Source organism: Nelumbo nucifera, chromosome 1 (genome assembly GCF_055504915.1).
Source record: "Nelumbo nucifera cultivar China Antique chromosome 1, China Antique-T2T, whole genome shotgun sequence".
Taxonomy (NCBI): domain Eukaryota; kingdom Viridiplantae; phylum Streptophyta; class Magnoliopsida; order Proteales; family Nelumbonaceae; genus Nelumbo; species Nelumbo nucifera.
In genome coordinates this window covers 212,983,308-213,055,396 of record NC_142649.1, presented here as the reverse complement: position 1 = coordinate 213,055,396, position 72,089 = coordinate 212,983,308, and the positions used below count along the sequence as shown (strand labels likewise).

The window sequence follows — 72,089 nt, the reverse complement described above, 5'->3', positions numbered from 1 at the left end:
TTTCCAAAGTAAAACTATAGAGGTAATGTTTTTTAAATTCTATTTATCAAATTAGTTAGTTGATCCCAACAATGGGCAAAGGGTTGTTATTGCTATTGATTTTGACAACAATGGTAAACTAAAAATTTTGAAACTGAGATTAATTACAGGATCCAAACACAAAAAACTTGACCCATCATGGCTCAAGTGTTTTTTTTTCCATGGGGAAAATCTATGCTATCGGAAAGACATGATACTGGAAGAGCTTTGACCCTGCCCGTGAATTTTGATAAATATCATCTGATTGGATACCAGCTTTTATGATATTGGTTGATTGGTGATTCGGTTTCAGGTTTTTTCCAGTATCATAGTTGAACCCTTTTTCTTGTTCTTAAATTTGGTATTCAATTGCATTTTCTTTTTATTTTTACACTAGAAGAGCCATATTCAATGCACAAGCTGTAAATAGTAAAGGGATTTATAGCTGTATCCTTGTAAATGGAGGTGCCAATGGACCTAGCCCATTTGTAATGGTTTATAGTGGTCTAGGTTGGGTTGAACCAATATGTAGTCTATTGATAGAAGATAAGAGTGGGGCTGTGAGGTTGTCAATGGACCAGGTTTGGGTTGGAGACAATCTGAATTAAAACCAAATTGAACAAGTTGCACAGTCCAATAGGACAGTGGATTGGATTGGACCGGTCCAATCCGGTCCACAGCACCCACCTAATCTTATAGTGCTTTGTTGGGTTCAAGCTTTTTTTGAAATTGCTGCATGTAAATTCTGCTTTCTGAAGCAGAATGTCCATGAATTTTAGTCTATTTATCACCTCTGTAAACCTCACTATTTATCACCTCTGTAAATCCTACTTTCTCTGACCCACTTATGGTTTGACTTAAAACCATAAAAAAGAAAACAAAATAATAACTAGGCCCACTTCCACTAGAAGGAAAAGAAGTAGAGGAATTTCCCAGCTTCTCTGACCATTTCGATCTCTATAACATTATTGGACTTCTTAGTCAGAGTGTGAGTGGATCGGAGATGGTTCAATTGATAACCACCATTTTGTGGGATGGCATTAAGTTAATTGTGAAGTTTGGCCAGCACTAAACAGCTGCAATGGTTTGGAGAGAAATGATCACTAATAAAAAAACTTTCCGTAGCACAGTATTCATCCATTTGATGAGAAGTGCTCTATTGTCTCCCTTTAGTTTGGATTCTTTATAACATTGTCAAATGAGTATTAATTGTTAAGTTTATTATATTACCCAGATAGGTATGAAATGATTCCAACTATGTTTGAATACCATACTTTAAAAGGTGCTCCACTATAATGGGTCCCTTCATTGAATTTGAACTCAAAAATATGGTACAAAATTGCATAAGTTTCAGTTTTCAAATGTAGTTAATTGGATCAAACTCTCAACTGGCTCCATTAATATTGGTTCAGTGATTATTGTGCATCCTCTTACCATTCATTTAACTCCATTGCCATTGAAAACTAAAACACTACAATTAAATTCAAGATATGGTTTCAAATAAATAAATACACTTTTGCATTGGATATCTGTTTTCTAAACTTTTTGACTCGTGGTAGTGTTCATGTTTTATTTGATTTAGGAACACAATCAGTAAGATATTCCATGGGTTTTGCTTTATCACATCACAAACTGTTCTGATCTCAGTATCTTGATACCTTCCATATTGAGCAAGTTCTTCCCATCATCCTCTGGCTTTTAGGCTATTGATGACTGCATCTGGTGTTGAGATTAAGGCACAACCAGATGGTGCATAATAGCTCCTAAGTTTAAGAGCTTTAGGTAGTGAATCTCTTTGTGCTACAATGACATCATGAACACACTTTGGTGTTATCCAGTGAAGACAATCGCCATACATCAGGTTCTTGGACATGTATCTTGCTATCTATTCTAGATGCCAAGCCCTTAGTACGCTACTGGCTTGTCTTTCATACTCTGAGGCCAGTCCTAATCGATAAATAGATCCACGAATCCTATAGTTGTGTTCCATGATGAAGGGTAGAATGCCAGCAGCACGGTTGGCATCTCTAATGTGGTTACTGATTTCTTGGAAGACATCTATATAGAGTTGCTCTACATCTTCTGGATATTCTGGCATTGGAATTTGCTTGGTGGCTGATTGGTAATCAAACCACCCTAGCTTAAAGGCCTCCATCCTGAGAAGTGCATACTTAACTGCCTCAGGATTATTTATTATCCATTTTCTTCTTTGCAAGTGCATAAACACCATGAGCCATAGTAAGAGTAGTAGTGTCTGTCGTACCCACTCCTTTGCCTACGTTCTTGGGGTCTACAACTGTATAGGCAAAGTTGGTTGGTATTAATAACCACCTATCTCTAGGAATTTCACCCATTGATTGTGTAGATTTTCAAGACTGCTATTCAGTCTTGATCACTAAGAGATTTTAGGTTCGATGAGAAGAGAAAGTGAAAAAGATGTAGAAGAAAGAGTGATGGAAGAGCAATAGAACAGATTTTGAGGAGAAGAACAGAATGTCAATATTCTGCCGCCGCCACTTTAAGTTAATACATATAGGTTATGCTAGTTACATGAAAGGACATATCTGCCCTTGGTGTTTACATCATAACTGCTAACAAATAACAACCAATATAAAACTGAAACTAGAAATAACAGAACAACAAAATAACTACAACTGTGACTAGATACATTCTACCCTACGGACAGAGTGGTACCACAGCTGTGGGGCCCACATCAATGTTCTCTACACTCCCCCTCAAGTTGGGAGTATATGTTCATCATTCCCAACTTGGATAGATCCGCCTCTAACTTCTTTCTTGATACGGCTTTAGTAAGAATATCGGCTAGTTGCATACTGGATGTGATGTAAGGGAGGCATACTTCTTGAGATGAGACCCTCTCTCGCACAAAATGGCGGTCAACTTCAATGTGTTTGGTTCTGTCATGCTGTACTGGATTATGTGCTATATTAATGGCGGCTTGATTATCACAGTACAACATCAGAGGCTTCTCATACTCAATACCCAACTCCTCAAATAGAGATCTTAGCCATAGGATTTCAGCCACTCCATTGGCCATAGACTTGTATTCTGCTTTAGCACTTGACCGGGAGACCACACTTTGTTTCTTACTTCTCCAGGAGACAAGGTTTCCTCCCACAAGGGCACAATATCCCGAGGTAGACCTTCTGTCATCAACACTCCCAGCCCAATCTGCATCAGTATAAACCTCCACTTTCATGTGATTGTTGTTCTTGAAAAGTATACCCCTACCTGGGCATCTCTTCAAGTAGGCTAAGATTCTTTCTGCCGCAAGAAGATGTGTGGTTCTAGGAGAATGCATGTACTGGCTGACAACACTAACAGCATAAGTAATATCTGGCCTAGTGAGGCAGAGATATAAGAGCTTTCCTACCAGTTGCTGGAACATAAATTTGTCTTCAAGAAGCTCCCCGCTCTCGGCACTAATCCTGTGATTCTGTTCAATTGGTGTATCTGTAGGCTTGACACCTAACTTTCTAGTTTCTGCCAACAGGTCTAGGACATATTTCCTTTGAGATATAAAGATCCCCTGTTTGGATCTAGCAACCTCAATACCCAAAAAATACCGGAGTACACCAAGGTCCTTCACCTCAAATTCTTGGTGAAGAAGTTGTATAAGAGACTCAATCTCATGGCTATCATTCCCTATGACCACAATATCATCAACATATACTACCAACAGTGTCAAAGAGGACTCCACCCTCTTGATGAATAGGGTATGATCTGACTGGGCCTGTACATATCCAAACTTCACAAGTGCTAGTCTGAATCTATCGAACCAAGCCCTAGGTGACTGTTTTAAACCATACAAAGCCTTGTTGAGCCGGCAGACCTTCTTACCTACTTCTGCATCATAGAAGCCAGGAGGCAAATGCATGTAAACTTCTTCCTGCAGATCTCCATTCAGAAAGGCATTTTTCACGTCCATTTGGTATAAAGGCCAAGTGTGAGTTGCTGTAAGGGACAAGAGAACTCGAATAGTAGTCATCTTGACTACCGGTGAAAATGTCTCCAAGTAATCTACGCCATAAGTCTGTGTAAACCCTCTTGCAACTAACCGAGCTTTATACCTCTTAATAGATCCATCTGCATTATGCTTCACCGTAAATACCCATCTGCATCCAACTGGTTTCTTTCCTTTTGGCAAATCAACTACCTCCCAGGTGTTGTTCTTCAACAGAGCATCCATCTCAACTTGCATTGCATCTTTCCATTCAGGGACGGATAGGGCTTCTTGCACTGTTCTTGGAATAGGGACATTGGAAATGGAGCTAAGGTAGGACATGTAGGTAGGAGATAGGCGATCATAGGATAAAAAATGGGAAATACAGTGGGTTGTGGATGTGGTACAATGTTGTTTCCCTTTACGGACTGCAATTGGAAGGTCAAGATCATCTGTAGGGGAAGTCTCTATGGGCTCTAGGACTGAAGTATCTGGACCTGGAGCTGCAGATGAGATTGGAGCTGGTCTGGACTGCTGATGATCAGGATCAACCTGCCTGCACCGCCTGTGATAAACCCTCAACTCCCGATCCCTCTGACCACCCTCACCATTGCAGTTCTCATCACCCAATGGAATAGGTAAAGGAACTGTCCCACTCTCACTGCTCTCCCCCTGAGGGGCAACCCGAGGATAATAGGGTGTCCCCTCAAAGAAAGTGACATCCATGGAGACAAACTTCTTCCCAGAGACAGGATCATAACAGCAATAACCCTTTTGAGTTTGTGCATAACCAAGGAAGATGCATTTGGAGGCTTTGGGTTCGAACTTAGAGGGATGGAGTCCAAGAAGCTGAACAAAGCAAGTGCAACCGAATGTCTTAAGGGGAATAGAAAACAAGTCCTCACGTGGGTGTAGAAGCGAAAAAGGTGATCGCATATCAAGGACCCTGGAAGGGACCCGATTAATAAGGTATACCACCGTGAGGATAGCGTCCCCCCAGAAGCGAATAGGGACATTGGAAGTAAACATGAGACTTCTAGCCACTTCCAAAATGTGCCTATTCTTCCTCTCAACAACTCCATTCTGCTGAGGTGTATGAGGGCAAGAGCTCTGGTGGATAACCCCATGATGAAGAAGATAAGATGTCAATGATTTAGCAAAGTATTCCTTTGCGTTATCAGATCGAAGAACTTTGATCTTGGCATCAAACTGGGTTAGCATCATTTGGTGAAAATTTTAGGTCAAGGAAGGTACCTCATCTCGTGAACGCATGAGATAAACCCAAGAAAAGTGGGTATGGTCATCAACAAATAACAAAAAATATATGTACCCACCCATGGAAGGGATATGATAAGGCCCCCAAATGTCAGTATGCACAATATCAAAAGAATTATCACTCCTTTTATTACTCAATAAATAAGGCTTTCTACAATGCTTAGCAAACTCACAACTTTCACACTGTAGCTGAGACAACTCAATAGACTCAAATAAAGTAGGAAACAGACTCTGTAAAGATCAAAAAGACAAATGACCTAATCGGTTATGCCAAAGCATAACCAGACTCACACTCTTAGAAACAAAAGACAACTTCTCTACTGACTCTCCCTGACGAAACCGCTTCCCGAGCAGATAGATCCCATTCGTCTCACGGCCAGTCCCAATCACCTTCTGCGTCTCCAAGTCCTAAAAAACACATCGGTCAGGAAAGAAGGTTACTGAGCAGTTCATATGCTTGGTAATACTACTGACTGAAAGAATGTTAGTATCAAGCTTAGGCACATGCAAAACAAATGATAGGGAGATAGTATCTGAAAGCTTGATGCCACCCTTCCCAGAAATAGGAACCAGGGAGCCATCAGCAATAGATACCTTATCCCTACCAGAAGACAAATGGTAAGTAGTAAACAGTGAAGACAAGCTAGTCATGTGATCAGATGCACCTGAGTCTATTACCCAACAAGGTTCAGTAGTACCTGGAGCTTAGGCATGATAGGCTGAAGCTCGAGTACCTGAATGGGCGAAGGCAGATGTGACAGGGGCTGATGGAGGCTGCGGTGGCTGAGCTGAATTTCCAACCTCCTTTTCTAGCTGTATTAGGGCAACCCGAACTGCAGCTAAGGTCTCAAAAGATGTTCCTTTTGTGCCAGATGAGGATGCTGAATCAGTGTTCATGGCTACATGAGCAGTGCCCTTCTTGTTTCTTAACTTTGCAGGAACCAAGTGGGGATGCAATTTCCAACATGTCTCTTTTGTATGTTTGGGTTTCTTACAATGTTCACATACTACATCCTTCTTGTCTTCCTTCCTCTTGTCCTTCTCTGAATCACCCCCTGATTTGGGTGTAGCCGCTACAAAGGCTGATATGGGTTGCATCATAACCTTGCTTCTGGTTTCTTCACTGTGTACAAATGAGTAAGCCTGAGAGAGAGTCACACTGTCTCTAGTCAAAATCTGCTGCCTCACAATATCATATTCTGAGTTCAGTCCCGCTAGGAACTCATACACTCTGTTTGTCTCGATGTGCTTTCTATGGGTCTGAGCATCTTTGGGACTCTCCCACTCAAGAGTCTCTAAGTGATCTATCTCATGCCACAGGGACTTCAAGGTAGAGAAGTAGACCGATACCGATTTCTCTCCTTGTTTAAGGGTGTTCACTTCACATTTCAATTCATATGCTCTGGCAACATTAAGGGGTTGGGAGTAAGTTTCTTTCATAACATCCCATATCTCTTTAGCTGTCTTTGCCCACAAATAATTCCGGCTAATATGAGGCTACATAGAATTACACAGCCATGTCATAACCAAGTAGTTTTCTTGCATCCACTTGGTATATGTCGGGTCTCCCTTGGAAGGTTCTTTCATATCTCCCAGGAGGTACCCTAATTTACCTCTTCCACCAATAGCCATCATGGCTGATTGGGCCCATTCCAAATAGTTTGATCCATCAAACTTTACGGTCGTAATCTGACCACCCATCTCAGAAATACCACCATAACTGATGTTCCCAAGACTGCCTTCTGCCTGAATTTTAGACTCCATTTCTGTCAAGTCTCAAAAACAGTACTTGAATCACCAATCACAATCAAAACAGTATAGGCCCGATCTGTATTCTCAGTGTATGTACACAAAACCAAAGTAATTCTGATCTGAAACCAACTAGCCAACACAGCAGTAGCTGTCCGTAGATCTCTAACCCCCTTAGAACTCTGATAACAACTTTAAAACAAAACTGATATGCTAGGGAAAGTTAGGGTTTTAATCAGTCCTGAAAGGAAGCAATTCAGTCGCACAATCCAAACTGTATAGATGAGCTTGTAGTAGGGTTAATAAGAAACCCTAGAATCTGATCGAACCTACCAATCAACTTAAGAGTAGCTCTAGGTAGATCTCAGTGTATGTGCACAAAACCGAAGTAATTCTGATCTGAAACCAACTAGCCAACACAGTAGTAGTTGTCTGTAGATCTCTAACCCCCTTAGAACTCTGAGAACAACTTTAAAACAAAACTGATATGTTAGGGAAAGTTAGGGTTTTAATCAATCCTGAAAGGAAGCAATTCAATTGCACAGTCCAAACTGTATAGATGAGCTTGTAGTAGGGTTAATAAGAAACCCTAGAATCTGATCGGACCTACCAATCAACTTAAGAGTAGCTCTAGGTAGATCACAGAGTTCAGTCAACCACTAGGGCTTGCCGCAGATCACTTTCAAACCCTAGAGTAGAGAGAAACACAGTTCGGTCCAGGGTTTGATGTAAAACCCTAGGAAATCGAAGAGGGAAAGAGCTAGAATGGTTCGGCCTTCCCCTCCATATAGGTCCAACCTATCTTCTCTGAAAGAACTTCTATTAAAAAGTAACAACTTACAAGAAAAAAATAGTTCGCTGCCTTCTAGGGTTACCTGAACCCTAGTCTTCTTTGATCCTTCCTGACCACCAACACTCTGCAACCCTAGCAAGTTTCCAATAGCTGCTAGTACCTCTGGCGATCTCCAAGAATCAGTTTGCGAACTCCTCCTTTTCAGCTTTCAATCCTAGGAGATTCTCATGTGGTCGGCTGGTATTAGACTCGCATGAAAAACCCTAACTTGGCTCTGATATCATGTAGGTTTTCAAGACTGCTATTCAGTCTTGATCACTAAGAGATTTTAGGTTCGATGAGAAGAGAAAGTGAAGAAGATGTAGAAGAAAGAGTGATGGAAGAGCAATAGAGCCGCCACTTTAAGTTAATATATATAGGTTATGCTAGTTACATGAAAGGACATATCTGCCCTTGGTGTTTACATCATAACTGCTAACAAATAACAACCAATATAAAACTGAAACTAGAAATAACAGAACAACAAAATAACCACAGCTTTGACTAGATACATTCTACCCTACGGACAGAGTGGTACCACAGCTGTGGGGCCCACATCAATGTTCTCTATAGATTGCTTCATATGAAAAATTACAATACTCTTTAAAAAAGTTATAAACTTCAATTAGATCATCATCAACACAGTCTTCTGCTATATTACCATTTCGATCTAGCCCAAGATTAGCATTAACTAGATTACTAGTATCAAGTCTGTCTGAGAGCTTCTGCCTTGTACCTGAAAACTGTCCAATTTCTGTTTGTGAAGTCCGTTGGTTATTTGTTTCAGTGGGTGGGATGACATTCTCTTAAGCTCTTGTCTCTTGATTGGTCCCCCATTACTTGTGTTGCCCAGGTCCTCGCTCCTAGGTATGTCACCACAACCACAGTTCACTTCACTAGACATGATTTTAGGCTCTTCGTGAATAAGAAAAGTGATAGCAGAAGCAATACTATTGATGTAGCACAATCCGGCTGCTCCTCGCTAGAGACGATCTAGCTACCAGCAACGACAGGAACTGAGGAACCTGCAAGGGATGAATTAGAGAACCCGGGGTGGCTTACGGTGAGGTCACTCCGATGGCTAAGTTAGCACTTAGTAGAGAGCTTGAAGATGATATCAGAGAATTAGAGAGCTAGAGAGCCAAGATTACGCATCATACCTTCGCCCCTGGGGGGTGAGTTTTTTATATACTGGAGTCCTCGTGGGTTTGGTGGAGCAATTCTTGGATCCCCGCTATGATGGGATCCGTTTCCGTGTTAGGTGGGGATAACACCACCAATGCCGAAGTGCCTTAGTACCAAGGTGATCCTGTATCGAGGTAGGTTTGTCCCGAGGTGAACTCCTTCCGAGGTGGTCTAGCTGTCCGGGCTCGATCTGTAGCGGTCTTGATACCACTATCCTGGTTGCGATCTTGATACCGAGGTGATCTTAGTTCGGGATGACCTTGGTTTGAAGTGTCTTCAGTTCGGGGTAACAGGGTACCCGAGGTTGCTTTGTAGCGAACTGGTCACGCTGAGCTGTCACTTATGTCGAGTCACGTCCACGTGCCGATCTGATTATGCTGAGTTGTCACTTATGTCGAGTCATGTCCACGGGTCTCCCTATTACGAGGTTGGGCCAAATTACCCTTCATCAATTGCCCCCCACTCCCCGAGCTAGGGGTCTTGACCTGGTGCGGGGAGTTCATGATGTGATAAGTGGATTTGGCTCAAAGTCCAGGCCACTTTGTTAGATAGGTCATCGGTCATACCAGTTCGGTTGTTCGGCTCAACCAAGGATAACCCAGGTCGCATGCGGTTTACACACGAACGTTATGCAATTTACAAATTCCGCAGATGCCAAAAAATGCGCTAAACTGATTTCGACCTCGAGGGTCGTGCAACCGGTTTTCTTAAGAGTCGTTAGATTGCTTTGATCTTGATTGTTGCTTCTTCAATATAGTGGCTATAAATAGGGGGACTTGAGATTCATTTTCTTCGCCACAAGCTTACTAGCCTTCGATCTGAGGTCGTGCTTAGCTTCTTTAGCTCGGGTTTTCTAGTTCGCCACTTTCTTCCAGTTCGGTCGTCCTTCTTTGGTGAGTCTTTCTTAGCTTCTTCTTTTTAGTTTGGTTCAGTTCCTTAGCTTTTCTTTTTAGTTTAGTTCAGTTGTCAATGTCTTCCTTTAGTTTTGATAGCCTTTTAGATGAGGCCAAGGAGGGTGCCTCGGCCCAAGTCGATAGCCGAGCTGAGGCTACTTCGGGTCCAGAGGTAGTCAGTGGCCCTCCCAAGGTGCAGTTACCCTGGGAGGCACGAGAGGCCTCGGGCCCTTCAATAATGACCTTGGATAGGCTCCGGGCTCTAATACACCGATACAACCTCCCGAGCGAGCTCTCCTATAGTCTCCTCGTAGGTAACTTCCCTTGGGAACACGACCATAATGAGATCATGATTTTTGAAGAGCAGGTCGTGGCTGGTCTTCGTTTACCTTTGCACCCCTTAATAATAGAGGTCCTGAAGTTTTTTAAAATCGCCATAGACCAATTACACCCGAACTTCATCTACAATGTAGTAGGGACCATTTCTCTTTTTTATGAGTATTGTCTGCCCCTCGACCTCAATATTTTTTCTTCCATCTTCTCCATCAAGAAGAACTCTTCTTGTTTCCTTCTCGAGCATAGGCGGACCTACTATCTATCTCCTCGTCTGGGCTATAAGCTCTTACACGAACTACCCAATAGGATCTCGGCCTGGAAATGGAGTTACTTCGTGGTCCGCAATCCCGCGGGGTGGCCTTTTCCAACCCATTGGAGGGCTGCCATTCAGGATTCCGGTGTTAGGCTGGACCTAAAGACAAGGGAGACGCTCCCGTCTTGGGCGGAGCTCGGCTTCACATTTACGGACTACATCGCCGAAGATAAGCTCGTGCAGGCCGGCTTGAGTCATGGTAGGTCGCCTTGGTTTAGAGTTTAGTACTTCATTTTAGGCACTTTACTCTTGGTAATGTTGCTAACGCTGTGTTCTTGTTGCAGCTCCCATGCAGCTCAGTGCGGACAAACTTCTCGAGCGGATGAAGGGAAAGAAGAAGCGAGCTTCAAAAAGAGCTCGCACCGAGTCTCCGCAGCCCACCGTCCCTAAGCCTGAACGGCCCGAATAGCCCTCTGCAGTGCCCCCGGAAATTGACTTGGATGAATTGAGGAAGACCCCACCTCGTGCTCCTGAGGTATCTCCGGAGCCCGCCCCTATGATAGTAGCTTCTTCGGGCAGCGAGGAAGTAGGTCGGAGTATCTTGACTCCGAAAAACAGCCTCCTCAAAAGTAAAGGCGTGGTGTACGTGGAGGAGGTCATGAGCTGGGGTGAACTATCGGCTACTTAGCTCGGGGCTCGGGCGGCTATGCACTACATGGTGGTAAGTCTTGTTTTACTTCTTCAATTTTGTACTTTGTGATTTTGTTGGTATTAACTTGTATTCTTTTGGTAGGTGAACACCGCCATGCACGCCCTGACGTATCAGTCCGAGCAGAACTTGAAGCGAGCTCTAGCAGCTGAGAGTTCGTCTCACGAGGCTCATACTGAGCTGAACTTGGCTAGTAGCAAGATCAATCTACTGGAGAATGATGTACGGGCTCAAAAAGAGCTTATCTCGGTGCTGATGTCGAAGAAGGTGGAGCTGCAGCGCGAACTGGAGAACCTCGGGGCCCTCATCAAGGAGCGGACTGAGACTCTCCTTAATGCCATGGAGGAAGCCAAAGTCAAGGTTGTTGAAGAGTACAAGAGCTCGGAGGAGTTCAAAGGCGAGCTGATCTTGGCTGGGTCGGAGGACTACCGCAAAGGCTTTAAGCTTAGTAGGCGGCTGACCAAGCGCGAGTTCCCTCAGCTCGATTTAAGTGCCATCACCACCTCGTGTATTACAAAGGAGATGGCCCTTGAAGCTGCCGGAGACCCGGACTCTGAAGCAAAAAGTGACGACGAGCTGCTTGACATCGAAGAGGTCGGTGCTAGTGACAATGCTAGTCCTTCTGCCGAGGCTTCGAGCAAGGGTGATGGGAACCTAGAGGAGTAGTCTTTGAATCGTATTTTGGGCCTGCGAGCTCAACATCTTTTTCTTCTTTTTTCTCCCCCCCTTGTTGTAATGAGCTTCTTTTATTAATGAAATACTCTTTTTTCTACATGCTGTGCAATTTACTTTTCTAACTGAAATAACGCATGTATGGGTTACCCCGAACTGTCGAGCTACCGATCTTGGTAACAAGTAAGGGTAATCGAAGCGGAATTTTTTCCAAGTGGTTGTCACCCCGAGCTGTCTGCTAGGTCTATTACTAGGGGCGACTCTGGTGAGCAACATCGTAGGGTATGCACCCGATCTGTTCGCGTACGGGCTACTTATTTAAATGTCGGTTCCCTGACGGGCCCGAGCTGTGATTGTTGTCGAGGTGGTTTAGACATCGTAGGGCTTATACTTGAGCTATCTAAGCCTTAGGCATTAGAAGTAACTTGCCTATGCCAAAGAGGCGACTAGGTCTTAGCTTGCCTATGCCGAAGTGGCGATTGGGACTTAGTTCGCCCATGCCGAAGAGGCGACTGGGACTTAGCTCGCCCATGCCGAAGAGGCGACTGGGACTTAGCTCGCCCATGTCGAAGAGGCGACTGTGTCTTTGCTCGCCCATGCCGAAGAGGCGACTGGGACTTAGCTCGCCATGCCGAAGAGGCGACAAGGTCTTAGGTCGCCCATGCCGAAGAGGCGACTGGGACTTAGTCTGCCCATGCCGAAGAGGCGACTGGGTCTTAGCTCACCCATGTCGAAGAGGCGACTGGGACTTAGTTCACCCATGCCGAAGAGGCGATTAAGACTTAGTTCGCCCATGCCGAAGAGGCGACTAGGACTTAGCTCGCCCATGCCGAAGAGGCGACTAGGTCTTAGCTCACCCATGCCGAAGAGGCGACTGGGACTTAGTCCACCCATGCCGAAGAGGCGACTGGGTCTTAGCTTGCCCATGATGAAGAGGCGATTGGGACTTGGTGTCGAGATCATTTGTTAGCTCGTGGTCCGCTCTTCAGTTCGGCAATCACAAGTAGTATTGCCTTAGATTGCTGATGTTTCATGCTCGAGGTACTTGCTTTCCTTCTAAGGTTTTGAGCTCGTATGTACCTTCCCCAAGTACCTGCTTTACTCGGTAGAGACCTTCGCAGTTCGGTCTGAGCTTACCTACACCGGTTTCAGACACCATAACTTTCTAAAAGACCAGGTCCCCAACACGGAAGTGCCGCTTCCTGACCCAGGCATTATAGTACCGAGCCATCCTTTGCTAGTAGACTGCGGTCCAGATGTATGCGAGGTCTCGTACTTCTTCCACCAGGTCGAGGTTGGTACGAAGCTCGTTATCATTTTCTTCATTGTCGTATGCCGCCAGGCGTAATGTAGGTACCTCGATCTGGGTTGGGATTACTGCTTCCGTGCCATAGGTGGGGTTGAAGGGGGTTTCACCTGTGGCGGTCTTGACAGTGGTTCGGTAAGCCCATAGTACGCTGGGCAGCTCGTCTACCCATAGTCCCTTAGCTCAAGCTAAGCGGGCTTTTAGTCCGTGGAGTATAGCTCTGTTCGTGACTTGCACCTGCCCATTTGCATGAGGGTGTGCTACCGAAGTGAAGTTCTGCTGTATCCCCATCTCGGCACATCAGTTCTGAAACTTGATATCTTCGAACTACTTACCGTTGTTAGAGATGAGCACCCGAGGTAGCCCGAACCGACATACTATACTCTTCCAAAAGAAGTTTTGTACACTTCGAGCTACGATTGTTGTTAGGGGTTCCGCCTCTACCCACTTTGTGAAGTAATCCACTGCTACCACCAGGAATTTCCTCTGTCCTGTCGCTGGCGGGAATGGTCCAATAATGTCGATTCCCCACTGTGCGAAGTGTCATGGGCTAGTGAGGTATTTCATGTTGGCAGCAAGTTGGTGATGGATGTTGGCATGCCTTTGGCATTTATCACATTTCTTGACAAGATCGAGTGTGTCTGCCTTCATCGTGGGCCAGTAATATCCTTGTCATAGCATTTTCTGGGCGAGGACCCTGCCCCCCAAGTGTCCGCCACACAGGCCTTCATGAGTGTCGTGGAGAACGAGCTCAGCCTCCGATGGTCGCAAGCAGCACAAGTAGGGGAACATGTAGGATCTTCAGTATAGTCGTTTGTCTATTATGACATACTTGGCTATCTGTCGCTCTACCCTTTTGGCGGCTGCAACCTACAGGGCGGGTTCCGTGAAGCTAGTAGCTCGCGAGTGGGTCAATCCAGCTCGGCTCTATTTGTGTAATAGGAGTGACCTCTTCTCCCCCCCCCCCCCCCCCCCCCCGAGAATGCTGGGCCGAGGTAGGTTCTCTATGTACACGGTCCTCATGGTATTGTTGCTCATGCTGGCTAACCGGGACAGGGCATCGGCCTCAGCATTCTCGGACCTTGGAATCTGCTTGATGAAGTATGATTGGAAGCTGCATAGAACTTCCCTGACCTTGGCTAAATAAGTAGCCATGGTGGGGTCACGAGCTTCATAATCGCCGGTGACCTGTTGACCATGAGCTGGGAGTCACTGCAGATGATGATGTGTTTCGCTTGTACCTCGTTCGCTAGTGCGAGCCCAGCTAGCAGTTCTTCGTACTCCACTTCGTTATTAGATGTTGCGAACTCGAATCGAAGTGCGTACTCCAGCTTCACCCCGCTTGGCCCGTGCAAAATAACGCCGGCTCCGCTTCCTTGTTGATTGGATGAGCCGTCTACATGGAGGATCCAGGGCTCCTCATCCCAAGTTGGCCTTGCTCTAATCGGAGCCGGTGCCGTACTGGTCGAAGCCTCCTCTTTGTGCTCGAGCTCAATCAGTTCGGGGACTGTGGTGCTGAAGGTGCATTCTGCAACGAAGTCGGCCAAGGCTTAGGCCTTAATTGCCGTCCGAAGCTCGTACTCGCTGAGTTCGATGGCCCACTTCGTAAGTCAGCCAGATACCTCGAGCTTGAGTAATACTTGCATCAGAGGTTTGTTGGTGAGAACGACGACTGTGTGGGCTTGAAAGTACGGACGAAGCTTTCGAGCTACTGTCACCAACGCGTATGCCAACTTCTCGATCTCTGGGTACCTAGTTTCAACGTCCTGCAAAACTTTACTCACATAGTAGATAGGTCATTGGACCCGATCTACTTCCTTTATTAGTACCGAGCTGACCACCTCATTGCTCGCGGAGAGGTACAACTTCAAAACATCACCCTCCTCGGGTCGGGTCAGAACTTGGATACTAACTAGGTATTTCTTCAGCTTGCCTTTCAGCTCGTCGAAGGCGAGCTGGCATTCTTTGGTCCATTCGAAGTCTTTACTTTTCTTAATTGCCTTGAAAAAAGGCAGGCAACAATTTGCTGATTTGGACATGAAGCGGCTTAGAGCAGTCATACGGCCATTCAACCTCTGAACCTCTTTCAACTTGCGAGGTGGCTTCATATCCAGGATAGCCTTTATCTTTTCAGGGTTTGCTTCGATGCCACATTGGTTAACTATGTAACCCAGGAATTTACCCGAGGTGACACCAAAGACACATTTGTTAGGGTTCAATTTCATACTATACTTGCGTAGAATTTCAAAAACACATTGCAAGTCATTTATTATACAGTTCAAAAATCGGGTTTTGATGACCATGTCGTCTACATTGCATTCAACCTTATTGCTAATCAACGGCTCAAACAATCTATTGACGAGTCTTTGGAAGGTTGCCCCAGCATTTTTTAGCCCGAAGGGCATGACCATGTAACAATACAATCCTAGTTCAGTTATGAATGTTGTTTTTTCCTCGTCAGCGGGGTCCACCTTGATTTGGTTATAACCCGAGTATGCATCCAGAAAACTCAGCAACTCATGCCCTGAGGTCGTGTCCACTAGACGATCGACCATAGGGAGTGGAAAACAATCCTTCGGGCAAGCTCGATTCATGTCGGTATAATCGACGCACATGCGCCATTTACCGTTGGCCTTTTTTACGATAATGGGGTTAGCCACCCAGCTCGGTTAATGGACCTCCCTGATGAAATCGGCTACGAGGAGTTTCCCGACCTCCTCATCAACTATCCTCCAGTGCTCCGGGGCAAGGTTGCGTTTCTTCTGTCTAACTGGCCTGACTACAGGATCAATATTTAGCTTATGAGTTATTATTTTTGCATCTATACCAGGAATTTCTGCCGCGGACCATGTGAATGTATCTAAATTTTCAAGTAAAAAGCTTACCAGCTGAGAACGGAGAGGGTCCTCAATCGACGCCCTGATCTGGAGGGTCCTGGCTGGATCTTCTTTTGAGGTCGGGATATGGATTGTCCCTTCGGTTGGTGTAGCTCGCTCCTCGAATTACTCCACAGGTCGCTCTAGCTCGACATCATCTACCAGGTTGGCTTTCCCTTTGAGGGCAGCGACATAGCACTTGCGGGACTCGAGTTGGATGCCTCGCACTACCCAACTCCGAAGTCCATGGGGAACTTCATAGCCAAGTAGTAGGTGGACACCACTGCGCGAAGCGCGTGGGTGATAGGCTGACCTATTATGATGTTGTATGGCGAGGGAGTCACGACCACCAAGGAGTGCTCGAACCTCGCGATACTAGGCCAGGTGCCGACCTCCACAGGTACTGAAATTCGCCCTAGGGGCCTGACTTCTTCTCCGCTAAAGCCTACTAGAGGAGTGCTTATTGGTTTGAGGTCGCCTTCCTGGAGCTGGAGCTTGTTGAACGCGTCTTTAAATAGGATGTTCGTTGAACTGCCGGAGTCGACTAGGATACGCTTCACCTCGAAGTCGTTGACCCTCATATTATAACCAGTGCATCATCATGGGAGTACTGGACCCCACGTGCATCGTCTTCTGTGAAGAATATTAGGTCTTCGGGCCTAAGTCGCTTTGGTGGATTCTGCTCTTCTTGTTCCAGTTCATGAACTGAGGACTTCCCTGCTCCTAAGGTGCAGCCCGTGACTATGGATCCGCTAGTGATCATGTTGATCATCCCGCGTATCGGTCTCTCCCTGGGCAACTGTCACTGCGGTTGCTCATTATGCCGGCTGCTGGACTTGAGAGCATCTCTCCTTCGCTCCCCCTATCGATCTACCTGGTTTTTATTGTCTTTTTGTACAAAATTTCTTAAGTACCCACGGTGGATGAGCTCTTCTATCTCGTCGTGGAGGGCTTTACAACTTTCGGTACTGTGACCGTTGTCTCTATGGAAGTGATAGTACACATCTTTATTTCTTGTGGCGGGGTTTCCCTTCAATCGGGGTGGCCACTTTACAAAAGGGGCATCTTTGATTGCCAAGAGGATTTCTCCCCACTTCGCATTGAGGGGTGTGAAGTTTGTTCTTTCAACCGGGGGAGTTCGAGAATGAAAATCTGTCCTGTATCCTCCCCTGGTTGGGGACTTGTTTTTCCTCCTTTTACCGCCACCATGGTTCGAGTTGTGGTCTTCTCTCTTTCTTTTCTCCGTTGGGGCTTCAGCCTTTTGGTTCATCTCCTCTTCGGTCCCGATGAACTGATCGACGAGCTTGAGGAATTCGGTGATGTCTTTAGGCTTGTTTACCACCACATGCCACTTGAATTCCCTGTGGGTGATACCCTTCTTTGTTGCCGCGAGTCTTACGGTGGGATCTAAGTCCGGGATCAACAAACAGGTGTCATTGAAGCGTTTGATGTAGCTTCAAATCGACTCTCCCTCCCTCTGGACTATCCTGAGGAGGCTTTCTTGTGACCTCGGACACTTCTTGCTGGTGATGAAGTGCGAGGTGAACAATTGCACAAGTTGCACCCAACTTTTAATTGTCTCTGGCGCGAGGTTTCTGTACCACGTGCGAGCTACCCCTTTGAAGGTCATGGAGAAGGCAACGCACATGGAAGCTTCGTCAGCCCCAGCAAGGTGCATCTAGGACTGGAAAGAGTCCATATGATCATTTGGGTCGAAAGACTCGTCATACCTATCCAAGGGGGGGGGGACCTTGAAGTCCTTCGGCATTGAAGTGGTTAGGAGCTCGGAGGATAGAGGAGAGGGCACAGAGAGGAGGGGAGCGGTTTTTGTGATTTCTGAGCTTACCTCCACCTTGCCTTTGGGCTGCCCGGGTCGGCTAGGTCCTGCGTGTTGGCTTGGATCTATTGCTCGAGGTGCCTTAGCACGTCGCCTTCGTTGCCGCTTGACTGGTTCCATGCTGTCAAATGGCGTCTTGGCCGGAAGTGATTCAGACTGCTGGCGTTATCTACTGCGGATAGAAAGGTCTTGTTTGGAGTCTGCGGCTAGGACCTCAAACTGGTTTCTTGCAAGTGAACCTTCGGGTTGCGAGGGTCGGGGTGGACTGGCTCTGACAGATCAAGTATCTCCCGACCTGTTTACTTGCTATGAGGTGGGAGGAACAACTTGCCTTTCCCTCCTGCTGTGAGATGACACCTGGGAAGTCTCTCCCCGGCGAGGAGGATGGTTGTTCTGACGACGAGGCATGCTTGGTGTGATCGGACACTGGGGCGGGGCTGGCTGTTGATTCTGCTGCAACGGTGGGAACTGCTGCTGGTAGATGTGGTGGATAACCTGTTGTTGGTAATGCTGAAACTGTTGGACCTACTGCATTTGGGCTTGAATAGACTACACACAGGGTACCAGGTCACTTAGTTGGTTTTGTCCGACTCCAGGGGGAACCACAGAGGGCTCAACGGAAGTCGCACCCACTACAAGGGAAAGTGGAGCATTCACGGGCACAGTTGGTTGAGGCACAGTCAATGCTGGGATCCCACCCGCGGAGAGCAGTATGGTAAACTGACCTACGCAGACAGACGGGAACTGAGGTTACCCCCCGGAGACGTTCACTTCGTTGTTTTGTCCGGTGTTGCTGGACGAAGCCATGGATTTGATTCTGAGCTTGAGATTTGGGAATGGAAACAAGGGCTTTTAGTAATGAGATCCCACAGACGGCGCCAAATGATGTAGCGCAATCTGGTTGCTCCCTGTTGGAGACGATTTGGCTACCAGCAACGACGGGAACTAAGGAACCTGTAAGTGATGAATCAGAGAACCCGGGGTGGCTTACCCGGCGAGGTCACTTCGATGGCTAAGTTAGCACTTAGTAGAGAGCTTGAAGATGATATTAGAGAATTAGAGAGATAGAGAGCCAAGATTACGCATCATACCTTCGCCCCTGGGGGCGAGTTCTTTATATACTGGAGTCCTTGTGGGTTTGGTGGAGCAATTCCTGGATCCCCGCTGTGATGGGATCCGTTTTTGTGTTAGGTGGGGATAACACCACCAACTGGTAAGGTTGCCCATTTCCGTCTGAGTCAGGGAGTAGGTGAGCTAATATAGCCATTACAAGGTATGATCTCGTGAGACGCGGGGTACAATGGTGAGATCCTCGGGGTTATCATGTGGAGGTCGACCTGACTAGGAAGCGAGCTTCCTGTGAAGTGTCGGGCTCCTTGGTGGCGAGCTGCCTGAACTCGTGTTCCTCAGACCCGACCTGTTGTGAATGCCGAAGTGCCTTAGTACCGAGGTGATCCTGTACCAAGGTAGGTTTGTTCCGAGGTGAACTCCTTCCGAGGTGGTCCGGCTGTCCGGGCTCGATCTGTAGCGGTCTTGATACCGCTATCCTGGTCGCGATCTTGATACCGAGGTGATCTTAGTTCGGGATGACCTTGGTTCGAAGTGTCTTCAGTTCGGGGTAACAGGGTACCCGAGATCGCTTTGTAGCGAACTGGTCACATTGAGCTGTCACTTATGTCGAGTCATGTCCAGGTGCCGATCTGATCATGCTGAGCTGTCACTTATGTCGTTGAATCACGTCCACATGCCAATCTGATCATGCTGAGTTGTCACTTATGTCGAATCATGTCCACGTATCTCCCTATTACAAGATCGGGCCAAATTACCCTTCATCAACAGTCTTCTAGCCAAATGTCCCTCACCAATGGGGAGTTTGTATGGCTTGGGTTCTAGTCAAGATCTGGATTTCATATTGCATTCATAATGATTTCATCTGGAGTTAAATCTGTGTATAGATATTCTATGATAGCTAACATTTGCATTTTATTTCTTCATAAATGAATCTAGATAAGAAGATTCATTTTGGACAAGATTCATAGGACAAATGTAAAGATGTTGTCTAGTGACCATAGACACATTAGATTATGCAAAATAGTGATCAGCTTAAAAGCTTGGTTGTTGTTTTGTATATAGTTGGATCGAATTTCTCACACCAATATTCTATTTTAAAGTTCCTTGTAACATGGATGGTACATGAATCTATTCATCTTTTATTAGATCATACAATTTCCATTGGATATATGGTTGTTGTTTTGAAAGTGTATATTTCATTTGATTCAGGATAGTGAGTTGCTTGTGTATACTGGTAACAGCCCTATTATTTTTTAATTGTTAACTGAACCTTCGTTAATTTATGAAGAAAGAATCAGGTATATGTATATTGGTTTTTAGGGTGGTATAGACTCCCACTCCATTACTGTTTACCCAGAATAACATGACAGTCCTACCCTTCGATAGTTACACCTACACCAATTAGAGAGCATTTCTGCCCTTGTAATTTGAATGATGGCCATGAAATGAGTAGTTTTGGTGGTTTGTGTTTAGCCTACCCTACTCTGTGACTCTGTGTTTAGCCTACCCTGATTTAAGCTAATGTTTGCATAGTTTTGGTGGTCATGAGTTGGTGTAATCTAATATCAGTAGTTTTTCTTCTTTTGTTGCAGATTTCAGTCACTTTGTAATATAAGATCATGTTCCCATTGTGACAGCAAGCAATAGAAATGAAATAATTGGGTTATCTCAACAAATCCACACAAATTTAGGTGTAGGAGGGCAAAACAAATATGTGGCTATTGAGTCATCAAAGAGTTAAACCCACCATCCCATTCACACTAGCATTTTGCTTGGAAGGGGTAGCTTTTCAAAAGCTGAATGAGGTCTAGAGTCAAAGAACCCAAGAGACTGTATTGAGTTCCACTCCATAAATTCCACTGTTTAGCCTAGTCACCAAGATTGCTTTAGCCAGAAGTGGCCATTTGGTAGTGTTGATGAGTACTCCTTGGATCAGTCTCTTTATGCTCAGTAAAACAGACTTTCATCTGCATTTGTTTCTCCTGTAATACATAGTGCTGAGCATGCGACAGACTAACAGAGTGCAGCACAATTCTTCTGTACTTATTTCTATTTTGGATTATTGATGAGTTGTTGATGTCGATAACAAACTTCTTTATACTTGGACTATTGCAGAATGATTCAGATGGTCAAACTATCTACAACATCCTTTTACAGAATGCAAAAATAGACTAGATATTAAACTGGTGAAGTCCACCAAGTGTTGCACCGAAATGTGGTCCTCTTGATATGAACAATTTCTTTAGGAAATGATTATTTTTTTTTGTGTTTGATTACAGATAGAGATGGAAACCATTTTTTTTATTTTCTGAGAAATTAGGGAAATAATTTATTCCTTATTGAGTATAATTTTCTGAGGAAAACATTTAATTTGGACTGGATTAGGTCCAATCCAGTCCATTTACATTTCAATTGGACTGAACTGGATCTGGTTTGTATGGGGTTTGGACCAAATTTGGTCCAGTCCAACATTGGTCCATTTACAAATGGAGTTTGGATTGGACTGAACTGGATCTAGTTGTATGAATAACGATGGAGTTGTGATCACTTCCTTCCATTGGTAAATGACTAAGCCAAGCAAACTTAAAGTGAGATAACCAAGAGGTAGAGACAAGAGCCTGATCCAATCTTTCACAAATTAAATCTGAGAAATATATTTTGTTTGGCCAAGTAAATTTAGGTTGATAAAGTTCGGATCTGCTCACCTGCTTGTTCCAAATTAATCAAAGAGGAAAAGATAAAGAAGAGAGAAAGAGAAAAGAGAGGGAAGAAAGAAGAAGAGTGAAGAGAGAAGTCTGGTTCGAATAGGAGAGAAAAATCAAGTCTCTCCAGTCGGCCAGGATGTATTTAGCTTTCTATTTTACATAAAAAATGACTCTTGTAACCCCACTTAAGTATGGAACACATCATCTAACTCAATATTACACCTCATATTAAATATAAAAAAAGATTAATCTGCCCCTATATAATCGACACTAACACTCCCCTTAAGCTGGAGAGTATATATCATATAATCCCAGCATGTTACATATGTAGTCTACTCTCGACTGACTCAACCCTTTGGTGAATAGATCTGGCCATTGGCTTCCTGTGTTAACATATGCTATACTTATTACACCACTAAGAACCTTCTCTCTCACAAAGTGACAATCAACTTCTGTGTTTTGTTCTCTCATGAAAGACTAGATTGGAATAAATGTGGACATCAGCTTGGTTGTCACAATGAAGCTTCATCGATGTGTCAATTGAGTACCCCATCTCCTGTAGAAGGTTCTTCAACCACACCAGTTCACAAGTTGTATGTGCCATAGCTTTATATTCAGCTTCTGCATTACTTCTTTCCATCACTGTCTATTTCTTACTCTTCCATGTCACCAAGTTACCCCCAAGAAAGATACAATAACCTGTAGTCGGCCTCCTATCAGATACAGAAGCAGCCCAATCAGCATCGGTGTATCCTTCTATTTCAAGTTTTCCTCCACTCTTGTATAGCAGACCACGACCAGGAGTTCCTTTCAAATACCTTGCAATCCTTAGAACTGCATCCCAATGAGGAACCTGAGGATTCTACATAAACTGACTCACCACACCAACCACAAAAGAAATATCTGGCCGAGTGATAGTTAGGTAATTTAGCTTACCCACTAACCTTTTGTACCTTCCTGGATCTTTAAACTTCTCACCCGTATCACTACTTAACTTAACATTCAAATCCATGGATATTTAATCTGGTTTGGCACCTAACAACCTTGTCTCCTCCAGTAGATCAATGACATATTTCCTCTAGCACAAGTTAATATCATATTTGGACCTTATTACCTCTATCCCTAAGAAATATTTTAGTTTGCCAAAATCCTGTCTTGAAGTGATCATGCAAAAAGGTCTTCAACCTACCAATCTTGGACCTGTCATTGCCAATAATAACAATATCATCTACATATACCACCAATAAAATCTTTCTAGCAACAAAATCATAACTAAATATTGAATGATCGACTTGATATTGTTTCATGCCAAACTTTTTCACTACTTCATTGAATCTTCCAAACCATGCACGAGGGGACTGCTTAAGTCCATAAATAGTTTTCTTAAGCTTACACACTTTACCATCCACCCCCTGTGCAACAAACCTAGGTGGTTGCTCCATATACACCTTCTCAAGAAGATCACCATGCAGGAAAGCATTCTTGATATCAAATTGAAACAAGGGCTCATCATGCATATCAGCAAGGGAGATCAAAACATGAACATAACCAATCTTGGCAACATGAGAGAAGGTCTCTGTATAATTAATGCCATATAACTATGAATAACCCTTGGCTACCAATCGAGCTTTCAATCTCTCAACACTATCATCAAGCAAATACTTGACTGTGTATATCCACTTACATCTTACAACATGCTTATCGACAGGAAGAGTGGTGAGATCCCACGTATGATTATGAGCCTATGCAGAGAGTTCTTCTATTGCCTGATGCCACCCCGGAGAGATAAGGGCTTCATGGACATCCTTAAGAATAGAAATAGAAAATAACAACAAAACAAACTAAAGATGGCAAGGAAAGAGATGGAAAACAAAAACATTATTGGAGATAGGATGAAGGGTACAACTACGTTTACCTTTTCATAGGGCAATGGGAAGGTCAAGGTCAGACACGGGGTGTGATGGTTCTATGGAAACTACTTTTGGATCTGTCGATGGTGAAGAAGCTGGAGGGGCCGATGCATGTCGATGTGTATACACTTGCTAGATAGGTGGTCGTGCTGGAGGAAGTGGCACCAAAGGCAAAGACTTAGTTACAGTTGGAACAAGAGGAACAAGGTCCATAATGGGAACTAGAAGCAGAAGGAAAGGGGAAGGGAAAGAAACGTTTGACCAAAAAAGAAAGGAGCCGATTTAAAGAAGGTAACATCGAGACACACAAAACAACATCGAGAACTGGGATTGTAACACTTGTACCCATTCTGGGTCCCAGAATAGCCAAGAAAGACACATTTCGTAGATCGTGCATCCAATTTTTCTAGTCCGAAGACAAGGTTATGAACAAAGCACACACCCAAAAACGCAAGGGGTAAGAGGAAAATGAGATAATGTAGGAAACATAACAGAGAAGGGAGACTGACCATAAAGGATGTACATAGGCATTCACTTCTTTCTTTCATAAGATAAATCCATAGACCCCAAATGTCCGAATGGACCAAAGAAAAATGACTTGACATATGACACTCGACTCTAGGACTAAAAAAAACCTGATGATGTTTCCCATACTAACATGACTCACAATCTAAAGTAGAAAGACGACTCAATGCTGGAACAAGTTGCTTCAGTGCTTTAAGAGGCGGATGGCCAAGTCTGCAATGCCACTAGAGAGGGGAGAGAGACGACTGAAGAGCTGTTGATGAACCACCACCACCACCATTAGTCCATCAGCTTCAACAAAACTAAAGACAAAGATAATGAACTAGTGTTAACATTACTAATACCACTTATGGAAGAAGTGGAACCACTAGCAAGGGTGACAGTGTGGGTAATAGAGGATGAAGAAAGTGAGGAGAACACACCCAGAGTCCCAATCATATGATTGGAATCTCTAGTTGTACTCGGTTGAGAAGTAGCCTGGATCAATCGCTCATATTTAGTATGTGAAATACTCGTTATCTCTTGTCCAAAGGCATTTGTAGGTGGAGGTGTCTGACCGGTCTATTAACTCCCTTGTTCCATACCACCACTAGCCACTGCATGAATTGCCCAGAATAGGTGGGCCATGTAGATTATAGAAAAAATTAACAGTGTATCCATCCATACCACAATGTGTACATCTCCTCAGACCATTATTATGTCCTCTACTACGAGCTCCCCCTAAATCTCAACCTCCAACACGCCCACCACCACAATTGTACATGTGTCCACTTGAAGGAATGAGAGATCCATCATATGGATGGCCGAACCCTGTTGGAAGGTTAAGCGAAATTTCAAAAATTTCCTCTCCCCTCATCTAGGAATCGCATTCCCTGTTACCCTACATCGAACTAGATCTGAAAACAAAAGCAGGAGAGGGATATACCTAATACGAAGAAACAATATCTTCCAACGAAGGTGCTCATGCCCAAAGAAAGACTCCAAAGACTGCTCCCACTGAAGATGACACAGTGAATGTTGGAGCAGAATCAGCAGTGTTCGTTCAATGAACCAAACCCTTCACAAGAATTCGCTGGAGGCTGCGAACACAACTTCAGATCAGCCTTTCCCCAAAGGTTGATATCAAGATCTGATCTTGATCGCTCCTGTTTGAACAAGAGATCGAACTGGTAGTTATGGCGGTGGCAGGAAGGAGAAAATAGTGCAATCTCACTAGATGTTATGTTCTCTCTTCTATAACTCTTGCTCTCAAATTGAGACTGTGATCTTCTAAGAGGTTGCCGCCCCCTCCTCCTTTTATAACCTTAAAGGGAATAGCTCCTAATCCCATTAGGAGTTGCTGATCCAAATCATATTTGGATCTGAGTTCCCTTTAAGTGATAAGGATAGACCCTTATCTAATCTGCAGATTAGATCATCCCTCTTCTAAATCACATTTACATTTAGACTCTCTGAGTGGATAGACTTAAGACCCTATCTTATCTGCTAATCTAATCTCAGATCTGCCCCTTAATTTAACTGATCAAATCAGCCCAGTTCGAAATGGGCTTTAGGCCCATGAAGTCTTAGTGCTCAGTATGCTCCCAAACTGCTGCCCAGTTGGACTTCTTTGTATGGCGTGGGACCCAAACATTGATCGACACATCAGCCACATGGTTTCAGCCCAGCCTTTGTTATAAGCCCTGGTCGAATACACTGTTATAGACAGAGCACCCCCTGAGCCCATCACATGGGCTCCTAATGGGCCCAACATTTACACTAAGTAGTCCCTGGGCCAAGCCACCATATAAAAGCCCAGGGACTGTGGGAAGATGCAAGATTAGCCCATTAGGTATTACCCTCAATGGTCTTACACTTAACTTCTCAGCCCATAGTGATCATGGACTGCCCGACAAGAGATAGTGCATCCCGATCATTACCTTTGTCCGACAAAGGGGCTGATCCTGTCACTATGATCACCCACTCAGATGAATTCTCGGACTGTCCCAACATACCCAGGTTTTGGCCCCCTCTAAGGGTCTCACTGATTGGCATATCAAAGACAGCCCAATCCGACACCTAGTGTAGTATCATAATCGAGTCTATGGGTCAGGTGTAACTTTCCAGTTTTGCCCATCAATCTCGAAGGTCCAGGGCAATACTGGAAATCTGGTCCGATTCAGGGTTTCATGTAAACCTACACTACATGTGCCTCAAGTCTCACCTTGGCGGCTGAGACAGGCCACCCCAACATTCGGCAGCATACCAGTGTCAGACTTGGCAGGATAAATCTTCCCAGACTTATCCAACGGCTGTGAACATTCTAAACTAACACGAGTCTTATAAGTGCCCAGTTTAAGGGTATTACACAGAAACACACCACTATAACATGAACCAAATATGTACTTTATTCATTTACAATAAATGTCATAATGTACATCAATCTGATTGGAGCTAAGAGCATACACTGTTTAACAACACTCACTTGCACTTAGGTCCAATTTGGTATAAGCCAGAGTCCCAGACTTTCCACGTGTTTCTCAAACACTTTCTGTGTGAGTGGCTTAGTCAATGGGTCTGCTACATTCTCCGCTGACGCTACCTTCTGAATCAGGACATCCCCTCTACCAACAATCTCTCGCAGTACGTGGTACTTCCTCTCAATGTGCTTCGACTTCAAGTGGGCCTATGGCTCCTTAGCCTGAGCAATCACCCCATTGTTGTCACACAATAACGGGATGGGTGATGTACTGGATGGAAGTACTCCCAATTCGTGAACGAACTTTTTCATCCACATGACTTCCTTGGCAGCTTCACTTGCGGCAATGTATTCGGCTTCAGTTGTGGAGTCTGTCTTGGACCCCTGTTTCCAGCAAACAACACACAATCCTATCGTGAAAACATACTCAAATGTAGACTTTCTATCATCTGGATCCGACTAAAATCGGCATCAGTATACCCCTGGATCTGTAGTAAGCTACCATCGAATACCAGACAAAATTCATTTGTCCTTCAAAGGTACTTAAGTATATTTTTCACAGTGGTCCAGTGCTCCTGCCCTGGGTTGGCTTGGAATCTGTTTACCACATTCATTGCTTGAGCAATGTTAAGACGAGTACACAGCATGGCATACATGATGCTCCCTACGGCTGAGGCATAGGGAATGTCCTTCATGCCCTCAATCTCCTCAGAAGTCTTGGGAGACATCTTCTTGGAAAGAGTGACTCCGTGCCTGAAAGGAAAATTTTTCTTCTTGGAGTTCTCCATGTTGTATCTCTTGATAATTTTGTCAATGTAAGTAGATTGGGATAGTCCTATTATCCGCTTCGATCTATCTCTTTAGAGTCGAAGACCCAGTATATAGGAGGCTTCTCCAAGATCTTCAATGGGGAATTGCTATAAAAGCCATACTTTCACCATAGTCAACATTCCTACGTCATTCCCAATGAGTAGAATGCCGTCTACATACAGAACCAGGAACGTAACCTTATCCCCACTGGACTTCCTATAAACACAGGGCTCATCTGGATTCTGCTCAAAGTCAAACTTTTTGACGATAGAGTCAAACTGGATGTTCCAACTCCTAGAAACTTGCTTAAGTCTATATATGGATCTATTTAATTTACATACCATGTGTTCCTGACCCGCAGCTATGAAACCTTGCAGTTGCTACATGTAGATATCTTCAGTAAGATCTCCATTCAGGAACGCAGTTTTGACATCCATTTGTCAAATCTCGTAGTCATGGTATGCTACTATAGCTAGTAGGATCCTAACGGATTTAAGCATGGCCACGGGCGAAAAGGTTTCATCATAATCGATGCCTTCTTTCTGAGTATACCCTTTTGCCACCAGACGAGCTTTGTAGGTCTCAACCTTACCCTCGGGGCCCTTCTTCCTCTTATATATCCATTTGCAACCAATTGCTTTTACCACGAGGGGCGGATCTACTAAAGTCCAGACTTCATTGATCTTCATTGAGTCATCTCAGCTCTCATGGCATCTACCCACTTCAGAGAATCTATGTCCAACATAGCTTCCGCATAAGTCACGGGATCCTCCTCACTAGTCAAGGTTTCCACCAAGTAACTATCCTGGTCATAGCCAAAACGGACTGGTGGCCTGGATACCCGGGTAGATCTTCTAGGTTGGTCAATACCTGGAACCTGTGGGACACCTCCCACTAACCCTGAGCTCTCATCATCAAGAACAACTTCCTGACGATGATTGTTCAAGATATAATCACTTTCCAAGAATTGTGCATTTCAACTGCAGAACACCTTCTGCTCACTTGGATCATAGAATAGGTAACCTACAGAGCCCTTGGGGTAGCCTACAAATAGGCAATGGCTGGTCTTGGATTCCATTTTGTCCGCACTCGTTCTTTTAACGTGCGCAGGACAACCCCAAATCTTCAAGTGTCTGACACTTGGTTTCTTTCCAGTTCAAAGTTCGTATGGAGTATTCAGAACCGATTTGGTTGGAACCCGATTCAGCACGTATATTGTAGTCTCTAATGCGTAACCCCAAAAGGATGTGGGTAACTCTGAGTGTATGAGAAGTGACCGGACCATATCTAATAAGGTCCTATTCCTCTTCTCGAAAACACCGTTAAGCTGTGGTGTAGTAGGAGGAGCCAACAATGATACTATCCCGTTGACCTTCAAGTAGTCCCTAAATTCGTCAGAGAGATACTCGCCACCTCGATCCGATTGAAAGGCTTTAATTTCTCTCCCTAACTGTTTCTCGACCTCTTGTCTGAACTCTTTGAACTTTTCAAAGGATTCAGATTTGTGTCTCATTAGGTACACGTAACCATACCGAGAATAGTCATCGGTAAATGTAATGAAGTATACGTGCTGGTTACGAGTCCTAACACTCAGAGGACCACATACATCAGTATGTATAAGGTCAAGCGTACTTGTACATCTTTCAGGCTTACCGTTAAATGGTCGTTTCATCATCTTACCCTGAAGATAAGGCTTACAAGTGGGAAGATCTTTTACAGTTAGAAAATCCAAAGGACCATCCTTTACCGGGCTTGTGATACGATCAACACCGATGTGGCCAAGTCGATAATGCCACAGGCATGTGGGATTAACTGTATCACGGATTCTTTTCTTGGGGATATCAGTCGACGTAGTTTTGGCTATGTTAGTTTCTAGAGAATGATGTAGAACATAGAGACCATTCTCTAGTTTCACGTATGCGATGAATCTGTTGTTTCTTTTAATAGTAATCGTATTACTAAAGAAGACAAAAAGATAATTTTTTAGTACAATAGATCCTTCTCTAAAAATTAATTCTACGGTTCCTATGACTGTAGCTGTAACACTTGTAGAAGTCTCCAAGTAAAGCGTTACTTCTCCTTCACTCAGCCTTCTGCTTACCTTGAACCCCTGCAGTGAGTTACACGCATGAGTTGAAGCCCCGGAGTCAATACACCAGGATGTAGAAGCTACTAATAAATTGGTTTCTATGACACAAGATTCGAAATTACCTTTCTTGGATTCCAAGTATTGAGGACAATTCCTCTTCCAATGGCCGACCTGATGACAGAAATGACAGACATCTGATGCCTTGTCTTTCCTCTGCTTCTTGGGTTTGGTGGCCTTCTTCTGGGACTTTCTCTTTGCCCTCCTCTTCTTGCCCTTCTTGCCAGTTTCAACAAGCATGGCTAGGAGTTCATCCTTCTTAATCAGTTCTTCGGCCCTCTACAACATATTGTTGAGTTCTTGAACATTGACATTCAGCTTATTCATATTATAGTTCATTATGAACGAATTGAAGGGTGGAGGCAAAGAGTTGAGAATGGCGTCTATCTGGGTCGTGTGATCCAGCCCGGATCCAAGAGCCTCAAGCTCATTGGTGTAATCCATCATCCGAAGACAATGGTCATGAACTTGTTGCCCCTTGGACATTTGCGCGGTCATGAACTGTTTTCTCCATTAAGTTTAATGTAAGTCATTTGGCCCAAGGCACGTAATTTTCTCCATTAAGTTTAATGTAGGTCATTTGCACATTCAAGTAATCATGAAGAATCATAACAGATTTGTGTTCATTGCTGTCTCCCATAGCTGCTAAAAAAATTTTTTTTTTCTTCTCTCGCACTAATATATCACCCTAATCACCAACAACCACCACACCACACCCTTATAGTTGAACAATCACCATTATTCCACACTTACGGTTGACCATTGCTGAAACATCCACTATCACAGATTTCATCAGTGGTCGTTACTGCTATCTTCCTCTTTCGGCACCTAACAAGAAACCACCACATACAAGGATATCACACCAACACTCCACATAACTTCGGCCACCTATCTGAACCACACGTCTGAACACAGACCACGAGACTATTGTAGCAACCCTCTTCGGTCCATCAGAGGGTTCCCTACCAGCCACCTGAAACGACCACACCACACTCAATCGGAGGCATTAAAACCTGCAGAAGAAGAAAACGACCACTCCTTTTCAGCCCTTTTGTCAAATTCCAAAAACCTAAGAGAAATTTGTAAATTACTCAACTAGGGTGTGCAGAAACTGTACAGATCTTAACCAATCTAATCAAGCTCTGATACCATGATAAAGTTCAGATCTGCACACCTATTTGTTTCAGATTAATCAGGGAGGAAAAGATAAAGAAGAGAGAAAGAGAAAAGAGAGGGAAGAAAGAAGAAGAGTGAAGAGAGAAATCTGGTTCGAACAGGAAAGAAAAATCAAGTCTCTCCAATCAGCTAGGATGTATTTAGCTTTCTATTTTGAAAATAACTCTTGTGCCCCCACTTAAGTATGGGACACATCATCTAACTCAATATTACACCTCATATTAAACATAAACAAAAAGAGTAATCTGCCCATATATAATTGATACTAACATGGGACCTTTGAAACTTAAATCAACTAAATTGAAAGTGTTCATAAAGCATTGATTCAGGGTTGCATGTCGACCTCCAATCTTCTCATGGTTACCAAGAATGGCGTTTAAATCACCCATAACCAGTACCGGAAGAAGGGAATTTGGAGAGTTATGAACATTAATCATGATGACATTAGAAGATTTATGAACATCTATGTGAATAGAATCACACCATAAACCACCGGATCTACCAACACTATCCACATTCAAATATGAAATGCCTGAAAATTTATTTAAAAAAAATTGATAGTGATCGAGTCACATTACAGTGAGTTTCAGAAATAAAAAAGAAATCTGGTCAGACCTTTCTGAGCAGATTATTAAGAAATGGTAAGGTCCAAATCTTGTTGGGATAAGGTGGACACGGTTCCAACCCGATAATAATCGGGAATTTTTTAAGAACCAGAACCACCCCAATCGGTCTGGTTCCATCGGGTCTATCGGGTCTGACACAACCCATTGACAGCCCTAATTGACTGGAAGTGGAGGCAAACTGCTAACACCCATGTTTCAAGTGTTCCATAGTCCATAGGGAGGAGACGATGTGACAATAAAAGCTTAACTAAAGCCCCGTTTGGCATGCCTTTCATGCGGGTTATCGACTTTTTAAAAACTTGGTAGCTTACATTTGCATCTTCCCCAATTTGGTTGGAAGATCTTTCTACTGAAAGGTTGTGCCCCGAAAAGAAGCAAGAAATTCTATTCACTCTTATTTCAGGAAACTAGAAATGGAACTTCTAGCCTTTTTGGCTTTCTCAAATCCCATCTTTGCATGGAAAGACATACCATACCTCCAACCAAACTGTCTATAAATTGCCAAGATCTTTATGTAAAAGCTCATTGTCTTCTGACTATCAAACCTTTTAGAAGATCTTTTAAAACAAAACATTTCCAACACCTAAATAAATGTCGATGATGTTAATGTTAAGTTCAATGTTTTTGCACCGCCATTGACCTAGACGATCAGACCATTCAGACCAAAAACCATCCAAGCAACCGATTCCATTTACCCCAAACCCGATCTCCAGCCAAAAACCATTGAATTGGTCAATGACTTGTTAACCCAGGCAATCAAACTATCAACCCGTTAATGGTTTTTAGCCATTTTTTATTTTAACTATTTTTTATTTTTATATTTTTTTTTGTCAAACAGGCTTTTCATTCAAACTAAACAGTCAAACCATCAACCCATAAACTGGTGGCCAAAATGTTTCTGGTTTTGGGTCAAGTTTTAAAACATTGGTTAAGCTTGAGTTGAGGAATAGGAATTGGCATCTGTCTCAGCCATGAAGGTCTTCATGTAGCCAAGAGTCCCCAATGGATTATGCCTACAACCTACACTAAGATGTGCAAGTTTTGGGTAACCATCGCCACACACAAATCAAGGTTCAAAGTTTCGAAAACGTAAGGTGTATCGGAAAGATAATTTTAATAGACGTATCAAGATACGCTTTGGATGCGTATGGATACGGACAAAAAATCAAGATATGCATAAATATGCTAAAAAGATTAAATAAATCCTAAAAAATATATTAATAACGATAGTTACAAGTTTTAGATGATTATAAATGAGTTATTTAAAAGTAAAAAAACTATAATTTAATGGTCTATATAAAATTCAAGATATCAAGACACTTAGTAACTATTGACAAATGATGGAATAACTAAAACGTGAAAAAACTAAAATAGTAAAATGTATATTGATATACATTAATTTTAAAATAATCAATATAATTTATCTTAATATTTATTAATACATAAATTTTAATAATTAATTCTAACATTTATTGATAAGCATACATTAAGAAAAAGAGAAAAATTGCTTGTTTAGGGTTCGAATCTTGCTATTGCTAATTTGTAGTTTTATACTAACAAAACGAATTTAATGAGAAAGAGAGTTATTAATTAACGAAATTAATGAGAAAAGAATTCCAATTAGGCACTAAAACTGAAATTCAAAATTTAAAATTATGCATTAATTATAGGAGTAATTAACTAATTAATTAGAAACATTCATTTAAATATAGGAATAAATATATAATTAATGAAGTAATTCAGCCTTAAATATAATTTAATGAAATTAATGAGAAAGAAGGGGACTTGTATCAGACTGTTCCGGAACTGTATCAACCGATACAGACCCGAAACAGCCCGATACAGACCAATACATACGAAAAGGAACACTACAGATTTCTATGCGTTCCGTATATCAGACTTATAACGGAACGATATGTATTGGCCGATATAGTCCGATACATTGCAAAATTTTGAAGCTTGACGCAAATCATAGCAACCTCTTAAACAAGAGCTGCTAACATTTACCTTTAAATTTTAAAATATTTCCGTTCGAAAACATTAATACTTTTCACTAATGATGATGGATCACACGAAAAAGACAGTTCTCTTCTACACCCCCTTCCCTCTTGGTTCTCATCTCATCATAACACAACAGCTAGCACGTACATGTATAGAAGAACTCCAGACAAAGCAATAGACAAAGAGAAAAATAGAGGGGAGGGAAAATACAAAATGAAAAACAAAATACATGACTCATCGGATCCCACAGACCCATACTTGGGAAACAAAATCCACCTCCACTTGTCACCTATGATCCTGAAAATAAATGGATATGGAATTATATTCTGTACTAATAATTTCAGCCAAGACAAATAATAATAATAAGATTAGTAGCTAATGGGCTAAAAGAAGATTTAGCATTGCTGTAGTTAATTGTGGGGGCACCATGAATTATTTTCCTTCTTGTGATCTCAGGAAAACTGGGCTCTCCGGTGTGCGGTTACCAGCTAAAGAGAGAATGAGAACGAAAATAGACACACCCTAAGAATTAAAAGAATGAGGCCTTGGCAGCAAACCAAGCATGAATCTGAAGATCATCCATAAGAATTGACTGGTTGGAAAAAAAGATATGCTCGCATGTGCACCGCAACTACCCATGGGCGGGAATCCCATTGATAAGCAAGATGGCACGCAAGCTTTTATTTTCTCAACCAGCAATCAACAGAACAAATTATTCTCAAATTGTAAAAATTTCTCCTGTAGGTTTCTAGTTGATTCTACCACATTCAGCTTCATCTACCACCTCCATGTAAATGCCTATTAAATCAACACAAATGTCAACATCCAAAAGATGGTATATAAGACTTCCTCAGTTGTGTAGAAGGTACTCTAGCAATTGCAACCCATTGCTCATGAACTTCAAAAACCCACAACTTATTAATATAAGAGATGGGATAATTGCAAGAAAATGGTGTACATGGTGGATATATAGAAAATATCTGTAAAACATGAAAAGCATATACAAGTTTTCCAAGGTGAAGAAGATTCGCAACATATAGGCAATTGAATTCAGCTATTAATCCCTAATCTGGGGAAAGAATCAGCAACTGTATTCAACTTGTTAGACATCTATCTCAATACACCAGGATAAATATCTAACAACAACCTGACTTCATCGAGAGCTACGAACTCCTCCCAAAACCTTTGCCTCACCTAGTTACAATTTAATAGTCTGCTGCTATTAAAGAAAGCAAGGTTATGTTTTGCTGATGTGGAAGCTAGGAAAGAACCAATGGAGAATTAAGTCATTTTAAAATTCATATACCAATTTCAGAACTTTTGGGTTATAGGATATTAATATTGTTTCAGTTTTTTTATTTATTTTCTAGCTGTTGGTCTCTTAAGTATGTAGTTCTGTCTTTTAGAATTTCGTTGCTGTTTCAAAATTACTATTTATGGTAGAAGTTACTATTTACAGTAATTCCTAGTCCAAATTGGAGTTTGTAAAGGGACAACCAAGTTAAATAAGTTTGAATCCATAAATAGAGTTGTAATTGGAGTTCAAGGAGAGTTTATTTGATGAAATAAAGTTTCATTTAGTGAATTCTGGTTGTTGCCAGGAATTTTTCTCCCCCCCCCCTACTTTCTCATTTCTTCTTCTAAAAGTTTCTCTTTGCTGTTTAGCCCAACAGCAAGAGTTCTATTCTTTGGTGGACAGCAAGCAGTCTACTTGCTTTTTTATCCATATTCTTCATCTCGAATGACCCACATCCCCTCATTCACCCCACAAAAGCCCACCACCAGATGTTGAATTAGGACACCCACCATGTCCTACATCACTTTCTCTTTATCAATAATGAAGATCCCAATTCCTGAAGATTCTTGGTTCCCCAAAGAGCATCTATCAAACTTTAATCTAACCACTAATACAAGATTAAATAGGGCCATTACTAAATGATGGTCCTGGCAATAAGAGGTGGCCTTGGGAGGACTAGACATGACCTATCCTATAGCATTTTTTGCCCAAAGTGGCTGCTCTAATACTAAACCCTTGTTTTCACACTTGTCAACCTGATATTTTACCATTGCATCCTTTAAGTAAAAAATGGAGACCTATACAGGCTGCTACACACAATGCTATCAATAGTTTTCAAGGCACCAAGCAAAGCTAGACAATAGGGGAGCACCTTGTCACCTAGTCTAGGAGTTTTTAAAATAAAAAATATAAATAGTAGGGTAGATCCCTAGCTTTCATAGTAATTAGTAATCTTTAACTACTAATTACCCCAATTCTCATGAAATAAGTATAAACCCCATATCGAAAGATAGAATCAACATATTTATGACAAGAAAAATATGGAAATAAAGCATACAAAACATAAGGGTTGAGTCCTTGTTTTGGTGTCAATTGGATAAAATCTTCAAGTTAATTCTTACTTATCAATTTAGTTTATTTAAGTCCTAAAGGGTTCAACACTATGTCACTGATTTGTGAAAACTAGTCTAAGAATAGTAATATTAATACTGTAAACCCACAATATATATAAATTAGTCTAATCAATGTTTTAAGACTTGGACCGGACACAAAACCAAACTGCATCCTGGGCCGTGGGTCAAACGGTTTGACCATGATTCGAATATTTAATACATTTTACACTTTTTGTTAACATATACATCTTATTGCATTGACCAGATGGTTAATTCATTGGTTTTAACCTCAATTGTCCAAGGTTCAAAACTTGCCATCTATATTTTATGTGAATATCCATTTATTTAACTATATATATATATGATAAGAAGTAAAGTATCAATGCATTCAAAAAGAAAAGTACAACCAGAGGCTGTACAAATGAGATACAAGAATAGATTCAAACCACAAAACCATTGGGGGATACAAACAGACTTTCAAAACTAAACAGAGAGCTACAAAAAGAACTGACATTAAACTTAGTCAATGACGAAGAACAGAGCTTCCCCACGATCTTCTGCCACACTGCGTCTTCTTGACAGCTTTTGTTTTGAAATAAATATCCTTGAATTTCTTTCTTGCCAGATCACCCATAACACTGCACCTGGAATCGGATGCCATAACCATTTCCCTTTCTTGCTTAGGCCTTGTAAATTCCAGCTGTTGACAAAAGTTGCCAAAGACTTGGGCCAGCAACTTCTGATTGCAAAAATTCTGACAATCCTCACCCAGATTTTGTGGGTGAAGCCACAGTGAAGAAACAGGTGATCAACAGACTCCTCATCATTGTTGCACAAGACACAAATTTTAGAGTCATTCACCACACCTATTAACCAAGTTATCTCTTGTGAGAATCTTATTTAAATAGGAAGCCCAGAAGAAAAAATATACCTTTGATGGGCTGTGTTTGCACCAGATTAAATGTGCAGGGAAAAAACATATCTTCTTCCTCCTGGACCAGTTTGGTATAGAAAGATTTCACCAAGAATTGGCCTTTGCTCTCTGCTACTTCGTCTGCTGCATTGACATCTATTTGGTTGTTGTACAACCTTTGAAGAAGCCTACCTAATGGTTCAATCTCCCAATCATTCAAAGCCCTTTCGAAAGTAGGATTTCAGATAATCATTCCATTTTGGGACTGGACATAATCAGCCACTTTAGCTTCCTTGTTTGATGCAATTGCAAATAATTCAGGGAAATCACCCATTAGCCTATTGTTTCCACACCAAACATCCATCCAGAAATTGACTCCATCACCTCTTCCCACAACAAACTTGATTTCCTTGCTAAAAGCATTGTAACTTTTTTCAATTCCCTTTCAAACCGAGCAACCATGTGACTGATTGGCACCTCCAGGAACCCAACCTTCATTTCTTGAACCATATTTTGCTTCAATTACTCTCTTCCACAAGCAATTCCCTTGTTGACCATACCTCCAAAACCACTTGCCAAGTAAGCCTAAATTCATTTCCCGAATTTTTCTTATTCCCAACCCTCCATTCTTTTTTTGCTTACAAACCTTCCCCCCAAATTTACTAAATGAATCTTCTTGTTTTCCTTCAATCCCTTCCACAAGAACTCTATTAAACTTCCGCTCAATCTTATTTGCAACTCCAGCTGGAACTGGATACAGTGACAGCAAGAAAACAGGAAGGGAAGAAAGAAAACTCTTGATTAGACTGAGCTTACCTCCCTTTGATAGATACCTTGATTTCCAACCAGCCAGCCTCTTCTCAATCCTCTCCAAAATAGGATCCCAGATAGACTTGGAATTGCATTTAACCCCTAAAGGCAATCCCAAATACTTCAAGGGGAGTTTACCTACCATAAAACCCTCAGCCCAAGACTACAGCTCTTGATATATATATATATATGAAACACAAATAACTAGATGGATTAATGGTAATGAGCTAACTAAGCTAATTGACAGGTTGCGAGTTTGAATCTTGAGATTTACATTTTAAGTTTCTATGCATTTACCAACCTGGCCAATTTTCAACGGTTCTGCTGGGTTCTGACCGATTCTACTGATTTTTCAGAAATGTGAAACCTGGGATTCTAAAAAACCAGAAAGATTTTCGATTCTCAGGTCTAATAGTCCAACCATCCGGTCTGGTTCAGGTCTTAAAACATTGAGTCTAATAATACCTATTGTACTACTATTGAAAACATAAAATAAAAATATAAAAATATTGCAATGGTGTCTTACATATAAATATGTACGTGTTTGGGTGAGGTGACCCTCCAAGAATGTCTTATCACCTGGGCATCACCTTGACAACTATGACTCGTATATAAGTGGGTGTTTAAGAGGACTTGCTTCCAAAAAACTTCCTAATTCTCTCCTCCCACAGGTGAATCATCTGACTTCCAAAAAGAACATCTTTCCTAAGATACCAACAAGGCAATAACTGGACTAGTGTGAGGTTCCTGAAGCAATGCCAACTATATTTAAGACATGAGTCCACACATCCCTAGCATAAGCACACTTAAGGAACACCCACTTGATGGATTCTCCACCCTGAAGAGACAAAATGCAAACATGCATGGTTAAGTGCCTGTACCCATGCCTCCTCAGCAAAATAACACAATTAATTCAACCATAAGGAGCTTCCCAAGCAAAAAAACCTTACTTGTAGAGGAATAATACAAAACCACCCTGTTAATAGGTACAGGAACAGGAAAGTTCCAACAAAGAAGCAACTTCCTTCAGTTTCTCTATGGTTGCTGTTGAATAATGAATTCCACGACATGCCATTAGAACCAATAGAAACAATTAGGGAACAAAGGGGCTGTTCCTAGGGTTGATTATTTCAGCCCAGAGTGTAGGCTGGGCAGGTGGCTCTAAAGTCTGTCATTACCCTGTAAAAACCCAGCATAGCCCATGGTCCCCTACCAAATATCATCCAAAATTTTACTTATCCACACAATAGAGGGCCACTGCTTGATGCAATGGTAAAATCTCAGGCTGACAAGTGTGGGAATGCAGGTTCAACCGTTCAAGTCATTTGTCAAAAAAAAAATACAGGTTCAAGTCTGATCCAGTCAATGCAAGAAAATTTGGAAAAGGAGCTTATTTCCTTTATCTAAAAAAAAACAGTATTAGTGAATATCTTATAAGCCATTAAGTGTTAATGGCTAATTGTCAAATCCCTAGCTACATGCATCAACACTGATCCGAGAATAGGTCATCCTTGAGAGCATGGCACTAAAACTTCTCTCCTCCCTAAGGCTACAAATAGGGGTGTCAGTGGCTCGGTTTGACTTGGGCCCAATCCAATTAAAATGGATTGGACATCCCAAAATATCTTATTGGGATAGACTGGTCCAGATTTTAAAGTCCACGTTAAGCAAATCTGAGTGGATATAATTTGATTCTCCAATGGACTCCACCAATCTGTAACCTGATGAGGAGGAAAGCAAAGTGACTTGTAACTCATGTTCAAATAGAGTTTGGTCAAAGCATGGAAGCAGTAAAGAGGATTCTCTTTAATCTAGCAATCCAAGCAGCTTTGTCTCTTGTTCCCTCCAACTGGAAATCAGGTTTGTCTCTCTAATTCAACTATTAACCAGGTTTTCATTTTTTTCCTCAGAAGTTTGAATTGATCAACTGAACCCTAAATCATTGGAGTTTTTATTATTATTATTATTATTTTGAAAGAAGGTAAAGTATGATTGTATTAATATACAGTCCTATGTACAAAGAAAAGCTGTACAAAATGAAGGACCTCAAAAAAAGGTCATCCCCAAAAAAGTACAACCAGATATACTATTTGCCAAGTTAATGGCCTCAGCCTCAGTAGTAGATTTTTCCTCAAAAATCCTGTTGTTCCTTTCTGACCACACAGCCCACATAACTGCCGGAGGGATGGAAACGCAGCATAACTTTCCTTTCTTTGACAGCCCCTGAATATGCCACTCCTCTGGCAGAGCTCTGAGGCTGGCATGCACAAGCTTAGATTCACGGGTTTGCAGAAGTGAGACCATACTGCAGAACTAAACTTGCAATGAAGAGATGACCAGAGGATTCCATTTGCATATTGCAAAAACAGCACCTCCAATCTGGCAGATTAAGACCTTTATTCAGCAGCATTTCTTTGGACAGACACCTCTCCAGCGCTGCCACCCAAACAAAAAACTTGAATTTTGGAGGAGCCAAGATCCCCCAAGTAGCCTTGCTGGGAAAGGGGGCTTCCACCAGAAAATTGTAGAAGGATTGGACTGTGAATTCTCCAGATTTTGCCCATTTCCAGACTGTTGAATCTTGCTCCTGAAAACTTACCTGTTGGTCTTGTAACAGAGTAAGAAAATCTGCCATCTGCTGAATTTCCCAGTTGTTGAAACTTCTCCTAAAGAGAGGAACCCAGCATAGCCTGCCTTCGTTATCTACAGCCATGTTGCACAGGGCCAGGAACAGCTCTTTTAGGGTTTTGTCACCAGCCCACTAGTCTAACCAAAACCTGTTTTTTCTTCCATCTCCCACTTTAAATTTAACACTACTGCTGAATGTTAGACAATGTATGCCCTTAGCTCCAATCAGATTGACATACTTTTGACATTTATTATAAATGAATAATAGTACATAATTGATTCATGTTATATATGGTGTGTTTTTGTGTAATACCCTTAAACTGGACACTTATGAGACTCATGTTAGTTTAGAATCTTCACAGCCGTTGGATAGACCTGGGGAGGTTTATCCTGCCAAGGTTGACACTAATGTGCTGTCAAGTCGGTTGGGGTGGCTTGTCTCAGCTGCCAAGGTGAGACCTGAAGCACATGTAGTGTGGGTTTGATTGAAACTCTAAACCGGACCATTTTCCAGTTGGGCCCTAGACCATGGAGACAGATGGACAAGACTGAAAAGTTACACCTAAGTGGGTGATCATAGTGACCGAATCACCTGAGTGCAAAACTGAAAAGTTGCACTAGGTGTTGGATTGGGCTATCTTTGATATGCAAATCTATGAGATCCTTAGCAGGGGTCAAAACCTAAGTATGTTGGGGCAGTCTGAGAATTCACCTGAGTGGGTGATCATAGTGACCGAATCAGCCCCTTTATCGAACAAAGTGAATGATCGGGGAATGCACTCTCTCTGATGGAAACCTAAACTATCGGCAATTGATTTCAAACTTGCTTGATATTTGTTTTGCAAAGTATATTTATATAAAATATATATATATATATAAATTATGTTTTATGAAAAAGGTTTGCAAAGGTTTTAATTCTCAGGATCCATCCTGAGTAGAGAGTGTGACACAGTACCTTACAACCGAGAGAAAGGTCATCTCTTGTCAGGGAGTGTTTGATAATTATGGGACCCAGGGACCATTTAGTGTAAATGTTGGGCCTACTAAGAGCCCATACTGATGGGTTCAAGGGTTCACTGTCTTCAATAAAGAATTCGACCAGGCCTTATAACAAAGGTTGGGCTGAACCCATATGGCTTTTGTGGAGATCAATGTTAGAGTCTCACGCCATACAAAGAGAGCCAAGCTATCCAACAAATTAAAGGGGAAGTGAGCATGATAACTTAATGGGCTTAAAGCCCAATTTGAACTGGGTTAATGAGATTAATTAGAAGTGGGTGAATTTGAATATGTCGTTGGATTAGCAAGAGGATAAGATATGTCTTATCCACTTAAGAGTTTAGATCCTGATAAAGCATATGTTCAAATCATAAGAAAGAGAAGGAAAAAAGAGAGAGAAGGAGAAGAAGAAAGAGAAGAAAAAGGAAAAAAATCACAACCGAACTAGAGAGAAAAATCAAAAACCCTCTAGTCGGCCCTTCTTTTATTTATACTCTTCTAAGATATTCAAGGATTACCATTGTGCCCTCACTTAAGTGAGAGCCACATCAGCTAAGCAGTACATATATAACTAAACATAAAAAAGACTATACTACCCTTGTACAGCCAACTCTAACACTCCCCCTCAAGCTGGTGAGTATATGTCATATAGTCCCAACTTGTTACATATGTAGTCCACTCTTCTCCGATTCAACCCTTTGATAAACAGATCTGCCCATTGATTTCCCGTGTTCACATATGTTGTACTTATCGCTCCAATAAGCACCTTCTCACATACAAAGTGGCAACCACTTCTATGTGCTTCGTCCTTTCGTGAAACACTGGATTAGAGGAGATATGAACTGCAGCTTGGTTATCACAGTATAGCTTCATAGGAGTGTCAATCAAGTATCCCATCTCCTCTAGTAGATGCTTCAACCACACCAGTTCGCATGTCGTGTGAGCCATAGCCCTATATTCAGTCTCTACACTACTTCTTGCTACCACTGTCTACTTCTTACTCTTCCATGTCACTAAGTTCCCACCAAGAGAAGTGCAATACCCTGTAGTGGACCTTCTGTTAGATATGGACCCGGGCCAATCAGCATCCGTGTATCCCTCTATCTCAAGACTTCCTCCACTCTTATACAACAAGCCACGACCTGGAGCACCCTTCAAATACCTCACAATCCTTAGAACTGCCTCCTAGTGTGGGATTCTAGGATTTTGCATAAATTGACTCACTACACCGACCGCAAATAAGATATCAGGTCGAGTGATGGTTAGGTAAATAAGCTTACCCACCAGCCTTCTACACCTTCCCGGATCCTCAAACTCCTCACTTGAATCACTACCCAATCTAACATTCAGTTCCATAGGTGTTTCAACTGGTTTGGCACCCAACAACCCTATTTCTTCTAGCAAATCAAGAACATATTTCCTCTTGCACAAATTAATACCATTCTTGTTCCTTGCAACCTCTATCCCTAGGAAGTATCTTGATTTGCCAAGATCCTTTGTCTGGAAGTGATCATGCAAGTAAGTCTTCAATCTGTCAATTCCTGGTCTCTCACTGCCTGTGATAACAATGCCATCTACATATACCACCAAGAGAATCTTCCCAGCGTTTGGTTCATAGCTGAATACGGAATGGTCAACCTGACAATGTTTCATTCCAAACTTCTTCACCACTTCACTAAATCTCCCAAACCATGCACGGGGAGATTACCTAAGTCCATAAATAGCCTTCTTAAGTCTACAGACCTTCTCACCCTCCCCCTGAGCAATAAACCCTGGTGGTCGCTCCATGTACACCTCCTCAAGAAGATCACCATGTAAAAAGGCATTCTTGATGTCAAGCTGAAACAAGGGCCAATCAAACATAGCAGCAAGAGAAATCAGAACACAAACTGACCCAATTTTGGCAATCGGAGAGAAGATGTTTGTGTAATCAATACCATACTGTTGTGAATAACCTTTAGCAACTAACCGAGCTTTCAATCGTTCAAAACTTCCATCAGGTAAGTATTTAACCGTGTACACCCACTTACAGCCGATCACATGCTTACCAGGAGGAAGAGTGGTGAGGTCCCACATATGAGTACAAGTCAAGGCCAAGAGTTCTTCCATTGCTTGGCGCCATCCCTGGGAATAGAGACAGAGGATACCATAGAAACAAACTGTCGATGGGAAGACGAAAGGTGAGATACAGAAACATAATTGGAAATGGGATGGAGAATGCAACTACGTTTACCTTTCCACAAAGCAATAGAAAGATCAAGGTCAGAACTTGGAGTTGGGGCTAGAATGGGATCAACTGTCGGATCTGTCAACGGTGACAAAGCTAGGGTAGGAGCCGATGCCTGACGATGTGTATACACTTGCCGGATAGGTGGTCCTCTTTCAGGTAGTTGCACTGGAGGCGAAGATTAGGTCACGACTGGAAAAAGAGGAATGGGATCCTTAACAGGAACCGGAAGAGGTGATGGCAACAGAGGAGAAGAAGTATCCAACCTGGAGAAGAAACGAACAGACTCAAAAAATGTAACATCAGAACACACAAAAGAATGTCGAGAATGAGGGTTATAACACTTATACCCTTTTGAGTCCTGGAATAGCCAAGAAAGACACACTTAATGGATCTAGCATCTAACTTGTCCATTCCAAGCCCAAGATTATGAACGAAACACACGCAGCCAAAAACTCTGGGAGTAAGGGGAAAAAGAGACAACGTGGGAAACAGAACAGAGAAAGGGGACTGACCTTCAAGGATAGACATGGGCATGCGGTTAATAAGAAAGCAAGATGTAAGTACAACCACCCCATTTTGTAAGAGGGACCGAGTAGTTTTGAAAAAGTGATGGTTCTTTCTTTCAACCACCCCATTTTGTTGAGGTGTGTAGGTACATGAGGTTTGATGGATAATGCCATGTTGTTCCAAATAATCTTGAAAGTGTGGAAAAATACTCGCGGCCATTGTCAGAACGAAGAATTTTAATATGTACACCAAATTGATTGCGAATTTCAACATAAAATTTCTGGAAGATAGAAAACAATTCACTCTTTTCTTTCATAAGGTAAAGCCATGTCATCCTTGAATAATCATCAACAAAATTACAAAGTACTTGTAACCATTATAAGACACTACTCTATTTGGACCCCAGATGTTCGAATGGACTAAAAGATAAAGGACTCGATGTATGACCATCACCTCTAGGACTAAAAGGGACACGATGATGTTTCCCAAACTGACACGACTTAATTTAAATTAGAAAGATGACGCAACGACGAAACAAGTAACTGAAGAGCTCTAAGAGACGGATGACCAAGTTTGCAGTGTCACTGATGAGGGGAGAGAGATGATTGAAGAGTTTAGTCGAACCACTTCCATCAAGATAATACAGTCCACCAGCTTCAAGCCCTCCACCAATCTTCATCCCCGTCTTGAGATCCTGAAACACGCAAGAGGAAGGGTAAAAAGTTATTGAGCAATTAAGAGACTGAGTCAATTTACTAACAGACATCAGGTTAAAGGGAAACTTGGGAACATATAAAACTGAGGAGAGGGATAATGAGTCAGTGTCAACATTACCAACACCACATATCGCTGATGTAGAGCCATTGGCAAGAGTAACAAATTGGGAAGTGGAGCACAGAGAAATGGATGAAAACACACCTAGAGTTCCAGTCATATGAAGCTCTAGAATCTATAATCCAACAGGAAGATGTGGATGCCAGACAAGTCATACCTGTGTGTGCAAGGGTAGTTGTGTTCTGTTGAGTTATACCCCGAATAAACCGCTCATACTCACCATGTCCTTTCTAAAAGTATCTATAGATGTAGTGGGGATCTGACCAGTGACTTGAGATTCTTGTCTTGAGATACCACCATTTACAGCTGCATGTTTCGCCCAGGTTGAAGGTGGGCCATGGAGATCGTAGCAAAAGTTGATAGTATGTCCCTCCATACCACAATGAGTACACCTTCTCTGAGTATTACCACATCCCCTACCACAGGCTCCCCCCAAGTCTCGTCCTCCAACACGACCACCACCACGATTATACATTCCACCACCCCCACGACCATACATGGGTCCACCACCACTACCATGACCATGCTGACCTCCTCTACCACCACGACCTTCCCCTCTCGTAACTGCAAATGCAGACCTATCTGACATAGTGGAAGTCTCTATGGGTCCAACTGAAATCCTCTGAAGTCGAGCAAACACTTCCTCAAGAGAGGGAAGAGCAAATCCACCTAATATCTTTGCCCTTATGAGTTCATACTCAGATTTCAGCCCTACTAAAAATCTGGTCACATCCAACTGCTCTCTCCGTTGTTGCTGAATTTTAACATCAGGTGTAAGAGGATGATAAACATTCAACTCATTTCGTAAATTTCTCATACTGGCATAATAGTCCTCAAGACTCTGATTCCCTTATTGCAGATTGAAGTACTCTTGGTACAGTTGGTAAACCCTAGTAGTGTTATCTTGTCCAGAATATGGTTTCCTTGCATGATCCCAAACTTCATTGGTTGCATCTAAAAACATGAAGTTCACACTAATTTTAGACTCCATGTTGTTCCATAGCCAAGTCATAATTTGAGCATCCTCCTGCTCCCATTCATCATATCCCAAAGAATTAATTGGGGGTTTATCTTCCCTCACATGTTTCACTTTCTTTTTGGCTTTCAAGAAAACTTCAACAGACTTAGCCCAAGAGACATAATTCTCACCATTCAATTTTATAGAGGTCATCTGCACATTCAGATAATCAGAAGGCACCATCACACTTGATTTGTATTCACTGTTGTCTCCCATGACTACACAAAAAAACAATGGAAGGTTGTACCACTAAATTGTTACTCTACTGCCCTAATAAATCACCACACTCCACATGAATGACTGAACATTACTAGGGTTCCTAGTACCAGGTTTCAGCAGCAACACTCACAACTATTCACCACTGTTTCAGCAACAATATTCACAACTGTTCACCACTTTTAGCAACAACACTACTATTGTCGTTTACTGTCAGCACTAGAAACCCTCACAACACCTCACGAATAATATTTTCAGCTCTGCAACATATAAAAGAAACTTGCGACATACCACAACTTAGTTCGAAGATCATGTACCCATTGAGTAGAGAGTACCAAGTCCGCACTGTCACCATCACAAAACTAGCCCTCTTCGGATCACGAGTAGAGGGTTTTCTACCAACCACACAAAACCACAACGGCTGCACTCATTGGAGGCATGGAAACCCCCAAAAGGAGAAAACGATTAGTCCTTTTCTTCCTTTCTGGAAAACTCTCTAAATATCAATGAGAATTCTGCAAAACCCTAGAGAGGAATGCGCAGAATAGAGAGAAAAGGAGACAACTGATCTGAACTGATTATCGTGGCTCTGAGACCATGATAAAACTCAGATTGATGTTCGTATATGTTCAAATCAAAAGAAAGAGAAGGAAAAGAGAGAGAGAAGGAGAAGAAGAAAGAGAAGAAAAAGAAGGAGAAAAGTCACAGCCGAACTAGAGAAAAAAATCAAAAACCCTCTAGTCGGCCCTTCGTTTATTTATACTCTTCTAAGATATACAAGGATTACCATTGTGCCCTCACTTAAGTGAGAGCCACATCAGCTGAGCAGTACATATATAACTAAACATAAAAGGACTGTACTACCCTTGTACAGCCGACTCTAACATATCCAAATAAAGATTTGGATCAAAGAACCCATTCCTGATAGGATTAGGAAGCTAATCCAAAAGGATTATAAATAGAGAGAGAAATCAGATCTGAAGTTGTGCTCACATTCCCTACGTAATCCTTGCTTTGTTGATCCTGCCTCACCCTAAGTTGTGTCATCTTCACTGGAGGTGGGATTTGGTGACCTCTTTGGGCGTGAACACCTACGTTGGGAGCTACTTGCATGGATTTTTTTTTTTTGATAAATGTACTTGCATGGATTCTGTATCAGGTATATCCCTCCCTTAATCTTGGTTTCAGATTTGGTCCGGTTTGTTTCAAGAAAGAACCTTGAAAAATGCAATTTTTCTAAATCAGGGAATAGGATTCCCGGAAGGGAGAAAGAAATTTTTGAAATTTTGCCCAAACACCCTGCATGGTTCGACCATCCATATGATGGATCTCCCTTCCCTTCACTGAACTACCTGTAAGCCTTACAAATTCCTTTCCACACCCCACAACCATAGGTGCCAAAGAGAATACCAGCATCCCATCCATTGTTCCTTAAAACATATTTTTCTTTAATCACCTTCCTCTAGAGTTTGTTTGGTTTTGATGAAAATTTCCACAGCCAACTTCCCAATAGGGAAAGGTTGAAAAGCTTAAGGTTTCTTATTCCAAACCCGCCTTGTGACTGGGGTTTGCATATTTGCTCCCAGCTCACTAAATGATACTTGTGAGAATCTTTCCAGCCTTTCCAAAGAAAATTTCTCATCTTTTTTTTTTCCCATTTCCTTTGCTACCTCTGAGGGATGGGGAATAGGCTCATAAAGTAGGTTGGAAGGCTGGCTAACACACTTTTGATGAGTGTGACCTTACCACCTTTAGAGAGATGCCTTGCCTTCCAAGAAGCCAATTTTTGGTCCATCCTTTCTAGCTGGAGTCCAAAATGCTTTGGATATACATTTGGCTCCAAGGGGTAGACCTAAATAAGTTGTAGGCAGACTACACACTTTATATCCCAATATATCAGCCAAATTTTGAATGTTAGGCACCCTCTCCCACAGCTAATAGCCCAGTCTTAGCTAGGCTCACCTTCAGTCCTGAAATTATCTCAAACCAAAATAGTAGATACTTCAGATTAAGGATTTTGTCCTCTGAAGTACTGCAGAAAAGGAGAGTGTCATCAGCATATTGTAGGATGGAGATTTCTGTTCCATTAGGACTTACTTCAAAACCCTCTAGAAGATTAAGTTTTGAGACCCTGTCTACCAACTTGCTAAGACCTTCTTCCATCACTAAGAGGAAGAACAATGGAGAGGGTCTCCTTGTCTCAGCCCTCTTGAGCTTTTGAAATTTCCTTTTACTGACCCATTAGGCAAGATTGAGAACCTTGAAGTAGAAACACAGACTTTTATCCAATTTCTCCACTTTGGTCCAAAATACATTCTTTCCATCATATAGTCTAAAAAAGCCCAGTTTAGGCTTTTTCTAAGTCTAATTTGCAAACCAGCCCTGCTTTTCCAATTCTCTTCCTTGAGTCAGTTAACTCATTGGCTATAAGAACTCCATCATGGATTTGTTTGTTGTGGACAAAGGTACCTTGGAAGCTAGAAACCAAGGAGTCCATTACTCCTCTTAGTCTAGTTGCCAGAATTTTGGCTAGTATTTTGTACATACTACCAATTAGATTTATTGGCCTGAAATCTTTCAACTCTTTAGCTCCTGTCTTCTTAGGTATTAGAGATAAGAAAGTGGCATTTAAACTTCTCTCCAGAGCAGCTGACTCATGAAAACCTTCTAATACCTTTAGCATATCTTCTTTAATTAAATTCCAGAACTTCTTAAAGAAGAGAATAGAAAACCCATCTGGCCCTGGAGCCTTTTCCCCTTCCAAGCTGTTAATGGCCTCCTTTACCTCTTCTTCTGAGAAGGGTTTTTCTAACTCCAAAGCCTGCTAATCTGAGAGTAGCCCCGAACGGAAGACCATTCAGGTTTGGTCTAATCCTACAAGGATCACTGAAGAGCTTTTTAAAGTAGCTTTCAAAGGCTTCAGCAATGTCCTCATGAAACACAGTCCTCTCCCCCAACTACAAATGATCTATTGACTTGACTCTTCTTCTAGCATTGGCTACTTTGTGAAAGAAGCTGTATTACTATCACCAGCTTTCAGCCACATTGCCCTTGCTCTTTGCCCCCATTTGATTTCATTTTGGTATGTTAGTGAGTCATAATCTTTTTTTTCCCCTGCTCTTTTCCTTCTATTAGCTTCATCCAGCGGATCTGCTTCCTCCTGCGGATCTGCAATTACATCATTCTTTCCTCTTTTCCTCACCCTTGTTTGATCTTTCCTTCTGCCAAATCTTTAATTTAGATTTCAGCCATTGTAGTTTTTTGAAAAATACATGGCTGGCTGTGCCTTCAAAGGAGGCTTCAGCCCACCATTGTTGAATACTTGACCCCAACTCCTATGAGTCCAGCCAACAGTGTTCCAGTCTGAAAGGAGAAGGTTCTTTTTCTCAAACCACCAGTTTCTAACAGAATTGGAATGTGATCAGAAACAACCCTTGGAAGAGCTTCTTGTATTGAGTTGGGAAAGGCCTCTTCCCATTCTGGAGAAATCAAGAACCTATCCAAACTTAATAGAGAGGGATTGTCTTGATTATTGATCCAGGTATATTTTGCACCAGACAATGGTATATTAATTAAATCCCAATTTTGGATAAATTCCTTAAAAACCTTCATGCCTCTATTAACCCTTGTGCATCCTTTCTTGTCTTCCGGGTTGATAATGGCGTTGAAGTCCCCCCTATCACCCAAGGTTCCCCCCATGCTCTTCTAACTGAATTTAGCTCTTCCCAAAAAGCATCTTTCAGACAAGAGTCCACAGGCCCGTACACCCCTGAAACCACCAACTGTTGGTTGTTAGCTTCCCACAGAAACTTCGCTGAAATTGAAAACATTCCAATCCTTTTATCTAAAACCCTGAAGGCCTTATTATTCCACAAAAGGGCATACCCCCAGCAATATTTACCGCTGGAATTTCAAGCCAATCACAGCAGCCAAAACCCCAAATGCTCCTCAGCACTCTGAAGGTCAACTTCTGCAGTTTTGTCTCTTGCAGTAATAGGAAATCAGGTGTTTTGTTTTTTAAGAAACCACCTATAACTAGTCTTCTTCTGCCTGAGCAGAAACCTCTAACATTCCAGGATAAAACCTTAATCCTTTCCATTTCTTAACTTCTTGAGTTTTTATTGTTTTGTCTCGAACCCCCAGCATTGTCATTTAATCCCCAGGTCAGCCTCAGCAGTTCCTTCGACTGCCTTTGGTTTTTCTTACCTTTTTCCACTAAAAACCTGTTTTCAATTGCAACTATCAGGGTTTTTTTCCTCTTCTAGCCCTTTGAAAGACACCCCCAAGAACCCAATTAGAAATTTCATTCTCTTCAACATACCTCATTTTCACCTGAAGAGAATGGGTCTGTGGAACTCCTTCAGCTGGAAGAATGATTGCAATCGGTTCAGGTACGTACCACCTGCGTCCGGTTCCGTTCTAAGGGTGGGTAGGCTTCCTTTACACTATCTTCCTCTTAGATTGAGACAATTAGTGCCAAACCCTCCTGCACCTCCGTCCCTGTTAATGAGCTTCTTCTTGGTTCTTCTAATCATCCGACCACTTCTGCAAAGGACTTTCATTCAGATGGGGACCCCTGGACCTGTTGAGCTTTTCTCCTTCTTTTGAAATCTCCATAGACTTCCTTTCTACCACAAACAAGCACCCCTCGCCTGCGAAATCATTGTCGGAAAGAGATTCGATGCTTTTATCATTGTTGCAACAGGAGTCTGTTCTCCAACTCTCCCAATGGCACGAACCTTCTCCACCATCTGCAAACTCTTCACTCTCTGAGGAGGCAGACATCAGGTCACCCTCTTGAGCTGATGCTTTTTCTTTTCCTTTGGAGAAGTTGGGACTGGGCTTCTTTCGAAAAGATTTAGCTGGGCTTTTTAACCAGATCGGGCCTGGGTTACAAAGTCGGCCAACCTTTCTATTAAGATTGTGTGCTACTAGGCCCATCTCTTTCGAACTCACTTGGTTTTGAATTCTATCCACCACTGCCTCAGCCAACCTATCAACAAATGCCACATCAGCCTCTTTAAATTCAGGAAATTTGAATTTCGAAACAGCCTTGCCCTTGAGCCCTTTCCCACCTCACCCTCAGTTCTATCTTGGCCATAGGATTTTTTTTGGAAACCTACGGCTGGGATTTTGTCTTCTTTTCCTATTCTCCACTTTCTTCCAACCTTCTTCCTTCTGATCTCTAACAGGTTGTGGACTCACAGGGTGGTTGTCGGAGTGAGCTTTAGGGAAGATCACCAACCCTCCTTTCTCAATAGTCTCCATCGCTAACCAAAACTCTCCTTCAGCTAGTACACCAGCTAACACTCGAGAGATGAAATCCTTGCCAATTGGAATAGCATCTTTATAATCCATCAGAACAACCCTTCTTTATGATTTAATCTCCGACCAAATCATGACTGTGTACATCACTTTGCCTACCATTCTGTTAGCCAACTGAGGGGGTAAACCCACCCAACGAACCTTCAACCGCATACATTAAAAGGACTCTCTATACTTCTTTGAATTGTCTACTTCCAGAAAACCATGACAAAGGTCACCAATCATCCTACCAATTTCGTTGCTCCAGAGATGGTAAAGGAAATCCAAATACTCTAACCCAAAAATGGTCCGGAACCTCTTCTTTCTTCCACCAAACTCCCACTGATTCCGACCAAGGTTCAAGATGTAGCAAGGCTCCTTTGAAATATCTCAAACCCGTATTTAGAACTCCCCGAGCTTCTTCCTTTGAGGGTAGGAAGAACACCCATCTCTCACTGTCAAGATGCCTCACATCGACCCCCTGCGAGCAAATTCCAGACTCTTGAAGACCACTATATCCTCTAGCTCGAATCCTTTCCAATCAAAAATTCCTACCAAGAAAGATTGTAGGAAGACTGATCTCTCCGTCGTGCTTTCACTATCCAGATCCAGAATGATCTGGAGTTCACTTTGACAGAGATCTTCCCAAGAGCCGACGATTGCAGAAAGTGTGAACTTCTCGCATCTTGCCTACCCCTCTCCCCTCAGTTATTTTGGCATCCACCCTTAAATGGGCGATTGCCCCTCTTAAACCGATTACCCTCAAACATCAATGGTTACCTCCCGGTGATTCCCCTCAAGTGCCTACAACTCTCCATTACATAAGATACTGATGATAGTTACAAGGGCTTTTCATTGCAAAGAAAGTACATCATCAAAGAGTGGGTTCAATGGGTAGAGGGCAAGAAAGGAAATCCTTGCCTTGATCTCAAAGCTCAAAAGGTCAGTTCTCTCTGCCAAAACCATCACTTTTTTAGTAATAAATAAAAATGAAAAAATATTAATAGACGAAGTGAAAGGAAATTACAAGAAAGAGTGATACATTATCACCCAAAGAAAAAATCAACACCCTCCTACCCTCCTTTAAGGTAAACTTCCAAGTCCCTACCCAGACCTTCAACAAAAACAGAAAGCCATCCTACAAGTCCTTAAAAACTCACCCTTAACCAAAAACCATTTCACTCCACCCAGCTAGGAACTGAAATAGAAACTTCTGCCCTCAATTAATCCTCTTTCAGAACAAAATTTTCTTGCAAATTCTTCCCATCCCAAAAAGAGCCCTAGCATTTTGCTTATTTGGACCTCTTATTTCAACAATTTTTTTCAGAGCAACATTCTTTTCTACCTTTCTCACCTTATCTAAAACTACCTCAACATCCTTATCGCAATCTTCAGTCTCTTCCACCATCTCCCCCACATACATACTATTTCCTTCTGCTTGACAATCAGAAGCCATTTCCATTAAACTTTTCTGACATTTTCCCCTCATTTTATCAAATGCCTTGTTCTCAGCACCTTTGTGAATTCTGTTTGAGGTCTTCAAACCCTTCTTGTAGACTCTCTTAAACTTATTACTTGGACCTGCTCCCATAAGACCATCCTTCGAACAATTAAAGTCTTTAGTGACATGAACCAAGTGCCCATTGCTTGTTCCTTTGGGTTTTTACCGTGCCAAAACCATATGGGTTCAAGTTCATCTTACCCAATATAGAAGAGGGGATTAATAGACAATATTTGAATCAATGACTTGTGTCTTTTTTATTTATGCTGGTCCTATTCAGAACTACACATTGTTTAATCCAGTGGATTAAGATCCTTTCTACCCTGACCGATCAAGAAAAAGATACTTTTTACCTCCGTAGTCGACCTTCTTTTGTTGATGCTGTGTTATGTCACAACAGAATTTTGAATTAAAATGTGAAAGGTTTTGAGACAATTAAGATTGAGCAGTACAAACCTATTTTATCTGTCTCTGTTATTTGGTACTGATAGATTCAGAAGTTACGTGGATATGGATAGTAATACTCTACTGAAGATAAATGGATGTCTGCCTGGCTGGTAATACTCTCATCAATGTTCCAGTTCGGATCATGAATATAGTCCCTACAGAGGCAAGGCTCAACAGACTTGGAGCAATTTACGAGAGCAGACCAATCAGAACATATCAGAACTGGTAAGCTCTCTCCTCTACTCAGAACTCATATTAACATGGAGTTTGTCATTATATGGTAATTAATCTATTTCTTTTATTGAAGGTGTGAAGATATGTCTACATATCCCAGGACAAATGATCTCCTTCACACTGATTCAGTTTTTAGTCTGTACAAGAGAAGGTGTATAATCATTACAGAGATATTTCTCATTAACTTGTCTATTTATATATCCACAGAATCCTCACTGACCATGGTTTGTGTTGCAGACGTGAAATGGAAGATGTTCTGTTGGAGATTTTCTTTTGGCAGATATTCTGTTGGAGATGAGCAGAATTCCAAGGCCAGAAGGTGCTCAATCTTCAGAAATGATGTAGATGTTTTGGTTGAGATCAATAGCATCACAGATGGAATGAATTAGGATAGCAAAATTGTGGACCATGAGAAAGGGCCTCTTGAGAGGGAGAAGCTTCTGTTTGCAGTGAAGATGTATTGGACAGTTTCAACCCTTATCTCAGAGCAAGGAGACCCCAAAACAGCTACAATGTTTTTGCTGATTCTGCCTTGTTACATCAATTATTTTTTCCTCTTGCAATTGGTTCAGAAATAGCAAATGAGCAAATCACTTGTGAGATATGGCTTGCAAATTTATCTGTTATTTTGCTACAATTATTGCAATTTTTACCCTTTTTCTTTAATTTCTGTTATTTGTATGCAATTCCTATGCCTTTTATAATTCTTGTGTTTTCCTGCAATTTTTTATTTTTTCTGAAATATCTGAATTTTCAGCATTTCATGTGACTTCTGTTATTTCAATAAGTATGGATTGGAAGAGGTCCAATCCAATCCATTTGCATTAAAATGAATTGGACTGGACCCTCCATTGATCAGATCTACGTTGGATCAGATTTGGACTGTTCATTGATGGACACATGTTGGGTTTGCATCAGATTAAATCATAACCCGATCAATTGACACCTCTAGCTCCAACAAATGGTAAGAGGAAGAATCCCCCAACGCACCTTACCTAGTTACCTTCACCTCTAGGATGTTCCAATGCACAACATAATAAGGTTATTTTGCTTGAAATGAAAGCACAAGACCCTGGTCAAGGAGAGAAACTCAGACCACAGTTCCACCCCTTGAGAATTATTTTGGTATAACATACCATTCAAAGAAAGAAAGCAAGGGGGCCTTTGGATCAACTTGTACAAATCTTGGGATGATACATCACTAAAAAACCAAAAGACAGATTGACACTATAAATTGCAATTGCATCTTAAACCAACTATTTATAAAGCAATTATCTAGCATTCTCGAGCCTAGTTAAGAGAAGATACCAAGCCTATAAACTACCTATGAAGCAGTCCCTTCCTTAGTTCAAAAGACAAAAATGAACTACAGAAACTTAATTGGAGGAGATTTGAAGGTTATGTAGGCTGGATGCAAATAGATCAAGAGGGGTAATGGAAGTATAGACATATACTGCAGAAAACTAAATCCCTAATGCAGGATCTGAGAGCCAAGGTATTTTGGCTGTACAGATCTGCTAATTGTCTAGCAGATGGTCTACCAAAACAAAGAGAAACAAGAGAACAACTGTTTTGGGGCTATGTCTGAGGGGAATCTGTAATTGAAGGGTTTCAAAGGTGGTTAGCTGAGGTTAGCTGCCCTCCTCCTCATTGTAATATACATTCTTCTAATCAATTAATAAAAGTTTTTGCTTGTTACTGATAAAAAAAAAAAAGAAAAAAAAAAACAATGCATTTTTAAAAGAAAATAAAGACAGAACATTATCACTCGTGAGCATAGGAAATAAAGAAGAATCAAACTTAAGAGATGAGTTCCTTACTCAGACTATAGCACAATTATATTTTCCGCAAAGCTGAAGCAACACTTCTTTATTGCTGGGATCTAGAGACTCCCTAATGATTGCAGGGTACCTCCCTGGGGAGAGACTAGAAAGTCTTTCCAATGACGATACCAAGAATTCCTTTGGATCCTTTATTTCCTTCACCGGATCTTCCTCTTTCTTCCCAGCATTGAGAAGATGGGCAAAGGTGGCAGTATAACCCACAGTCTCCCCAATATCTGGAACTTCCACTTCTTCTTCAACCCTATCCTGTTCTGGTCGTGAAAGAAGTGTTACAATGCTGTCCAGCATTTTACCCCACAGCGCAGCAGCTGAAGCATCCAAGAGAACTGGTGATTCACATAGAAGTCTTGTTGAAGCAATAGAAGTTAACTTCAACTCAATTGTTCCTGTAATTTGCTTAAGATTAGGTATCCAAAACTGCTCTAGAATTGCAATAATAACATTGGGCTGAACAGCATTCATTGAATTCACAAGGTTTGCAGACCCATGCTTCACCAGAAAGAGTGACATGAATATCACAAGAGCCTTGACAAACTTCACTGTCCGATTATTCTGCAATCGTGTAAAGAGGGCAGCCCAGATGTGACCCATGTATGGTGCAATAACATCATACCCAATATTCTCTGTAACAGTGTTGAGCACATAGAAACCAAGCTCATCTGTACTAGAGACCGAGACAAGTTTGTTGAATATCCCAAGAACTTGGCTCAGTCTACCCTCTTGGTTCAGCTCATGTGGTGCCTTCTGAAGGTAAGCCTGAAGCAGACGGACAAGGGCTGGGACATTTGCAGATCTCTTCCAGGATTCAGGTGTAAGTAGTAACTCAAAGATACTCATATAGGTAGGTGGGATGGGTGTCTTATTAAGTTCAAGAAGTTGGGCCAGGAGTTGGAATGCATAAGGGGAGAACTCAGTTATATCATTTGCCAAGATAGTTTGGAGGATTGGGAATAGGCTTGCTTCAAAGGCTGATATCAGAGAGTGATCCTTCTCACAAGCTCGTCTGACTAGTGCAGCTACAGCCTCAAATAGATAATGGTTGAAAATTGGGTTCTTAGGGTTTCTGCAAACCTCGGCAAGAATGGACATCAGACCAGAAATGCAAGCTCCAGCAACATCACCAGAAATGTCAGCAACTCCCAGAACCCGCATAATGCACTTCATTACATACTGATTCTCTTCAGATTCTGGAAATTTCAAGGCATTGAAGAGATTGTTCATCAGCATCAGCAAAAATGGGTTAATATCTGATGAATTAAATCTGGGTCGTCCTCCCTCATCTTTCACCAACAAAAGCTTCTCAATGCAACTTGCAGCATAAGAATGAACCACATTTGATTCAGAACAAAGGAACCGGACCACTTCAGGCATTAATGTAATTGCAACAGGCTTCGGTATTTGGTTCCGGAACATTGTAAAGAACTTCAGAGCCCCAGCCTTGAGCATCGGGAACCCATTGACATCCTGGCTCTGCAACTCTGGGACAATAACAGACGCAAAGAAGTTTCCCACATCAACAAGATCAGTCGAAACTGATGTACCCCCTGCTTTCTTTGTTGCAAGGGAGACAACCAAGTAAATAGCACAGTCCTTCTCCTTCCAATTTGCAGCTGGATTTGTGGCAAATATAGCCAACATGTTTTGTATCTGGGTTGAAACCATGGCAGTTACCTGGTCTTTATAGTTGGTTGCTATTCCTTTGAGAAGTTCACATGCAATTCTTCTCCTAGTATCAAGGTCACTGCCCTCAATATCTCTCCTGATGAATTCAACATAGTTCATCTCGAAGAGTTCCTCATCCTCCTCCCTCAGTCGTACATTTGGAATCACGATGCTTTGACAAATTTGCTTCAGGACATCAGGACTAGAAAAGAGCGTGTGGTGGACGCTAGTACTAACTGTAGTCAAGAATTTAGTGGCAGTAACCGTTAACCGGTCTCGGCTAGAGGAAGCAGAGGCAGTTACAAGGAGGCTCCAGACCGCACTTGCAAAATCCTTTAAATATCCTTGAAACTCCTCCTCATTCTTTTCCATATAAAGGCTAATGTTCTCACATACCGCAGCCCGAAGCTCATCGACAAGTGCAAGCCCATCCCCACCACCTTCTTCAAGAACCGGATAGGTGGTAGTGAGATACTTCCGGAACTCAGTCATCCACTCGTTCATGTGGTCTTCGAAGAACTCAGGAAGTTCTTGAAAATTTAGAGAGTAGAAAATTCTGCAGCACAACCGCTGCGATTCAAAAAGAGGTCGGAGAGTCACAGCAGCACCACCAGAACTGGCAGTAGAGTCGATTAGAGCAGCCGTTCGGAGGAAAATCTCAAGAAGTGGAGCACAAAATCCGTCAAGGCAGTATTTGAGATCGAGAAGAAGGTCATTGGTCTTATATTGGTACCGGAACTTCTTGAAGATGGAGTTAGCGGTACCAAGGATGCCATTGATGGAGGCATAATCAGTGGCCGGTCGGAGGTTGGAGACCAGCTCAGGAAGCAGTGCCGGCCAGGATTTCGGGAAGTCGTGTTTTCCAATCACGGCTAGGGCTTCACTAAGCTGGCTCTGGATACGGGGACCAGATGACAGCATAAGAGGGACAATTAGGGTTTTGATCTGTTCCTTCTCCTGGTCGGCAATCGGGGACAAAGCGGGGATAGCGTCCGATGGGGGCGTTGGAGCCCAGCGGGCACGAAGATGATTCTTGAAGTTAACAGAAGCCGCCTGACGGATCTGGTCATCAACTGAGGGTTCGGCAACGAGGCGAAGGACGGCAAGGCCGTAGTTAGGGCGGTCAGAGGCTTCAGCAAGGGAGGCCTCGGCACAGCGACGGGGTTCGGGGTTGGGAGACAGAGTGTGAAGGAAGCATTGAGAGAGAAATTCTAGGGTTTCACGATTCCACTCCATTGTGGACAATAAACCTGGAGAAATTGGAAATGCCAATAGTTTTGAGGCCCCAATGTATCTTCAAGATATAAACTTAAGAGGAAGAATATCGAGCACAAATACAGATATCAGAAAGGAAAGAGGAAGAAACTGGTACCTGCGACTGAGAGAAATGCCCCAGTGGCAATGGCAGATCGCAGTCGTACAGATTTAGAGAAGCAGCGTCTCCGCTCTCCCAGTTGCGGACTGCGAAGAGTTTTCAAAAAAAAATGAGAGAGGGATACTATCGTTGCAAGGGTTTGGTTGCTATTTGTATTGTATCGGTGTGTGCCTATTTGTATTGTAATTTGTATCGTCCTCCTACAGCTCGCAAGGTGGGCATTTTCTTTTCATTTTGGGTACGTCCATAAGATTCGAATTCGGCTCTGGGCCTCGGCCCCTATAAGGCCATAACTTATCTTCTTTAACCTCATGGATGAAAAATTTTTGGGGTTTTCACTGTTCAGTCCACTTCAAGGAATTTTAGCTCCACCCTTCAGTTGGGATAGGTGCCAAGAGTGTTTATAATTTTGAATTATAAGTCTGCAATTGAATTCAGAATTTTGAGGTGGAGTGTAATCAGTTTGTTCCAAAATTTTTTTTTATAAAAAAAAGACAAATTTTTTAAATTATCCTTATAATTTAATTAATTGACTAACTCTACCCTTATTGTTAACATATTGTCTTAAAAGTATTCTTAAGTTTTTTTACAATCGACATCACAATAGAAGCTAATGGGAAAATGAAATGTCAAATTTGCCTTTCACTATTTCTCAAATTTTCAAAATAAAACCCAATTGATGAAAATTTTGAAGAACTATAATATCTTTTCTCATTTGTCTTCAACTTGTCTCTCTCACTCTTTATTTCTTCTTCCTACTCACCATTGCTACTACCACCATTATTGACCAAGGGGCTGAAAACCTAGCAACAAAGGTGAGACGAGCTCGTGAGGTGGTAGCGTTCTATTACTCCTTGATGTGAAGAGATTCAATGACGAAATTTAGCACCATTAAACATATGCATATAATATATATAGGGTCCACGTTGGGCAAGGAGTGTTCTCCCTGTCCCCGCACTATCCCTACCAATAGGGATGAAAATTTCCCCATCTCCGTCCCCACGGGGGAAAATCATCATCCCCGCCCCATTCAGGGCAGACCCCCACGTGGATTGAGGAAATGAAAAAAATTGTCATCCCTAAGTTTGATAAACAATCCTTTCTAAAATTAATTTTTGTATTGTAAAAAATTATTAAAAATAGTATATAAAATATAAATGATTATTAATTATTATATAAAACAATTGTATACTCTTACATGTTTATATTGTTTATCTTTAACTTGACAAATCCCATGCATCGCACGGGTCTCCACTAGTGTTATTTATAGTACACCATAACTAAGATGCCAGAGAGATTTAAAAAACAAAAAATAAACAAAAAAGGGGTTTTATAGATTCTTTCCTCTCATAATTTTTTATGAATTTGTTGTAAAATTCAAAATAATGATGACAAGTGGAAAAATATATCACAATACAAGAATATTTACTATAGTATAGGTGGGGATTTGAAATAATACATTCAAAAAATTATCCAATAAGAATTCTAAAGGAGAATAAATCATAAATTTATCAAGAATAAATTGTGCCAATCAAACCCAACCCGACAACATTTAGTTTGGGGATCTAAAAACTTGGTTCAGTTAGGGTTGACACCTACTCATCCTAACCCAGCTCGACTTACAGTCATATTTCAGTATTTAATTTTGTAAACCACTTTTGCCAAGTCCTGGGTGGTAAAACCTTGAAATGGCAGCCTTTTAGGTATTAGTGTGGCAGCAGTTTGAATTAGATGAAGTGACGAGAAACAAGGTTTAGCTGAACGCGATGGGCCCATCCGGCCGTGCTGGTTCACAATTGTAGCCTTTGCGGCAGAACAAAAGCAATATTTTGCAGTTGCACAAGCAGTGGAAATGGAAAAAGTGGCCCCCCTTAGGCCAGCGTCAATGTAGCCCAATTGCAACTGGGGTTATCTGACCCACTTGTTTTACCAAAACCTTCACCCATCGTCAAGGCCCATGCCAGTCATAACTGGGTCAGCTGGTTCTTCGGATGTATAATGTTAAGAACTTTAACTTGAACATTCAGAAACATGGTCACTTCTGTTCAAATATGATTCAAAGAATCCAGAGAGTCTTTTGTGGATCCACCATGACCCAGCTGGTTCTTCGGTATTTTGAACAACGATGAGTGGTGGTTTGTTTTTCCGTATTTTTGGTTCTGCATTTTTATGTATTTCGTTTTCTCTATAGTTATGAGAATTTACCTTCCAATAGTATTTGTTTCATGTATTTATTTAAAGAATTCAAAAGTACTATTTTAGTTCAATTTCTCATTTTCATTTTTATTTTTGTTTTTTATCCTTGTTAGATCTTAGAATCAATATTTTTGAACTGTTGTTGACCCAGATGGTTGGACTGTTGGACCTAGGAACTGTCTAGGCAACATTCCATTTTACCCAAAATCCAGTCTTTGACCAAAAATCGTTGAATTGGTCAATGACCCATTGACCCAGATAGTCAAATCGTTAACCCGTTTAATGATTTTTAGTGATTTTTTATTTTAATTTTTAATTTTTTGTCAAAATGGGTCATCTGTTCAAACCAGATGATTGAACCGTCAACCAAAAAATCAAAGGCCAAAACGGTTCCTATTCTGGGTCATTTTTTAAAACATTGCTTATAACTCCACTTTATTTTTGTTTCATACGCTATGTTAAACTATTAGTGTAAAGTAATTTGCACTGATGCAAAACTATGGTAGTATGTTTTGGGTGCAAATTTGATTTATTTTTGTTTAAATTTTACCCTATTTTGTTATTGTAGTACAAAAATAAGATAAGACTTGGATCAGAATAAAGTAGAAAGTCAAAGCAATTAACGCCATGTTTGGGAGTGCTTATGTTAAAAATAAGTGCTTAACAACAAGTGCTTATTCAAATAAGCTCTTATTTGCACTTGGCACCCAACTTTTTCGGCCCTGTTCGATTTCACTTCTTTCAAGCAATGTTTTCGAACTAACGTTGACCCAGACAATTGGATTGTTCAATTTGGGAACCGTTTGTTTTACCCCAAATCTGATTCCTGGTCAATGACCCCTTGATCCGGGTGGTCGAACCATCAACCCGTTCAATATTTTTTAACTAATTTTTATTTTTATTTTTAATTTTAGTTAGAATGGGCCATCCGTTCAAAACGGATGGTTAAACCGTCGACCCGGAAGCCAGTGGTCAGAATAATTCCAATTCCGGCTCATTTTTTAAAACATTGCTTTCAAGTACTTTAATTCTATAAATACTTGAAAGAAATGCTGGGACCACAGTGGAAAATAAGCACTTATACTTGCTTGGAAATAAGTCAAGAATAAGTGCTTATTTAAAAAAAAAAAATATTTAATAAAAAAGCCACTTAGGAGTGGATTTTTTTAAGCACTTGTTGAAGAAGTGCTTACTCGACTTTTATGGGACGGTCCAGTCGCTATATATTTTCTGTAATGCCAAAAGATTGCCTCCACGAGAACAAAATACTTCCTCCATTCGAATACAACAAAAACCAGGTAGTGGTGCACCAGAGGTAAGCCATCCCAAACGAAAACATTCCACCATTTATGGTTTGCTTTGGTTTTTATGTATAGTATATTGCCGAAATCGAAATTCTTTTCAATTTTCAGAGATAGAAAACGAAATGTTGTGATTATTATATGTACTTTGGTTGTGTGATGATGCATATGAAGAAGTAGTAATTTTTGGTCAGTTTTTGTTAAGCATTATGCAAATAATATGCACTTGCTGAATTTTCTATATTATTTATTATTTTGCATAATATGATTTTTTCTATTTTTTTTATTATATATATATATGTATATATATGAATAATTGGTGATGTTCTTACATTTTACATATTCCGATTCCGTGAATAATTGCTGAATTTATTTTGCACATTTGTGATTGATGTTCTTCAATTTATTTTGTTGACTTTATTTTTTATTATTAATATGAATAATTGATGTTCTTCATTTATTATTAATATTTTTAACTTTTACATTGCATATACCTGATGCTCTTCACTTTCATTGCATGTTTTTTATGTTTTTTTCCATTTTTTTTCTTTTGCTTAATCTGAATTTTGATTTATTTTTTATTATTAATATGAATAATTATTGTCTTCCTATTTTTTTAACTTTCTCATTGCATATTTGTGATGTTTTTTCAATTTTACTGCATACTTGTGTGTGTGTATGTGAAATAGGAATTAAAATTGTCATTTATATAAAAATAAGCACTTGTGGGAAAAGTGGCTCACCAAACATCCCCACCCCAATAAGTACTTAAAATACCCATTAAGTGGTTTGACAAATGGGTCACCAAACCCCAAACAGCAATAAGTGTTTATTTCTTAAACCACTTAATCACCAAATATACCATTCAAATGCTTATTTTAAAAAATGAGTACATATTTTCATATTAGGTGCTTGGTAGTCTTTTTCTCCAATAAGCACTTGTGACTATTTTTCCCTTCATTTTCTTTCAAATTTTCAAAATATACCCGGGTGTTGGTCTCTCTCTCTTTCATACGATTAAAGACTTCAATAGCCCGATCAATGAGCCCATGCTTCCCATATGACTCTATAATCATTGAGAATGTCTTGGGGGTGAGAGAAAATTGTTGTTTCTTCATCTATTTTGCAACCTTTCACATGGTTCCCAGTGACAAGTCTAACCTATGGTTTTAATGAGTTCTTCGTATTCAATGGTGGTGAGTTCATATCGAGGCTGGTTTCGAGCCAATTTGAAGAAATGGAAGGATCCGATTCTGCACTTACCACAGTTCCAAAGGATTCGATAGAAGAGTTCAGAAGTGATGTTGATCTACATTTTCTAGGGGTTCATTCCATGTAGAAATCGCAACGAACTATGTTGGGGATGTGGTGGATGGCGGCAAAGTATTTGTCGTTGGGCATTCCTCTCTCATGGTGGTGATAGTCGTCATCATCGTGTGGGAGTTTTGAAGTTTGAATTGTGAGAGATCGGAAAAGAAAAAGAGTTGTAGAGGAGATAGAAGGGAAAGTAATTGCTTTTCTTGATGACCAGAGAAGAAGAAATGGGGACATTTTTGGTAGGAAATAAATCTATGCCTATTGTTTAAGAACTTTAAAAAAGTTGGAAATGTGGGGTTAAAATTAAGCCCTTATTTTTTAAAATAATCACTTATTTTGGACTTATTTCCCAAACACCAATAAGTGCTTAATGGTGTGGTCTTGGCCCAAATAATCACTTAATAGTGTGGTCCCGGCCCAAATAATCACTCCCAAACATGGCCTAAGTTAGAATTTGCATTTTTATCATTTGCAACTCCTATGCAATTTGTACTAGTGCAATTTTATTTGCACTACAATCAACACACGGCCATAAGAAAAATGTACATTGTGTTCTTTCCAAAAACCCGCTATTTTTCTTAAGGTTTTGCACTCTACGTACAAATATGTATAATATAAATACATACAAAATAATACAAGATATAAGGTTTTACACTCTATATATTTGTATTTGTACTCCTTTCAAATTGAGCAATAAGAAAAATGTTTGTTCTATTTTGTTTTTCCAAAAAACCCTAATTTGATAAAGAACCACTCTATTTGAATTTTGATTTCTTTAAAACTCTTGTAACTAGGGAGGTTAGATTAGGGATTGTATTCATATTCTAATTGTTATGCAAAAAAGTATGATACCTAAATAAACTAATAAACAATCGACACGTATCATCCAAAATGCCAATTGGTAACCAATCAACATGTATTAATTCAAATTCATGTGATGTTGTGATGCTCTAAGTTTTCTAGGTATCATTGAAATTACCTAGTCTTTTAGAATACATTTCATTGCTAGGATTTGTATTATTGGGTAAATTTATGATACTAGATAGACATGATATAGGAAGAGCTTTGACCATAAATACATTATTTAGCAAACAATAAGATTTTTCAAAATCATTAAAAGCTAAAAACTCCACTATAGAGTCCCCATTTTTTGGATCAAATAATAAATAGAAGACTTATTTCTATAAGTACTTAAAAGAAGTGTTGGGATCATACATTAAGTGGAAAATAAGCATTTATACATGTTTAGCAAATAAGTCAGGCATAAGTGCTTATTTCAAAAAAAAGCACTTAATAAAAAGGGAAAATTCCACTTTAGTACAGTGAATTTTGGGGGTAGTGTCAAGTTAGCACTCAACCTTTCAAACATGTCATTACAGTACCAAAACTTTTAAAAAGTGTCAAGTTAGTCCCTGCCGTTAACTGACCGTCAGTTATCTAATCACATGATGACATGTGCAACTTAAAATTTTTGAAAATGTCAACACTACCCTTCAGAAGAAGACACTATTCGTTATCTTCTACCTTGAGACTGAATCGATTGAGATGTTTGAGATTCTGGATTAATGAAGACACCATTCATTGTCTTCTACCTTTATATGATAGGCCCACCTTTAAACAGAATGGGAAGGAAGAGAGAAATTCATGTTCCCGATGAATCCACCACCTCCTCCGCTGAGAATTCTTTCGTCTAGCCAGCAATCGGAGATTTGCAATGGAGTAATTGTTCCGATTTGTGCCCTGACTCCTTGGATGATTTTGTAAGCATGGGTTCTTCTACTACCATAGTGTCTCCTTTTAGTATGATACAATAGAAAGGTTCAATCTTTTTTTCTCTATTTCTAAATTTACAATTTGGTTTCAAAATCGTTGAAATTATTAAATCGATTTCGATAGTGGGAGGACTCTACGATATAGATGGGTTGGTGGTATTTTATATTTTAGTAGTTTTAGTTTATCTGTAAATGATGAAACTTCACGACTTTTTTTGTGGGTTGTAATCTCTATCTAATTTTCTTGTCGAGGCAGTACTCTTTACTGGATGCTATGTTACATTATCACTTCAGCCTGGTCTATGTTCCTATGTTCCATTAGCTATTGATTGAAGATATAGAACTTAAAGGTGTAACCGCTGTAATGATACTCGTTGTGTCGCCAAACAATGATCTATAAACTTTTTTTTTTTTTTTTTTCCGTTTTTTGCAAAGCTAGAAATTTGTTATCTACAGTTACAACTTGGAACAGTTGATCATTTCCTTTTTGCCCTTTAGAAAGCATACCGAGTTGACAGCGATAGAGACATTGTATTTCTGCAATAGAGCATTACCAGACACTCCCTCTCTTTGATGTTTCTGTAAGACCTAGAAGCCTTTCTTTTTTGTTGATTTATTCTCTACCATTTCCAACCTGATTGTAAAATACTTGCATCTGCATCTGTAGATTGGTTAAGAAAATCAGCATTATCTTTTCAGCCAAATCTATGTTGAGTTGTTGACGAAGTGCATTTTCTAATAAATATTTTGTCTGGAACTCATGACTATGGACCTATGGACCACTTCCCTTTCCTTTGCTTTTCCATGGTTCGTTTTGGGCCCATAGAACTTATTGAGCTATTCTTCTAGAGACGTTAGTGCTCGAAGAGATGAACTATCCGCTATCGGGTTTGTAATTTTAGGCTATAGTGTCATGGAGCTTTTCTTCATGTTGACAATGGTAGCGTCACTTCTGCTCTTGCCAACACCTCTTCTCGTCGCAATAGGAGACATTTTAATGCCATTTGTATTGGTTTTGAGTTTTATGTGTGTAAGATGCTATAGCTTCAGAGAGCATTTGTAGAGATACGGTTTTAGAAACTTACTAACTAGCTTGATATTAGAGGTGGTTATTGGTTAGAGATGGAATACCAATTATAAGAAAATTAGATGATAGGTGAAGGGCATCTTTGTTCTTTTACATGATACTTAGCGTTCATTAATGGTTTTAGACCAACTTAACACTTTTTAAAAGTTTGGGTACTGTAATGACACATTTGAAAGTTCGGGTACTAAATTGACACTACCCCCAAAGTTTAGGGTACTAAAGTGAAATTTTCCTTAATAAAAAAACCACTTGGAAGAGGCTTTTTTAAACATGTTTTGAAAAAGTGCTTGTTCGACTGTTATGGGATGATCCAATCCCCACCTATTTTATATAATGCCAAAAATGCCTTTGGGAGTAGAAAACCCTCCTCCTCCTTCATTCAAACAGAAGACAACCCAGGAGCGGCACACCAACTTGTTGGCTACCGGCAACCACCGACAAAACAAAGAAATCGGCCAACGATCACATTGGTTTGCCATTTTTAACATTTTTATCCTTTCTAATCTCGATTTCTTTTGGTTTTGGAATGATTCCAACGCTTGGAAAGTTCATGACATTTTGTTTTTAGGTGGTCTTGGAGGGGTTTAATGGCGAGAAATCACCGTACAGTCACCAGTGATTAGGGGTGGCAACGAGCCGAGCTTTTCACGAGCTACTCGAGCTCGAGCTTAGCTCATAAGGCTCGCGAGCTGGCTCGAATATATATTTATATATATAATAAAATTATAGAAAATATTATAATTATTAATTATTATAATTCTTAATTTTTTAAATATAAAATAAAAACATATATATATGATTTTTATTTTTATAAAATATTTTTATAAAATATAAAACAAATTGAGCCGAGCCGAGCTCGAGCTCAAGATTCTCGCTCGAACCGAACTCGAGCCTTAAAGAATAGTCTTGAGCCAAGCTCGAGCCTGGTACTATTCGGCTCGGCTCGGCTCAAATCCACCCCTACCAGTGATGAAAGGTAAGCCATTCCAACCGAAAACCATCCATTGTTTCTGGTGTGTTTTCAATTTTTTGGTGTATTATATTGCTGAAATCGATTATTTTTTCAATTTTTAGAGATAAAAACTGAAATGTTGTGATTATTTTATGTGCATTGCTTGTGTGATGATGCTATTAATGAATCGTCACAATCCATTCTCTTGTGATACCGTACGATTTATATAATTTTTTAAATCCTAGTTTTACCCTTTTCTAGTCAACAATGCCCTTCAGTGTTTGTCCCTTACGTTTTTGGCATGGTATCTCTTTGCAAAGGCATTGCAGCAGGGCAACTTTTTGAGCTCATATTTTTTGAACAGGAAAGTGTCCAGTGATAACATACCGAACTCCATCATAGCATGTTGCTAGATTGGATGAGTTTGCAATTTCTCTCTATTAGGCTGCGTTTGTTTGCAGTGTAAATGCAAAATTACATTGATGGCAGTATGGTCGATATAAACAAAACGTCACGTTTTTTTATGCATTTGGAGAATATTTGTCGAATGAAAATCTCCACCCTCTTCCCAGCTCTCTCTCCTCCCAAAGATGAAATGATTCTTAGAACTCAAGTCCAAACTCTAAAGTCAAAAGCATTTCCTCCACTCTTGGGTTAGAAAAAAGAGAGAAAACTAAATAGTTCTAGCACAATTTGATTGTTAGCGTTGAAACTTTGACCGACAAACTTGAGCTCCACAACAGTTTCAAAAAATACTTTCCATGTGTAAAACTGTAAAAACCGTCTTAACATGTGTTGGGTCCCATTTTTCTACACTTGGCTCAGCTCTTGATACTTGTCTTGTTTCTCTAGAGTTGTTTATTGGGAGAAACAAAACTCAGAAACAGACATTTTCACAAAGTTAAGCTCTCGCAAACCCTATAGTTCATTTGCAAATACTACATCTGATGTTGGTTCTTTGCGATATAGAAATCATAGAACAAAACCTATAGTTCTTTTACTAGATATTCTTTGTTGGCGGGATTGTGGGTTTCTCAGAAGAAATCACAGACGCTTCGTGCACCCCTCACAGACTTGAAAATCAAGAACAAAGATTTTCAGTCTTCCTTTCCCCTGATAATCACCTCTCAACCAGATGCACAACAGAGAAGATGGAACTAGATGCATGATAGATAAGATGGAGAAGTGAGACGCCGACGAAGAGAGAAAGAGAGAAAGTGAGGCGCTGATGGAGAATTGCATGACGGAGAAGTAGCGGTGTGATGGAGGCCCATCACAAGGCCCATCTCACCCCTAGGGGCGGCAGCTCCTAGGATAAGGATAAGTCTAACTAAGATCCAAGAATTCAAGATAAGCAAGAGATCCAAGAATCCAAGATTAGCAAGACTCTTCCAAGATTAGCAAAATAAAGCAAGACTCTTCCAAGATTAATAAGATAAAGCAAGACTCTTCCAAGACTCTTCCAAGATTATCAAGAAAGACTCCAAGAAGCATCAAGATTAGCAAGATAATCTAAGATTCATGCATCTAGGGAGATCGGACGGTGGAGATCAAACCAAGAAGAATTCGATCCTATCAGATTAGATATTTGGATCTATCCTAGTTATTATTTCCTAGTTCTTTTACAATTTTCAAATGTATTATAAATACTGCTATTTTCCCAGAATTATTCATCAATTCATACTTCATATTTTCAGAATTTCTTCAAGTTCTCTTCTTCCAATTTTCGCCACCTTTTCTCTCTCCTAGAGAATTCGGTGCTCTTCACTAGAAGCTAGCGATCGCCCGATGCTTGCATAGCCAGTCCGGTTTCTCATTGCTTCCACGCTGCGTCAGGTGGTATCAGAGCAGGGAATTTGCCCAGTCATGTCCAACTCAGACGGTAGCAGTCGCAACCCACCCCATGACGGAGATCAGGGGTTTCCAGTTGTTTGGAAAGCAATCGAAGAACAGCGTACAACCACACGTAACATCGAGCAGTAGTTGGCAGAGATGGCTGAACAACTGCGAACCTTGTTACGAGAGGTTGCTCCAAGGAACCGGGAACATCCACAGCAAATCGAGGGAGACGACCACGACAGACCACCCGTCCATACTACGCTACGACGACCAGTCCTGGATGATGACAGTGATGATGATCTGGATTTTGGTGGTGCTCCAGTTCTTCCCGACAATGACAGAAATAGTAGAAATTGGCACAATCAAGGTAATTTCAATCCCCGTAGGAGCAATGATGAATTTAAACTCAAGGTAGATATTCCTACTTTTAGTGGAGATCTTGGCATAGAGGGACTTCTGGATTGGATCACAGAAGTCGATAGGTTCTTTGATTACATGGAGATACCAGAGGAACGAAGGGTAAAACTGGTAGCTTTCCGATTAAAGGGAGGCGCATCTGTTTAGTGGGAACGGATGAGAGAGACCCGGATGAGAGAAGGAATGGGTCCTGTTCGAACCTGGAGGCGCATGAAACAATTAATCAGAGGTAGATTTTTACCTCCTGATTATGAACAATATATGTTTGAATCTTATCAAAGGTGTGCGCAGGTTCACGTAGTGTTAATGAGTACACATCATAATTTTTAAGATTAGCAGAAAGAAACCAGTTGTCTGAAAGTGATAACCAGCAGGCAGCCCGTTATCTGAGCGGGTTGAGACCGTCCATCAGGGACAAAATTGGTGTACAGATGGTTCTCAGTGTGCAGGAAGCAAGGAACCTAGCCTTGAAAGCAGAATTAATGTTCCAAGACAAGGCACGCCGTGATAATTACCGCCGGTACAGCGGGAGCGACAACAGACCGGCAACTGTCGACATGAACAAATCAGTCCCGACAGTACAACCTTCTCACCCGGCAAGCACAAGTAACGCCGATAAGGCTACTACAGGAGGACATACTTGAGGTAATCCTTCCAACCCTCCTAAACCCAGTAACCCTTATGCAAGGCCTGCTCCAATTAAATGTCTTAAATGTAATGAGGTGGGACTAGACCTGTTCATGGGCCAGGCCGGGCCGGGCCGGGCTCGGGCCGGGCTTTTACTGTGTATTAACAAATTTTTTTAAGGCCCGAGCCCGAGCCCGAAATTTAGCCTATATTATTATTATTATTAATGTTGAAGCAGCTGAATAAAGAGAGAGATAGATTGAAATTATAAAGAAAAGAATAATATATATATATATATTAAATTATAAATATATATTTTAATAAATATTATATTATTTATATATTTTATAAAATATATAATATGTAATAATACTGAGTCGGGCCGGGTCGGGCTCGGGCCAGGCTTTTTTGACAAATCCCGAGCCCGGCCCGAAACACAGTCGGGCTTACTGTGTTAAGCCCGAGGTCAGGCCCACAGGCCTAATTATATGACCAAGCCCAGCCGGGGTGCGGGCCGGGCCGTCGGGCTACCCGGCCAATGAACAGGTCTAGGTGGGACATAGATCCAGTGACTGTCCCAGGAGGAAGGTAGTTAATATGGTAGAAAGGGAGGAGGAAGAAGATATTGAGGAGGAAGTATACTATGGACCTGATGGGGAGGATGAAGAGGGTCCATATGAACATGAGGAGTATACTTGTGTGGTAAGAAAATTAATGTTGTCTCAGAAAAATAAGGATACTTCTCAAAGGCACAGATTATTTCGTACCAGATGTACTGTCAAGGGAAAATTATTTAATTTAATTATTGATAGTGGCAGTCAGGAAAATATTATTTGCAGGGATGTCATCCAACAATTACAGTTGATTCCTGAAAAACATCCCAACCCATACACAATTGGGTGGATCAAGGAAGGAGGCGGCGTACGAGTGGAATAACGCTACAAGGTACCTTTTTCGATTGGTAAGTACCATGATGAAGTATATTGTGATATTGTTGATATGGATGCTTGCCATATTTTGTTAGGAAGGCCTTGGCAGTTTGATACAGATGCAAGGCACATGGGTAGGAAGAATACCTATCAACTTGAAAAAGAAGGTACACGTTATACTTTGTTACCTATAGCTGAGAAGAATATTACAAATGTTCCAAAAACACATGAGAAGAATTTCCTTACCATCACCCATCATCATGCTGAATTTGTTAAAGAATGTAAGGATACTCATGAAATACATTTGTTAGTAGTAAAATGAGAAGATGTTAATGATGAAAATAAAATTCCAGCTGAAGTACAGGGACTACTGGATGAATTCAATGATGTAGTTCCAGAGGAGTTACCAAATGAACTCCCTCCTATGAGAGACATACAACACCATATTGATTGTTCCAAGTGCCAGTCTACCTAACCTCCCACATTACAGGATGAGTCCTAAGGAGAATGAAATCTTATGGGAAAATGTAGAAGAATTATTGAAGAAGAGACACATTCAAATTAGCATGAGTCCTTGTGCAGTACCTGCCTTACTTACACTTAAGAAGGATGGCAGTTGGAGAATGTGTTTCGACAGCAGGGCCATTAACAAGATTACTATTGAGTACAAATTTCCCATTCCTAGGCTGGACGACATGCTGGACCAACTGAGCGGAGTTGTAGTTTTCTCAAAAATAGATCTCAGGAGTGGGTATCATCAAATCAGGATCTGTCCTGGAGATGAATGGAAGACAGCCTTCAAGAGTAGAGATGGTTTGTTCGAGTGGTTAGTCATGCCCTTTGGACTAACCAATGTACCCAACACTTTCATGAGGCTGATGAACCTGGTATTGCGCCCCTTCATTGGTAAATTTGTGGTAGTCTATTTTGATGATATTTTGATATACAACAAATCTATCACTGAGCATGTGAGACATATTTGGGAGGTCCTGAAAACATTAAGGGAAAATATTATATGCTAATTTGAGGAAATGCATCTTTATGAGTGATAATTTATTATTCCTAAGATTTATTATAAGCAAGGATGGTGTAAAAGTAGATGAAGAAAAAGTGAAAGCCATTAGGGAGTGGCCGACCCCATCCACTGTCATAGATGTCAGGCGTTTTCATGGGTTAGCAACCTTCTATAGGCGCTTTATTAAGAATTTTAGTAGTATCATGGCTCCCATTGCTAAATGCTTGAAAAAGGGTAAATTTCAATGGGGAGAAGAACAAGAGCAAAGTTTTGCTCTCATAAAAGAAAAATTATGTACTGCTCTTGTTCTTGCCTTTCCAGACTTTAATAAATTATTTGAAGTTGAATGTGATGCCAGTGAAATTGGCATAGG

The 72,089-nt window shown here is 41.2% G+C and overlaps 1 protein-coding gene across 4 annotated transcripts; it reads right to left on the bottom strand.

The window, feature by feature from the left end:
- Positions 1 to 33,291: 33,291 nt before the first annotated feature.
- Positions 33,292 to 58,420, bottom strand: LOC104604769 (cellular apoptosis susceptibility protein, putative / importin-alpha re-exporter). Of its 4 annotated transcripts, none has more exons than XR_016081022.1 (4): positions 58,262 to 58,420; positions 55,204 to 58,139; positions 33,855 to 34,131; positions 33,292 to 33,630 (listed from the first exon to the last, which is right to left on the bottom strand). XR_016081022.1 is itself a non-coding variant. In XM_010269280.3 (3 exons), exon 2 carries the CDS (start codon positions 58,123 to 58,125, stop codon positions 55,204 to 55,206), a length of 2,922 nt encoding a protein of 973 aa, XP_010267582.1. In that variant the 5' UTR covers positions 58,126 to 58,139; positions 58,262 to 58,420; the 3' UTR covers positions 33,292 to 33,630. The 4 variants fall into 4 exon arrangements, 2 of the variants coding, with proteins under 2 accessions (XP_010267582.1, XP_088752247.1); XR_016081023.1 differs by lacking the exons at positions 33,292 to 33,630; positions 33,855 to 34,131 and adding exons at positions 34,946 to 43,251; positions 43,326 to 44,523; XM_010269280.3 differs by lacking the exon at positions 33,855 to 34,131.
- Positions 58,421 to 72,089: the final 13,669 nt, after the last annotated feature.

What these genes read in the sequence shown, in the direction of transcription:
- LOC104604769 (XM_010269280.3), bottom strand. Translation starts at nt 58,125, where the DNA reads ATGGAGTGGAATCGTGAAACCCTAGAATTTCTCTCTCAATGCTTCCTT.